The 60,592-nt window shown below is 39.7% G+C and overlaps 1 protein-coding gene across 1 annotated transcript; it reads right to left on the bottom strand.

Moving 5' to 3' along the window:
• Positions 1–18,019: 18,019 nt before the first annotated feature.
• Positions 18,020–44,876, bottom strand: LOC104615988 (guanylyl cyclase-activating protein 1-like). The gene is made up of 4 exons (XM_010283205.1): positions 44,685–44,876; positions 24,214–24,363; positions 21,324–21,411; positions 18,020–18,150 (listed from the first exon to the last, which is right to left on the bottom strand). Exons 1-4 carry the CDS (start codon positions 44,874–44,876, stop codon positions 18,020–18,022), a joined length of 561 nt encoding a protein of 186 aa, XP_010281507.1.
• Positions 44,877–60,592: the final 15,716 nt, after the last annotated feature.

Raw genomic sequence — 60,592 nt, 5'->3', positions numbered from 1 at the left:
AGCCGCTGCTGAAGGCATTCGCGGGTGCCGACACCCGGGAAGATCAGCTTGGCCCGCAGGGTGCTGACCTGGCCTCGGCAAAAAGCCAATATTAAAAAAATAGTATGAGCCGCTTCACGTGAGAGAGATGCCAGGGGCTCCCTGGGGCTAGGGCTCCTTGGGGCCGCAAGCCCTCTTACACCCCCACTGGGGAGTGGTGCAGGCCGGACAGCTCTAGGCAATGCTATACAGAATATATCCTTTCTGTTGGACTCGGCAGAAACGTGCTGCGGAATAAAAACTGGAGAATTGGATGCTAAATGGCTGCTGTCAGTCATGCCCTTTCCAGTCGTTCTCCCACTTGCCCCACAGGGTCGCAGCCTGAGGCCACTGAGGAGGAGGAGGAGGGCTGGAACTGGCACCACCGAAAGTGTTACCTGCCCACCGGCACCGATAGTTGGGATGCCATTCCTCTCCAATATTCTTCAAGCAACTGTTCTTTTTTTATAAATAAAGATACAAAAAACCCCACAACTATCAGCACATCAAGTTCCTGGGAACCATCCGTTACAACAACATTTGCCATTTTGCCACTGTAAAGACACAGATGCATTTTTCATAATGGCGTCTTGTCTTAAGCTTATCTGTATTTATCTACTTACTGTTTATTAGTTCAGTCGTAGTAAATCTTATTTTTTAAACGGCAGAACTAATGAAAAATACAGAATTTCATCCATTTTAAAGCATTCTTACTATTATGTGGTTGTGAAGTTTCCACAGCTGACAAGTTCTGCAATAAGGCTTTACTCTGTTTCTGGCAAGTCTTACACTTTTTCTGTTTCTGCATTAAGGCCTTACCCATTTTGAAGGTATGATTTTTCTGCCACCACTGCATGAACCCCTGTGCTCAGCAGTTATATGTGTGTGTGAGCAAGCCAGGCACACGAGTAGTGAGATGTTGATTTCAGTCAGCAAGAAGAGGAAGGACAAGCGTAGTAATTCAAAGCTGACAAACTAGATCCAATCCCTTGTTGCGGCCCAAAAAGGAGTCGTTTAGGACGACCTCCTTCCCCGTGAGACCAACGACCAAGTTCGTGATCCCCCTGGACTGAATTAAGGTGAAACAACACCAGCCAACCAATTTAACAATTTAATAATACAAAATGCAAGGCATGAGATTACATAAATGACTCAATGGCAACTACTCTAACTAAATAATTCAACTAAACAAACAAGTCCCCTACAGCACATCTTTTACACTTCGACAAAGAGAGGAGAGAGAGAGAGAGACAGCAAAGAAGATATCACCACCCGTGGATCCAGCAGTGTCCCGTTGGTCCTCTTGATGCTCCTTGGTGGTGGGGCTCCCCCTTTTTGCTTCTGATGGTGTCCTTTTTATACAGTCCGAGTCCCACAATCTCCATCTGCATGCATGGTACAACGGGCTGCATGCATATGCAACAGGCTGGTGCAATCAGGCAATGGCACCTCTTAGTGTCTCCTCCCAGTATTCAATCAGGAAAAGGCACCTTATCTCGGTCTTTTCTGGGGTCCACCCTGTAGTGAGACATGTTCAAGCTTTTGTACCAAGAAAAAGGTGCGAGTTCCTCAGAACCGTGAAATGTTTAAGACAGAAACCGCATATTGGTCTGCCACACCCCTACATATGTCACGCTCCTCCTGTTGTCCCAAAAGTGGGTTCGTATACCCACTGTGCAACACACCAATATACACACAGAGTAGAGGTATTTCACTTATAGCACATTTGTGCAGATATGGGTGCTAGGTGGTATTCCACAAAGCTAGCACACCACACAGAGGAATCGCCACACATCTATCCCCTTATGTGATTAGCAAAAACCATAAAGAACCCTCCCAAGTTTACATTCATTGGCTACTAATTACCACATTGCTTATTATGGGTTACACATATTCAAACTGGCGTGCAGGCTCCTCGAAAGGGTGGGGGTCTAATTTTGTATCGTCCCTCAGTTGAGTCGGTGGTCGCGATCTCCCCCTGCCACCTTTGTGTCTACCCCAGTTACTGGGGATGCTGCTGACCTCATGGCAGTTGCATTTTTCAAGAGTGCAGGAACAGCTAAGTCTTCACGGTTTACTGCTTAAGTACAAATGCTTCTTCATCTTCTTGACCACCAGATCCAGTTTCATTCTGCCTGCTGACCTGCCCCCTAGAATCTTTCCTTTGAATCAGACATCACTCCCACTGGGATGAATGCAGGACAAATCATCGAAAAAACAGAATCTCACTGATGATCATCTAACTGTATGTTCTTAATTTTCTTGATACCCACCTGGGAGTGGATTTGCAGAAGCTCTCAGCACTTTATCTTGTTATTCACTTTGATGGATGCTATGCTTTGACTGTAAAAAAGCTTATATAAACTTCTTAAGATTTTTTTAAAAAGTGTAAATACTCTGAATAAATCTGATTCTATGTATCTCAGACTGAGCTGACAAAATTGGTGGGCACTCAGGAGTTTGAACTAAGTCCCTATGATCTTTCCTTTCCCCTGGGTAACAGAGGCATAATACTACTACATTTACTCCCCTGAATAGTGGAAAATTAAATACTGTGATATTTCAACATGGTGAATATTAGAGTAGGTCAGAATATTAGTAGGAAGTTCATTAGAAGACAAGTAAGTCTATGTATGTTCAGGGCAAGCTTTAGATGATGTGTAGTAAATAAGACCTGAAGCCCCACACTTAAAGAAGGATAAAAGGAAGTATTGGATAAATAACTATTCAGTTCTTTCAACAAAGTGCTGTCCCTGTGGAAAAAATGCATCATAAAGTCACTGGTGGGAAAAAAAAAAGCTTCATAAAGTCTCTGGTTCTTCACTGCAGGCTTTAAGGTCATCATGGCCTTCATTGTGGGGTTTTGTGATTCCCTGGCACTGCTTTGATAATTAAAGATTGAAATACAGTGCAGGCGTAGGATGAGAGGAATTACTTTGATGTTCCCTGACTTAGGAGTCACTCACTTTACAACCTTAATGTCTTCTAATTTCTTAATATGCTATTTTATATTAGAAATAATAGAAATAGCCCCAGACTTATTTTATATTTGATGTAATCACTAACCTAGGAAAATAAAGGTATGTTCCTGTTATTTCAGTCTTACTGATAGAAGACTGGTCTTTCAGCCAATCTGTCCAGTAGTTACTTGTGGCGGTTTTGAATTCATGCTACATTTCACTAGAGTGACAGGAGCACTCATTTGCAAAGAATTTGTTCTACCACCCCTGTGAGAAAATGAGAGTGGCATTCAGCAGTTGTGCATGAAAACTATCCTATACCAGGAGTAACTGGTATATTTGATAAAATGTACCCCAAAATTTCAAACTCCATGACCTTAGGAATCACAAAGTCAACAAATACTAGTTAATGCTTTTGCCCAGAGGATGGATTTATGCAGACTGCAAAGTAAGGTAGTGCATCAAACTGTAAACAAGCAAAAGAAAGGAAACAAATGAAAAGCCATAATGTTAAAAACAGGATGTTAAGGTCCCTGTAGGAAACAGCAGCTGTCATTTGTCTTGTGTGACCAGAGAATGGCCTATCTTTCTTATGAGAACATTGTGACTTTTTTTTTTTTTGCTGTAAAAGAGAATATTGTTAATTAATGTGATGTAGAAACACAGACATTTCAAGAAGAAAACTTCTTTGGTGCCTGTATAGTGCTTGAAGCTCATCCTCTGTTCTAAGCTCCACATCTTCTGCAGTTCTGAGTAAGTCTCTGCAGAAATGTTTGACAGAAGATTTAACCTCAACTTCTCTTTGATTAGTTTGGCGTATAGAAGAATAGTTTGTGGGACTGAGTTGTGTGCGCCATTGCTTACCCTGTGGTACACTGTCATATGTAGTTGTTTTATTGACGGTGTTTATTCATATTTGGAGAGAGCTGTGCCCTCTTTAGCTCATCAGTTAGCCCAGCCTCAAGCTGTATTTTATCCCTTTAATCTTTTTATCACTTTTTTATAAATAAAAACATCTGCACTAAGTGATCATTTTTATTATTCTGCTCTGAACTCTCTCCAGTCAGTCAATATCCTTGAGTATGTAGGCATCTGGAACAGTAAATCATTTTCTGAAAGCAACCTCTGAAGAACCATATAAAAAGCGTTTTACACATCTATTCTCTGTAGATGTTGATCTTCAGATACAGCCAAAACATCACATTGACTATTGAAATGACAAATTCATCTCTCTTCAGTATATTTCTTCCGGATTGCATGCTGCTCCCACTCTTTGTACAAGGGCGTATGAAAGCATAAAATAAATGCTCTTTTCCAGAAACCCTTGCACAGCTCAGCTTGTGTCAACGCAGTGAATATAATTAGAGATTCAGAGACTGTGAAGAACCACTGAGAAGTGTGGAGGGGGGAGTAGCTGTAGGCATGCAGAAGAGCTGGCTGCCTGTGGAAAGGGAGCGTGAGCATCCCAGGAAAACACCACAGTAAATTAGTTAGCACAGGCCAGGAGCTGCGGCAGGCACTGTGTACCAGCGCCTCTGTGAGGAGCTCTGCCTTCCCTGCTCTCCTAGAGGTAGGAGGGAAAGCAGTATTTTACTACTCCTTGGTCACGACTTTATCCAAAGTCATAAATTAGTTTCTTCACATAAGGCAGTCCCTGCATAAGTGTCTCTATTAAAAGACAGCCGTTTCCAAACCTTACCATAATTAAACACACCCAACCACTGCCTAACTCTCCTTACATAAAACATAAAAGAAAACAAAACCAAAAAAACAACCACAGCTGGCCATCAGGAAGCCATCAAAAATCTTGCCCATGAAGCCAAATACCTTGCTGAGCTGCTAAACACAGTACTGGGCTGCGCAGTGTTATTTAACTCCCTACTTCTGAACGTTGTGTGCAGGCCTGCTGGAAGGGAATTGGAGCAGGCTCGAAGGTTGCCCTTGCTGGGTTGCTCGTTCTCTGAAGGCTGCTTACTGCCCTCAGTTGTTCAAGAGCATATTTAGTTTTGTGGGGGAGTAATTTAATCAGTTCCAGTCTAATCAGTCCTGTGCCAGAATGGGGCTTTGCTATTTTCATTTCTTGCCTGGTGTACTGGGTCTGGCCGGGATGGAGCTAACTGTCTTCATAGCAGCCCTGCGGTGCTGTGGTTTGTGTTTGTGGTTAAAATAGTGTTGGTAAGACATTAATTATGTGGCTATTGCTGAACAGTGCTTGCAAGCATGAGGCATTCTCTTTTTTTCCACGCTGCCCATGCCGTGCCCCCCTCTCCGCAGCCCCTCCCCAGCACTGAGTATGAGCAGGCTGGGGCTGTGCGAGAAGCTGGGAGGGGACACAGCAGAACAGCTGACCCCAGTTGACAAAAGGGATATTCCATGCCATATAACATCATGCTGAGGAATAAAAACTGGGGTAGAGGAGGAAGGAGATTTTTTTCTTTCATGTTGGCCATTGCTTGGAGACCTCTGCTCATGTGAGGTAGTGAGTCATGGCCTTTGCATCACTTGGTTTTCATAGTTTTTTTTTCTCCCTCTTTCCTTCACCTACTCAACTCTCTTTATCTTGACTCACCAGTTTTCTTGCATTTGTGCTTCCTATTCTCTCCCATGTCCCACTGGGGTGCGCGTGGATGCTTGCCCACTTGCATGCCCACTGGTGGGGCTCAACCCACAGCACCTGGTTACCTCTAAAGCCTTTTCATCACTGAAATATGTCTGACTGTAAGCTCATTTATAAAGGCAGGTCCCAAGTTCAACCACCATGTCTGGGAATAGAGGAACAAGCAATCATTAGGACAGTCATTACCTTGAAATGATTAGTTCTCTTTTCCATGACATGTGGAAATGTAGAAGTGAGAACAACAGTCACTTTCTGTCATTGAGGACTCGGGGCACAAAGCTCAGAAATCAGACCTAGTAAGACTGTACCACTCTTGAAGAAAAGAATGAGAACTTCTTTGAAAAGGAGAAAGCAGTTCTTGCCCCTTTAACTACTCACCACTTTCCCCAATTTCTCAGCATCAGCTGAAACTGTCTGGATTGACTTGTGCTCCAAACCCTTCACTCTCTAGCATTCTGTAGAAGTAGCTTCTGCCTGGATTGGCAAAGAACTGAGTGTCTCTGATGAGCTGAACAAATGCCATGACTCAACAGTCACATCATGCCTCTCTTGCATAGATGTCAAACTGTTTTACAAAACATAGTAAGAATTATTAACCTTGCTTGATGGATAGAAAAGCCAAGGCACAGAGCTAAGTGATTTGCATAAGGTTATGCACATGCTGTTGGCAGATCGGTAAATGGGCTGTAGGCACATCCTAAATTCTAGTCCAGCATCCCTCTGCTTGACAGTATTAACATCTAAATAGTCACAGACAATTTCCTGAGCGCTTTCACACACATCAGGATGGAAGGCTCAGGGTCTGTCCCCAGTATGCTAGTCCTCCTGAGGAGTGTATGACTGCCTGTCTTGTCCCTTTCGGTCTTCCTTTGAAGGAAAGGAAGCAACCATTCTGCTTGACCCCATCCGTTGCTCCCAGCTTGCACAAATGAATGATCGCAGTCAGGTACACTGAAGGTGATATCAAAGCATATTCGTCTGTAACAGAGGCTGCTAAAAGATGTGCTGTAATCAGCACCGCTACGTAACCTCTGTCCTGCATGTGCAGATTAAATTGTTTTAAACGTTTGAACAGAGCGCTCATTGTGATCAATGTCATTCTGTTGATCAGATCAGCGGGAGTGAAAAATAAACCCACATTTACTCAACAACAAATATTGGCAGTGTTTCTGAAACAGGCCAAGGGCTTATTGAAAAGAATATTGATTGAGCCAAGAAAACATTGAGCAGTTATAAAAGTTTAATCATATTCTCATTCAAGCCTGCCTTCAGTGCCAGTAATTAAAATTCTCCCATCTCCTGAGGATGGAAGATACATTTCCATAATGTTCTGTAACTTCCAAGGCTCTGCATCTGTACCGAATGGTGGAATTATTCATTGCAAATGATTTAGCTGAGATACATAGCCCTTTCTACTGTGAGCATACAAATTATGCATAAACAAGCTGTGATTTTTTTAATGTTTCTCATTTGCAATTGTTTAACAAAGAGCTGGGCAAACCAGAGTTAGCCTGCAAGGTATTTTTGAAGTGGTCAAAATAAATATTTGGTCTGCATGATTCAACAACATATACCTGGTCACTCAAACCACATGAAATTACAATGGTTCCTCAGCTAGAAAAGCTTAGTTTCATTAAGGAAACCGCTTATAAACTTTTGGAGTTGCCCAAGAGAACTACTGTGTGCAGAGAGTGAAAGGCCATGCATTTTCAGAATGGTGTATTTTGGCACAAGTGCTGTGGCAGTGTCTGGTTATGGAAGCTGTATGTGGTTTAAGAGCACAGAAGAAGTTAGTGCTTGCCAGGAGAAAAGAGGAAATAGTTTTTCCGGGCAGCAGTTGTGAAGATTCATACCTTTCTAAGCCAGACTTGCTGCTGTGGAGAGCAAAAAGAACACAGAGCTATGCCAAAGCTATTATTTCCCCTCTTCTTTCAACCCTCTGCTTCTCTTATGTCTGCAGCAAGCTTCATGGAAGTCAAGTGCTGCTGGGTCTGTCCTGCGGAGATGTGAACGTAGCAGGGGCAGCAGCATCTCAGCTGGCTTCCAAACCGCTGGGACTGCAGCATTAGCGGGGGCGATAGGGTTGTGCAGGGCATGGACATCCCCTGTACGCACCTGGGAGCCCTCAAACGTGCTGCTGGGATTCTCAAGGATTTTTGTATATCAGGTACCTGATGTACAGTCGTGTGGCTGTACTCCCATGTGTTGTAAAATTGACTTATAACCTACCCAAAATAAGGTCTGTTGGGCGTCCTTCCCCCATTACAAAGCTCATAAGAATTCATGGCTACGAATGGGGTCAGTGGGCAGCATGGCTTTACAGACGTGTCCTGCTTGTCTCAGACCTCTGACTTCTGACCACTGTGGAATGCAAAGCGAAGCGTTAAACGCATCTGGACATGTAGGCTTCAGTTTTCTTTGGGTGTCTTATTGCTTCTGAGGTGCAAAGGATGGTTGCATTGGTGTGTGGAGTTCTGGATTTCTGACCTTCCTCTTTCTTTCTTGGGGTCTCTTGAAGGAAGTGGGAAGCAATTTTATACAGGAAGAAGGCTTGAAAATTAAAATAGGGTCTGTGTGAAGTTGGCTGAAGGATTGGGATGCAGCAGAAGAATCAAAGGGGATGGATAAAGACTTGGTAGCAAGATGCTGAGTAGAAAATAAAAAATTGTGATGCGTTGATGGGAGTAGCTTGCGTAGCAATGGGTACAAATAAGAGCAGGGCCAAGAGGAACAGGGAAAGCCTGGAAAACTTTCTTGAACCATCAACATATGCACACAATGTGGGTGCTTGGAGGCCCTTTTCTCAGGACAATGAGGAGGAACTACATCACCCCACATTAAAAAAAAAATAGAACAGGAAAATTTAGACCAAGTCCTTTCCCAATTTATCTGGGAAGGAAGCAGTCAAAGTGGCAAGTGCAGAGCACAGGGCTCTGCAGAGCTGTTGTGTCCTGAGGCACTTGAGGCACCACGTGTCTGATCCGGCATCTAACACTCATGGATTTGTAGTGGAGTACCCTTAGCTCCAGCTGCACCTGCTACACAAGCCAGGACAGTGCTTCCTAATGGCACCTGTGCTTAAAAATGCCCCATTCAAAGACACATTCTCAGTTTAGGCTATTATCCCCTGGTCCTTCACACATCGTCCAGCACCCCTAGCTACTTGTGCTTATGGCATGACTCTGAGCTGTATGTGTGTTCATCAGGTTGCTTTGACAAGCTGAATGCTATGCTCCCCATCACTTAACCCAGTATTTTAGAGCGTCACACATTACCTGCTTGGTTAAACCGAGAGTTTAGGTCTGCCTTTTGGCGCAATATACCCAAATAATTTAGAAAGAAAAAGGAAGTATTGCTTTGCGCTAATTTTCTGCCTTACTCTTATGATGTGTGAGGTTAACATTTATTTGCTTAGACATTTTTCTGTGTTTAGAGAAGGTCTAGTAAAGTGGACACAGAACTGTACTGTGAGGTCAGGTGTAAGATCACCTCAACAAGGAGATGGGTGCTGGGAGGGAGCAAAGGAGCTGCTAGTCAAGGGGTTGTATCTCATATGTTTTAAAGGCGATACCATACGTAGATTAGCAGGATGTATGATAAATTGATCAGCAATCATTTACAGGTATAGATTAGGATTACTTTTAGAGTGGAAAGTAGAGCTGGATTTATATAGCTCACTGTATCCAGTCACCATACTACTACAGAGGTTAGAGTGAAATTGATTCTTAACAAAACCTCCTTTAAGAAAAAAATGTGTTTATTTGGGCTTCTATCTCTGCACTCTTTTTGATATCACAGAAACATGTGGAGATAGATCTGCAGCCAAATACTAATCTCTTAAACTCCGCAAACACTAACTAACACCATCTGTGGCAATTTTTACTGCAAATTACCACAACATGTGAAATGCTTCTCTCAGTTTGATAAGCAGAGCCTTGTCATGGGAATAGTGTCACAAGGTCTTGCACCATGGCTCTCATTTCCAGATGTCTCTGGTTTAGATATATAGGAAAATATGCTCTAATATTGCTCTCCAGTAAACAGGAAAGTTCATCTTCTCAGTACGCCTTGAATGTCAATGCAAAGCAGAAATGAAAGAAATCAAAATAAGCATCAGGAGTAGCACATCTGTGAGTAAGCACTTTTCTCTGGCACAAAGTTACTCCCCAGATGCCGGAAAGCCATTTTCATCTGTCCTCTCCTGCGTGTTCTGAGGGTCTGACTCTGTTTCCCTCAAGCTTCCAGTAGTACTTTGGACAAGGAGAAGAAAGCAGAAAGAATTTGCAGGGGAAAAAAACAAAACTTCCATCACAAGCAGACCAAAACAGTGGCAATAGGAAAAAAGACATGGACAAACAACTGATCATACTCTGTTCATACCTGATTTTCTTACTCATCATATTCCTTCCTGCTGTCTTGCTACAAACATACTTTACCATCTCCACTTTCAGGAAAATACTCGGGGCTGTGGTAGAAGGATTTTGCTTTGAGGATTTATCTTCCACATGAAACAACGATATAGGTTATTTTTTGAACCATTTCCCCCCAACTTTTGTACCTGCAGGACAGTAATTTCTTATGTGTCCACCCTCACTTTGGGCTGTCTTAAGATAATTGGTTGGCACTGGCAGCATTTGGCACTTTTCTGGACAGGAGGCAGAGAAGGTGACAGCAGAACACATCCTGTATCTGAGTGGGCACAAATGTGCTTTCTGCAACAATCAAACCCACCAGGAGTTACCAAGTTAAGATTTATAATTGTGTTCTCCAGGAGCATTTACTAACCCTGGCAGGCACAACACATCATTTTTGGAGCATCCCGTTTTTGGGAGAAGCACTGTGCCTTCGTTTTGCTTGATTATTTATATCAGCTTCTTTAGATCACAGAATCTCAGAATCATTAAAGTTGGAAAAGACCTTTAAGATCACCAAGTTCAACCATAAGCGCAAGACCACCATGCCCGCTAAACCATGTCCTGAAGTGCCACGTCTACACACTCTTTGAAAACTTTCAGTGATGGTGACTCCACCACTTCCCTGGGCAGCCTGTTCCAATGCTTGACCACTCTCTCAGTAAAGAAATTTTTCCTAATATGTAGTCTAAACCTCCCCTGGTGCAACTCCAGACCATTTCCTCTCGTCCTATCACTAGTACTTGGGAGAGGAGACCAACACACACCTCGCCACAACCCCCTTTCAGGTAGTTGTAGAGAGCGATGAGGTCTCCCCTCAGCCTCCTCTTCTCCAGACTAAACAACCCCAGTTCCCTCAGCCGCTCCTCATAAGACTTGTACTCCAGACCCCTCACCAGCTTCCTTGCCCTTCTCTGGACACGCTCCAGCACCTCAGTGCCCTTCTTGTAGTCAGGGGCCCAAAACCGAACACAGTATTCAAGGTTCGGCCTCACCAGTGCCGAGTACAGGGGCACAATCACTTCCCTACTCCTGCTGGCCACACTATTGCTGATACAGGTCAGGATGCTGTTGGCCTTCTTGGCCACCTGGGCACACTGCTGGCTCATGTTCAGCTGTCAACCAGCACCCCCAGGTCCTTTTCCGCCCGGCAGCTCTCCAGCCACTCCTCCCCAAGCCTGTAGCGTTGCATGGGGTTGTTGTGACCCAAGTGCAAACCTCATACAGTTGACCTCTGCCCATCAGTCTAGCCTGTCCAGATCCCTCTTCAGAGCCTTCCTGCCCTTGAGCAGATCAACGCTCCCACCCAACTTGGTGTCATCTGCAAACTTACTGAGGGACTGATGTGCTGATCTACCACTACAATACCTTCCTCTTTCCACTGACTATCTAAGGAAAGCCAGCTCCTAACTTGGGTGCTTGGGAATCTCACCAGTTTAGATATTTAGAAAAAATGACTGATAATTTAGAAAGCTTGGATTTTTGTGTATTTGTTTTCCCTGGGCACATCAAAGTTCTAGGGAAGAGCCCAAACTTTCTTGGAAAACTGAAAAAATATTCTGCTTGGAGGTAGTTCTGGTCATAAGTTATAGTTTGTGTTTTGCAAGCTGTTAATGGTCAGTAGTTATGGAATGTTATTGGAAGTCATTGCATTACTTAGAAGATGACTAAGTTGTTATGATCTTTACCACAAGTTGATTGCTAGCTGACACTGCCATTAGAGGCTGAGCTGGTGAACAGGATATCAAAGGAAAGACTGACCTAATTAAAAAATAAATGAAGGCAAGGGAATAAAGATCATCTTTTGATATAAGCACCTTTAGCATAATAAAGGAGCAATAAACTAACAATAAAAACCTGTTTAATTCCAAACGTTTTACTTTTCCTTCTAAGTGTTAGAAACTCTTTAAGCTGTGTTTTAAATCTGAGGGGATTTGAAATCCTCCAGGATAGAAGCAGTTGGGCAAGTATTTATAATTTAAATAAAAAGAGGAGAAAAAGTGCAGACCCCTCCATATTGTCTAGAACCATTAAAGCTATGTGCCAGAGGTATGCTGCCAGTGCAAAAAAAACCACATAATTTTTATTGTTTTGGGGACAGGGATGGGAAGAACATGTGAATGGATGCTAAGAATGAAAAGGTGTGCCTGAAGCCTGATGGGAGTTTAGCTTCTTTTGATACATTCAAAACTATGTCAGCCCTTTCCGTGAATATTTCATTGTTTTTTAAAAGGAAAGTGATCATGCCATTAATACATTACTCTTTTTTTTTTTTAAGTGTTTTCAAAATACTTATTTCATTCCTGCCCTACACCCTTCCACAGTAGCCCACAGAAATACTGTGCTGCATAAAAAGTTAGTAAGATTCTGAATAAATGAAGAATTTGATATATTCTTTAGATGTTAGTGTGAAGAAATTCTGTTCCAGTTTGCAATCAGTGGGATCATTGACTTATATGTGACCACAAACAGTCCATAAGTCCACAGTCATTTATCATTCTGAGTCTACTTTGACTTTTCTAAGGAAGGTGGAGTTTAAAAGATCTATAATTGCTATATATATTCAAAAAGCCTGAATACTAGAGTGCTCATGGGATAGGAGAATGGCATACCACCCATTTTCTCTTTAGATTAGTTGCACAGACTTGGTTGTGAAAAACAGTGCTTGAGTATCTGCCATTCAGGGGGTGTTTAGTGTGCTGTGAGGGAAGAAATTATTGTGTTTCCTAAATATTGTGTGCAGTTTTCCCCTGCACGCAATATTTTGCATGCCAACACACCTGTTGGTACCTTGATAACTTGGACAGCTAATGAAAATAATCTAGAGAGGAGAAACAAAAGGTATATTTGTTTTGCTGTGTTGTTGAACATCCTCTGCAAAGAAACAGAAGACATATTGAGTGGTTAATTCCCTTGGTATTTGAGAAATTGGGTGCAATAGCAGTAGTGCCCCAGCACTATCCTCCGGTAGAAAAAACTGCTGGTGCAGATTATCACTATTTCAGATTCCTTATTTGTAACATTACTAATCTGATCGCTAGACAATCTCAGAAGGCAATTTTGTTGTACCTTTGTGCAGGAGATGATAGTACAGGGCAGTGTGTAAGACCTCTCTTGGGCTTCTCCTCAACAGCACGTTGTTGGAAAAGTTTTGCAGGTCCATTAAGGCAGAAAGGAAAGCCAAATCTCTGACAGTCTCGGATGAAATACTATGTACTTTCTGTTTAAGGTTTCATTGAGCACTTGTAGAAGCAACTGAGTTGTCAGGTATTGTCTGAGCTACAGAACAGTCACAACATGAACATGGTTCTTCATAGCCTTAGTCCGTCTTCTTTTTCCTCTTTTTCCATACTTTGACATTTGGACTTTCCTCTAGAGCATGTCCCTTAGGGACAGAGGTTGTCACACCATGATGTCCCTTTCATAGTGCCTGATCTCCTCTACCTCCTATCCCTCTGCAGGTTTCTTCCCCTGCTTCTTTTTACTCAGGATCTTTTTGGGTGTTCTGTGGCTCCCTTCCTTCTATCCTCCCAGTCTCTCCAGTATTCTGCATTGGATGTGGGTTAATCTACGTTTTTTTGTAAACAGTGCAGTTTTAAATGAGGCAAGAAGTTCAGGTCTTACTAAAAGCAACTAGACATTCAAACTGGAGACAGTACTATTTGATAATTTAGCAAATCAAAGGCTGGTATTTCATTACAGTGTTGTTTTGTAAGCACAATAACAACTGTGTAGCAAGATGTCTTCTCGTAGTTCTTCTGCAGAGGACGTGGAAATAAAAATTAAGTAGTGATACAGAAAAACTTTTAGAACAACTGTCTTTAGCAGTTAAGTTACCTTTCTTTGATGGCTGAACTTTCTCTCACATGGCTGCTGTAAGACAAAAATAAGTGCAGGTGGAAGTGTAAGACATCACTTTTGAAGTGATCTTTTAACTTCATCTACTTTCATTCAAAGCTAGAGCTTTGTCTTCTGTGCTGTGTCCCAGTCTGGCTGTAGAAGTAAAAGGTTCCCTGCCTGCTATGTGTACCACCTGAGCAGTGGCTCCTTTCCTAATCCTTAGGTCAGAAGAAGTTGTCAGGTCACTGAAGAATAAAGCAAGGGTTCACCATAGCCTGGTTACTAATGTAAAAATGCCAATGATGCAAACAGCTTGGGGAGGGACTGCAGAAAAGAGCCTGTTCCAGCCAGAGATGGGTCATTATGCTTGTTATTTCAGACAGAGCTCTTACAACCTAAAGTCAGCTAGATTTTGCCGATTTAATCAGCTAAATTAAAGTCATATTACTTAAGCTGTTTTCTGCCTCAGGTTTCTGATAAGGGCAGGTCAAAAAGTACAGCATAAAGCTACATAGATTTCTTATTTTTTGAATATTCTACTGTATTTAGTAGAAGTTCTAAAAATGGTGTTTAAAAATCCCTCCCTGATATCTTCAGCAATTTTTATAATCGTGCAAGACTTCTAGAAAATATTTCCACATGGAAAATCTTGATCCAGTATCAAGTAAGTGGACGTATGCCCTTGCACACAGGGAACCTGAGCTTTGAATATTTAGTTGAGTATTTAACTGTTATGGTCTGTATGGTACAGCTAATCTTACATAAGGTCAAAAATTAAATGCGGCTATGTGTCCTTTTCCATACCACAACAAACCATCCTCCCACTTTATCAGGGATGCATAACTATGGCATAAGGTTTAATCATGCCTGTTAATGCTTAAGCCATTCCATATCTACAAGAAAAGACAGTTTGCTTGTGGCTTTGAATTCCCAGATTCTCAGAAGAAAAACTTACCTATTTATTTTCCTAGCATATTGAGCTACCAAAAAAGAAAAGGAGACAATTTTAGGACAATTAAGAGTTGTTTGAAAAAGGCTACTGTCACACTAATTACCTTTAGCTGTTTGGATACAATAAAAAAACCCATAAAATCATAAGGATTTCTTGACAGTAAAAGAGCTCATATTAGAAGAGAAACTATCAATTACTCTGTTGATTGACAAAGCTCACCCAGCAGCACAGAGTGAATTTGAAACCTATGATTCTTTCCAAGGTGAGTATGGTGACAAAATGATTAGCCATTCTCAGTACACATCGATCCTAATTAAAACCTACCCACCTGTGATGATGATACAGGCAGCCCAGCTTCTCCAGACACTCACAGCTGGCATCTGCATCGGTCTTGTTGACAACGACACTTCTTGAGAGCGTGAGCTATGATGTTTTTTTCTCTCCCGTGCAGGGCTTTGAAGCACAAGCATTCCCGTGGGCTCTGGCTGCCCTCAGGATCAGCCGCTCAGCACTGCCCTGTAACCACTTAAGGACTGGTTAAGGTGTGTACGTAACATGAGCTAACACTGGGCTTGCTTTTTCCGTTTCTGTTGTCTGTTAAACTAGCAATAAGCATTCTGATAGTCAGGTCAGCTTGCACTATTCCTTCATGACTACAAAGCGTCTCCAACACGACGTGTTGCAGGTTCATGTTATTTTAGAACAAGACTTTGGGGGGTCACACTTGACAGATTTTCCGTGTGCCACCTGATTTCACTGGTACCCTTGATGAGCAGCTGACAAATTTAGATGAATGAGACCAATAGAAAATTGTGGCCATAATGCATTTATCTCAAGCAGCTGTGTATCAAATGGTGCTTAAGTATAGTAATGACCTTATAAAAAATAAATAGAATCTCATGAATAGTCCCAAATACATGTGGAGTTACTGTAGGTAAATAGTTTTGGAAATTATATGCTGGAGTGTTTACATTAAACAGCAAAGATACTTGCTTCTTAATTACACAGGTTTCTGCTAAATTATTTTAGATTAAATTGCAGAAAATGAGCATGTCAGCTAAACCTTTAAAATTTAGTCTAACAAAAAGTGACTAAGAATTTCCTTATGTACATATTTTTTTAATACAACACAACACTCCTCCTGAATTGGTAATTCACTTCATATAATTATAGTTACACAGAGAAAATAGACAAATTTAAATGGAAATACTTTCTTTAAAATCCCATTATAAGAAAAAGTCTCTGTAAATAGATAACAGTCATTTTTCAAAGTCTATAACTTCGTTAGTTTAAAAGCAAAATCCAAAACACAGCTGTTCCCATACACCCAAATTGCTTAGATTGGACCTTTTTATTTTAAATATTGTAAAGCCAATTCTGAAGGACACCGCCCTCATAGGATCTAAATACAAAAGTGTTAGATTAGGAAAAGTGACTTTTTGAAGTCTGAGTATGAGAAAACTGATGCTGACAATGACATATTTATGTGTCAATGATGAATAAATACAAGAACTTAACATTTGAACCAACAGCAATCTCATACATCATTCTCTTTTTTTTTTTTGAAAGGATGTAAAAGATTCAAATGTCAGAACTTAATGTCAGAACTGTTTATAATGTCAAGTGATGCATGTTGCATACTCTTAGTATATTACATTGATCAAAGCAGAACCTGGGATAATAATTGCAGATGATGGAGCACATTTCACGTGCAAATGGACATGGATTTGAAGTGAATTTGGAAGAAAAAGCATTTTCATATTGAAGTCTTAATAGTAGTTTCATTCAACCTGCACCAATCTGTGCACAAATTATTTTGCATAAAACTGATGCTTCTAACAATAAATAATATTGGTGTAATGCCTGCAGAGCACTGTCAGACAAGGAGAACTTATTCTGATGATATAATGTAGTAATTTGATAACAAGTTGTTGCAGTCTTGAGAGACAATCAATCCCAGCAGAACCAGAGCGCGCTATAATTTTCCCTTTGCAGACAGTTCATGCAGTTTTGTTTCAGATCATAGAATGAATCTTGGTATTTACAAAGTAAGGTTGAGTTGTATTAGCCTAGTTTCCTAAGAAAATGAGGCATATGTGATCATGCCATCTGCGAATGCCTTCCCTGCACTCCTAACAGCTACCACGTTCAGGGGCGTTCAGGGACAATTGCAACCCAGTTTGAAAGAAGGTAGAAGTCTCAAAGAGACTAAATTGCTAGAAGCTTTCGCCCAGCTATCTGGGCAGGGCAAAGATACCTAAATTAGTACTCTCTGTCAGGGAAAGGCAGGAAGAATTCAGCTGTTAAACGGTCCATTTGGCAGAAGCCAGCAGTCCCATCAGCAGGGACTATCACAATACCTCTTACCTTTTGTCTCATGCAGCCATGGCAAAGAGCCCAGTGAAAACGAATTGTTTTGAAAAGGAGGACATGCAAGTCAAAGGACACAAATCTCTGGGAAACCAGAGCGCTTACAAAATGATTTGGTTTCAGCTATTCTTTGAACTTCTAATTATATTCTACAAAGATAACAGAATTTCATTCCAGTGCTTCTATAAAATGTTAATTTGAAAGAACAGTAGCTGAACCCTGCCAAAACCATCAAAACATCACATTATTTTAATTTACAGATGTATTAAAATCAAGAGTGGTAGACAGCTTGTTAAGGAGGATGCATGTCTCGGGAATATTAAGCTGACTGAGGTGTTTCCCACAGAACTTACTCCAATTTTGCGTACTGATTAGAGCAAATGTTAGATTAATGCAAACCAGGCTTCATTCTTAATTGATCTGCATAGAAACCCACCTAGAAGTTTATGTACACACTTTAGATAGTAGGTTAAAGAGCCTGTACTGAAAAGAAGAAACATATTAACTCCATGTCTTCTAGAAAAGTTGCATTTTGTGATATTATCATTATTTTATTGAGTAGTCTGAATGGTGTTTATAGAGACCAAATAAGTTATTTGTACTGCATCAAATAGCTTTTCTATTATATGCAAGCAAAGGTTTGTGTTCTGTGGCTGCCACAGTCATTAGCAAGCAAAAGAAGAAAGAAAAGAAAAGGAGAAATATGGAGTCAAGAGTGAAAGTTGTTACTCCTGGAGCAAGCTGCTCAATATTGCCTGGGCAGGCTTTGATGACATCAAGCTCTCTGAATGTATCAAATATTATCTTCCTTGAAATGATGACACAGATGCCACATCTGTCGCTGGATCCTTCAGATGCTGTGTCTCCTGCCGCTCTGTATGACTTTGAGTACGTTGGAGAGGTCAAAACTTTTTGTAATCAATTCCATTAGGTCCTTGTCTCTTTCCGCAGCACTGATAAACTCTTCTAAAGTCAGTTCCCCTAAAAGGAAGTCAGATACTCCTTAGGAACCAAGAAACCCAGCAATCCCTTAACCCAGCACAAGGCCATTCATGCCAGATTGAATCCCTCAGGAAGGTTCCTGGTCCTCTGCTGATTGATAGGCAAATGCAGGAAGAGTATTTGCTAATGTTTTCCCACTTTGCATCAGATCGTAGAACTCACTTTTTTCCTGTTAAAACAGGTCAAAACATGGCTTTCACTGAAGTCTAAGACAACCATGAGTGCTCAGTACCTGTGGTGACACAAATGTGTGAAAAAGGGTGCTAATGAAGCCTGTATCAGGGCTGAATTTAGCTGCATGGGCCTATTCTCAACTGAGCTAACTGGAATGTATCCTATAGCTTGTTTTAACAGATATTAGCGTGTGATTTGCTGAGGATTACCAGGCATACTCCCTGTGTTGACTACTAGGATTATTTAAAGCCATGATAAAATGTTGTAAAAAAAAAAAAATTGGTTAAGTGGTTTGACTAGATATCTTCTTCCAAGCAAATGAAATAGTCATTTAGAGCATGATTTTTTGGACTTACATAAAAATCAGGTAACACCTTGGAAGTTGTATGACAAGCTATAAAATCTCTTTTATTGAGGAGCAGGAATATCTCTTAGCATTCTTCCTCTTTTCCTGCTCTCTTCCCTGTCAGCAAAGGCCAGTCTTAGGCATGGGTCTGCTAGCATGGTACACAGGAATGTACACAATTCTCTGGTTAGAAGTTATTCCAGTGATACTGTTTTTCTCTGAAAGAGGAAACAGAACTTGGTTTAATAGGAAAAGCTTGATTCTTTCCTCTGAGAATGGTTTAAAGTTTCTTGTTAAATCACAGCTGTGAATGATTTCTCACTGAAATAAGAAATGACAAGAGGCCAGGCAAAGAGGAAGATAGTTGGATGACTTAAGGCCCCAGGGTGCAGGGGAGCAACAATTCAAGTTGCATACCCTTCTGGTGAATGCTTAGCTAAATGACTTTTGGCTATTTTCAGATTTAAGTATTCCCTGGAATTTTTTTGTGTTTTGGTTTTTGTTCATGGCAACCTTGGAAACTTCATCTGATGTGAAAAAGGAAAATGATCAGCATTTGAAAAATGTGAAAACCACTTTCTACCTATAGGCAGTAAAGTCTGCTTCCTCTTTAGTCATGCAGATCCTCACTGCACTGGCGGGCAGGCTCATATACACACTATTAAAGTGGAAAGATGTCATTTGACAGAAGTCCTGGCTCTTAGGCTTCAGTGAGAGGAGTAAGATCGTCTCCAGGGGCAGGCGTCTAGTGCCCTGAGGATGTGCACACCTCTTTCAATCTCAGTACCCTAATATAATCATCCTGGGAGCAGAGACAGAACAAGCCGTCCCTGTACATTTGTCTTCATCTTCCTGCTTTGCCACTCATCCGCTCTCTTCCTCTGATATCTCCTCCTATCCTAGGCACTCCTCTTACTTCCTATCTCCTTCCCTCTCTGCTCTCTTCCTACGAGATCTCCTATCCTAGGCACTCCTCATACTTCCCATTTCCTTCCCTTACTTCCCATCTCCTCCCCGTCTTTTATTGAGGTCTTTGGTTGGATGGGGTTCCTGGACTTGTCAGCTGGACGTGCTGCATCATTATCCTGCTTATGCAGGTCAACTGGTCTTGAATTCCCTCCTTTTAATCCCATATTTCAAAGTACCAATACCAGCGTGCAAGCATACAAAACCCATTGCAGTCACCAGTGAGATGTGGTTACACTGGCATGCCCAGACTCACTGAGACCATGACAGGTCTCAGATTTCCTTGAGCTAGTGAAAATAAATTGCAAAGTCATCAGAAGATTTGTTTCAAGAATTGCTCCCTACAACCATGGGACTATCGCAACTTATTTGTCTATTTGCCCTTTTCTTTAATAGGAAGATACAAGGAGGTAGCATAATTTAAGCTAAACTTGATAAAATGTGACCCCTTTCTCAGGTGGAGCTAGTCCTGTTGCTTTGCAGCTATTTAAAAAATAACAAACTGTGGAAAGCAGTTTGAATGTATTATGAAGATAATTCTGAATAATTTATGTTTTGGCATTTCATTGCTAAAACATAAGACACAAAAATTATTTTTTCAGCTGATGGTCTAGCTCAGATAGATACAATTATTACTTACAGTACACATATGGTCAAAGCAGGGGCCAAAGTACGAGTAGGCATAGAATTTGGGTTAGATTCTAGAATATGACTATATGTTATTTGGAGTGCTTTGGTAATTTGCCTTCATCTAAAAGATGGGCCAAGCAGGTGGGGAAAAAATTCTGTACGCATTATTTGCATGCATCACAAGATCACTGTTTATGCTCTGATTATATATTCCAAACAGCTTTTTTTAAAAGTAACCTTAATATACCAAACAAGACCAGAAAAATGAACAAAAAAATGCCGAGAATTCCTGGCTGCAATGTGATTTTGCTCTGCAATGCTTTCCTAATATTCCTCATTTGTCAATGCTGTAATTGATGTAAAATGTAACTGCCAGTGGAAGGAGGATCTTCATGATTAGAAGTATGAGGGAAGACTTTCACATGTGGCAGGTTTTCTGTTAGAAACAACTCTGAAGCAATGAATTAAAGTTTTAGTTTCCAAATGCAAGTCCAATTGCCTTAGTCTAGCTATCTTGAGAAAAAACAGTAGCATGTGTTTTAGCATTTATTAATGATCAGCCTTCAAGGGAAATCCAAAATGCTGTCCAATCTCTAGAACATGCTAGAGCCTATGCATCTTAGCTGTTTTTTCTTATCCATTTCAGATAGATTAAGCCAACACACATATACTAAAAAGCCCCCTTGATCACACTTTCATTTTGCGGTGCAACCAGAGCACTGGCATTTTGATGAACAGTGCAAGACCACCACGTTTTAGCCCCTGCTGCATGTAATTCCTATGTCAGCTTAATAGAGTCAGTTGATTTACACTTTACTGTAAAGCTGAAGTAATATCATAGAATCATAGACACTTTGGGTTGGAAAGGACTTTTGAAGGCCATCTAGCCCAAACCCCCTGGGGTAAAGAAGAAGAGATTCAGGCGCTCAGTTCGTCTAAAACAGTTAGTTCTTCAGGATGTTCAACTCCCCTCTTGGTCCCATACTTCCTTATGGGGGAAAATCCCTGCCAGTGCCAAGAAAAGCTAGATTCTTACCGTCATTGTTCACATCTATCTTCTCAAATATCATGTTTGTGAACTCTTCAGCAGACATGTTGGTGTGGCCGTTAATAGCCTGGATAGCCTGAAGGCAGAAATGCAGAAAGGTTTTTCAAGACTTTTTTTCCATCAAATTTTGAAAAAAATACACTGGCAACTGCAGTAATTGCGATGCAGTTCTTTAGTTCACCAACCCTTTCAAAAATCACTAAATAAATAGCTATTTCAAGTAAATCTTCAGTAATGAGGATTGGAAATTTAATTAACATAACACAGCCTGGAGATTACAGACTAATTTACATATCTCTGAAGGTCTTCTGCAACTGTGTGGCACCACTACTCTGCAATACACTTTAGATTCCACACCAGATTTTTATGTGGCCCTAGAGAGTTCTATGTCTTTGGAGAGTGCCCTATGGTCTGTGTGATTTAAGTATAGTATTATTTTTCACAGCTGAAAGCACATGAGGAGAAAGCCTAAGTTGTTTTTCTATTAAGACATGTTTAACTTAGTAATCACAAATAAAGTCAGACCAGCAGTCCTGGAGCTTGGCAGAATTTACTTGTCCTCCAAAGAAATTAAGAAAACCAGAAATCTCCCCTTGACTTTTTTTGTGGCAAAGGGACACAATATTTGGAGTAAAGGTATACATGAATATTTTAGCAAAATTGTATCCTATTCACTGAGACAGTAATTTTTGCATTATGGTGATTCATTTGGGTTAATAAAATAGGAGCCTATATGTTAATAGCCAATGGTCCAGAAACAACAAGCATATGTTTACAAAGTGGGACTCAAACTCAGTATCACAACTAGTAAGTGACAGGGGAAATACATACATATATACGTATAAACACACATACATATATGTTCTATAATGGGCATACTATAGAATTTGTTTTTCTACACCTCAATTATCTTGAGATGAACTGTGTTGTGTAAGAGGATTCACTGTATGTGCCAGTTGTTTATTTCAGTATTCCTGATATTATTTTAGAACTCATGAAATAAAACGTAAGTCAAACTTATTCAGCACTGATGTGGAATTCTTGGCCGTCACTATCTTTATCATACTTTGCACAAACCAGTTCAAAAAGGCAGCAAGAATTTTACAAAAGTACAAAAACTTGTTTGTATTACTAATTCATAATTTATATACTTTTAATGTTTTATACGTCTGACCCTGATGCAGTCTTCAGAAGAAAGTCGTACCTCTGCTACAGTTAATTTGTTGCAGTGCTAAGACCAAAGCCATGGTTCCTGAAGTACTTGAATCACTGACTACCACAGAATCACCTTAAATAATGAAATAACTGGGCTGTTAAAAGGCACTGAGAAGGTGCATGGTTTTCTGGAAGGAATTTTGATAATTGATAATGATCTGCCGGTACAAAGTTTGCATAGCTATAGGGACAGATGAAGTTTTAATAGGTCTTCTCTGATTTAAATTAATGTCTCAGATATGACATACCTTTTTGGACAAGCCCTTGTTTACTGACGCTTAGTATAAGGAGGGCCCTTAATGGCTGTCAACCTTATTTTTATTTTTGTTTAGAGCCCCCTATTTGAATCTAGCCTAGGTCAAATGACTTAGGTTAGACAGGCCTAGACAGGTTAGACTTAGGTTTAACTTTATGTTAAAGTTCTCATACTCCAAAAGGGAAGAAAACACAGAGAGGTTTAAACTGGTGTTAAAACCAGGTAAGTTTGAAAAGAAATCTCCTTTACATTAAAAGGATTTTAATGCTCTTTTTGGATAAAGCCCAAGACAAAACACAATCGCCTCATTGCCTCTGGGTGAAAAATAATGGAGAATATCTGCAAAAGAAAGATGTCATTAGTCTTAAAAGGGGAGAAATCTGGGAGATGCAACCTCTCCTTCTACCTTTAGAAAGCTGCTCTTTAGAAGGTGATGCATCAACTTTATTTGTTTAACCCCATGGCTCCATCTGGCTCCAGTTCCTTTTAATGTGGGCAGCAGCTCTTGAAAGTCTCTAACAGTCACTAGCCAGGACACCAGCAGTAATGCAGAATCCAGGAAAATTACATTCCTCGTTTATTATGACATTAAACCCTTATTTAGATTTTATGCTCCCTGCAGCAAAACCTTCATCTGTAACGAGTCCTGCACATTTAGGGAGCAGTATTAAGTCATTCATATTTGCAAGGAACCCTATAATACCTTTTGGATGAAAGCAGCTACTGAAGTGCAAAATATTATTTCACTAGAGCAAGTTGAAAAATACAGATCTCACTTTAAAGAAAGAATTACACTGGTTTGGTTTTATGGGTTTGAAATGGACCCATTTTCTGCAAAATTTTCTCCAATATTTGTATCCAAATGTCACTGCATGATTTAATGGTAAAATTAAATTTCCTCAATTTAATTTTAAAATAGAGGTAATGACACTTGTAGTAAACAAATCTAAGTCTGTCAAAAAATAAAATATTGGAATATTTTTATGACATCTATATTGTTTCTTGCAGCACATTCAGTTTGAGAAGCCAGTTTTCCACAACAGAGTGGCACAAACACTTGTTACCAGCTGCTTTATTCATTATGCTGCTTCAGTTCTACCCTGCCTTATAGAACAGTATATATTATCACAATAATGTCTCTACTGCTTCTACATTTTTTCACTTTCACTAAAGCATTATATTTGTAGAACTATGATTTAAAGTAAAATACTACTTAGATATGTTTACTTCAATAAGCAAGAAAGTAATGGCAGGAATGTCATTAGGCTAGCTAGAACAATTCTGGTTTTACAACTGTAAAACATTAGGTAAAGTACATACAATCCATTTACAGCACATGATGAAACCTCTGTTTCAGAGGCAATGCACTATGTCAAATGCTCTTGCTACTGGTCATAACTTGCTTACCATGAATATGCTTAATAGTTCTTTTTTGTCAATACATCCGTTTCCATCAGCATCATATAGCTTAAAATACCATTTCAATTTCTGGTCAATTTTCCCTCGTATAACCAAATTTATTGCAGCTATGAACTCCAAGAAGTCTATAAATCCATCCTAAGAGAGAGAGAGAGAGGAGAGAGAAAAAAACAAAAACTATTTAACAACACTGGTTTTCTGGTCATTCTGGCATTTTCACAGAAACAGGTCATTGAATTTGCTATAATTACACACTGATTTATAAAGCACCTTAACACAGAAATCTCCTGTGGTGTTTAAAAAGGATGTGCTCAACTGGAAGCACTATAGGAAGGGTCATTATCACAGGCAGCTTTTTTCTCCCCTGAAATCTGGGGGCAGTAGGGATGGGGGGCAAATCTGTTCTGAGCAATTGTTATTGACATTTTTTGAGGAGAAGAGAAGCAGTTTTGTGGTAGACTTCCACATGTGAAAAAGGGAAGTCTAGGATATCTGGTTTGACACTAATGAGATGTCTACAGCGGAGTTGCTTATATTCATATGGGTACTGCAGAACTATGGATGATTTCCAGTGCAACAGAGCTGCTCCAGGTGTTATTCATCTGAGAAATCATGTAGTAAGTGTTGTACATGGTAACCAATAACCTGGCATGAACTCCAGATGCTGTGTTTTTTCCATATAAACATAAGGTGTCTTTGACTAATACCTTTTGCATAGGATATAAAGCCTTCAAGTCATAAACTAGTTTCTAAATAGTGAGGATTGGTGAAAGAGCATTTCAGATCGATTTAATTCCATATTTCCTGCTTCCTTCTCTGAAGCTATTGATGGAAACCTGTCAAGGACAGTGGTCTAAGCCACTGTGACAGTTCCTCCTTTTCTGTAAAAATATGGCGAGGATAGAAGAAACAGTTGCTGAATTTGGACAGTATTTGCTCCAACTGTTTCTCATGTTTATAAAAAGAATTAACAGCTGGTAAATTTAATCCTGTGATCTTTACGTTGGTCAGAATCCAATCGCTTAGAAAACCTTGGAAAGACTGTCATCAGCTTCAGATGGCCTGTGATCGAGAAGAGAAGGTTGGATGAGTATCTAGTAGGTTTAGCACGTTACTTATTTTTATTGTCATACATCAACACCTCTTGCCAGCTGAGGTTTTTCAACCAGCGGGCATTAATCTGCCCTTGGAGACTGTACTGGACGAAAGGAAGTGTGGTGTGACTTATTGCCATACTTGTAGTGCTTGCTTTGATTTCTGGGCAAGGCTGTTTGGCAGAGTGGCACCTGAGAAGTAGTAAATGCAATTTTTCAAACACACTGGATTCAATGTACATGCAGAAATGGTGCATGCATAACTTGCACAGACCATTGCTTCATAGGCTCTTTGTGCAGGTTCTGCTGTGGTTGCTGGATTTACTGTAATTGCAATCACAGCAAACTCAGCAAAGACACCATTCAACCACTGTCTGGGATTAAATGAAGTTTGGCAGTAACCACATGTAGTTTTCAAACAAGATTGAGCCCAGTATTAAAAGCAGATGCTTTACCAAAAAATGACATATCATGTACCACAAACTTTATGCTTCTTTTTGGCACACCATCTTGAATTTCAGTTTTGCAAGTATTATTTCAAGAATAATTTCATCAAGTATATTACTGGAGGGCAAGGTTTATTTTACTAATTACATTTCCATCATCTGATTTGATAGATCTATTAAGAATGTGGTTAGATGCATTTCACATGGCTGCTTTTTTATTGCATTTCATACTGCTTATTGAAACTACAGATTAGTTTTATGCTTGCTGGATGTCCATGACAAGATTAATTTTCTTCTTTCTCACTTACATTTCACTTTGGAGTTTGGAAAACAGTATTTTGTTTGCTTTCCTCCTACGTCTTGTTGCTCTGACAAAATACCAGAAGTTTGGGAAATGTAATAATCAGCTTAACATGTTCGGGTATGTAATTCTAATCTGGTGCATCATTTGGCCTGCCCGAAGGAGGAAGGGACTGAAGGCCAAGGTCAAAAAACTCACACCTCTGAAAAACACCTGAGAGAAATTGAAGTTGCCAGGAAAGCCGCAGACACATTCTGTAGATATGCAAAGACCACCAGTGACATGTTAACCTCAGCAGCCAGAACACCAGGAATAGAAATACTGAGAAGGCAGATGTTTATCTACATGATGTGGAACCAGAAGCATTGCACAGATGCCTTGATGAGAAATGTACTGTTTTTCCTTTCTATGACAAAACCCAAACATTGTAGGTAGAAAAGAAAACATTTATGTGATGCAGAAGGCTATGGTGATCTTGTTACACATATACGGAGCTTTCTTAGATAATGAGAAATACTGCGCTTTTTACAGTAGCACCCAAGAGCCTCAGAATAGTATCTTAAATAATGAAAAAAATAACAACAGTAACCTATGAAGATCATCCTGTGGTTCTGTGAGTACAAATACTATGATAAATGTGTTGTGATGTTATTAAAAGAATACTGCCGTGCTGATTTAAGCATCTGTTGCTCTATAAGCATTCACAATACAAGTATCTAGGTAGGTGTCCTTACATGTCTCCAGGCTCTGCGCAGCGTGCACAATAAAGTATCTGTTGGTCGTTAGGAGGTCAGTAATTCACAAGCAAAGGACTACCATAAAAATAATAAAATAAATAATAATAAAATAAAATGAAAACAAACCCCAAATAACAACATAATAATCAGAGCTGACTATCGGTAGTGGAAGATATAAATAATTTACTTCTGGTGCTTTACTCTGCTATTCCAAAAGGCAAATTTCTAATATTTTTATTGAATGGAGTTAAATCTGGTGAAACCTGCTTATTTGGCAGCTTAGGATATGGGACAAATTTGGGCGACGGATGCAGTTCCTGTGTGTGAAGGCTTGTTTTCCGTGTCTGCATGGCGCTGGCCCGGCCTTGCTCGGCTGCAGTGCAATTAGACTGGGACAGCGTGGGCGTCCGGAGGGTCGGTGGGAGGCCTGCTCCCTTCCCTGCCCGTATCTGCAGGGCCGGCTGGGGTGAGCTCACTGGGTACCTGCTCTGGAAATGGTGTAAAACGGGGGCAGAAACCTCCTAATCTGGTTCTGAGGAGTGGGCCGGAGACACACCAAAAAAATGGGTTCCAAACTTCTCTTACATGCCCCTAAGTCTTCTGGACTTTCTGCTTAGCCTAGTAGACTTAATAAAAACATATACTGGTTTTTTAGTCTCTTAACAGCTTGACCAGGTGAACTAGAAGCTTAAGGATACGTTATGGTTGTGCATGTATTTGTGCCCTTTGATGCTGTGTTTTTGTACCTCGTTTGGCTTTCACTAGTGAGTGATTTTTCTAAGCCGCTTGAAACAGTTTGATTCGCAAAGCAAAGACAGAAGGAGGCTCCAAAAATGGAAGGAGAATTTGCTGATGACGTAAAACTGATCTTCACGGCCCTGCAGGCACCACCAGCCCTGACTGCCCCGGCCCAGGGCCCAGGCTCTATTTCAGTCTTTCGTTAGTTACTGGATCTCCTTGAGGAGGAAGCAATTTAATTTTACCTTTTTATGATACGTTTTTGCTTCAGAAGGTCAGCCTGAGTGCCGTTGCTGCAGGCTGCCCGCTTTGTGGTGAGGACAGAGATGTGTGGCGGGTGAGGGCAAAGCTGGGGCCGTAGCCTTATGCAACAGCAGTTAATTGCCCCAGCCCCAGAGCCGTAGGAGGGCATTATCCTTCGGTTCCCAGAATAGCAGCGCTGATCTTCACAGGTCCTTAAAAAACTCTTACAAGTTCAAACTATTTGAATACAGATTAAAAAGAATTGATTTGTCAGCTGATCTTAAGCGGCACAGTAACTCAAGGATGGGCCAGAATGACCTGAACTCAGCGTTTTGGCTGCCGTGCTCTTAACCTGAAGGCGATTTCCTAACCGTCTTGATGTTGTCCTACGGGGGTAGCGAGCCAGCCACCTCCCGCGGCACGCCACGGCTACGCATGTGGAAAGGGCAGAGTTCTGATCCCGCAAAAACCCTGCCGTGAGTGGACTCATTGTCTTACTTGGAGTAGTGGGGGCTCTACTACAAGTCTATACACAATAAGCAGTGTCTTGTTTTCAGATTTGCTCCTGAAAAATCTCTAAACTCAACCTGACATCAGGAGAATGACTCAGTAGGCTTTATCAGGATTAACTAGTGTGCAAATATAGATGGTCTAGGTATTTCAAACCTAGGGCTTAGGACATTAAGCCAGCTTCCCTCCTCGCCCCCGTCTTTCAGAATACTACTTAAACCTCATAAGGCAGAGGGAGGAGGCACAGGTCAAACAGCAGGTTACGACAGCTCAGAATAACTGTGAGATTTGTAGCTAACCCTGTGCATTGCTTTCTTTCTCTCGAGCCCCCCATTTCAAGTACAGCACTGCTATGTAGAAATCTAAAGGAGGATTCATTTTGTTCCATTTCATCTTCCCCCATTTCCTTGCCTGCTTTTTACTGCTGAAGACTTTCAGCTGTTCCTCAAAGGCTGCATAGACATTATTGAAGAAATAAAGAGCAATTTGTGACTCTATTACTTTCACATGTCCCTAAGGTCTGATATTGGTGTTTGGGGCTTGGAGAGAGCTCCAGACCTTGTACGGGCTATGGCCCAAATCACCAGTTTCCTACGTAAACAAAGTTGGCACTTGTCATGGGGGGGAAACTCCTGGCAAGCAAATGCTATTAGATAAGGATGAAGAATGAAGCAGGGAATTAGGAGCCACAGATCAGTAAGCAGTTTTGCGATAGTGGCATACCCATTGTTACATAAAGAGACGAGGCTATACTGACCAGACTGTTACACAAGGTTCTGCTTTGCCCAGATGAAGAGGACCTGCAAGATTTGGGGACTTAGAAAATACCAGGACCTTTGTGTTAAAGGAGTTGAAAATGCAGAGCCAACTATGTGTCCTGGCTCTTAGGCTTGTAGGCTGCCCTGGCAAAACCTGGTGAAATCCAAAATGTCATCCAAGATGACAAACAATTTTATTTCTTTAAAATTAACAACTACCCCCCAACTCCCTGCTGTCAGTCACAATTTTCTTTCAAGATTACTGGAGAAGCAGGGAGACAGGGAAATCACCAAAGCATCGGGCTGGGTCCTGTGCTCAGCCTAGAGCATGGCACAGCAGTGCCTGGGAGGGCTGTACTGAAGGAAAGCATGTGCTCAAGGACTTAGCTCTTTGCCATTGTCTCCTGGATGGTGGGGTTCAGCTTTCTGCACCCCTAATTTTGAGCCTCTGCCTGTGCTTTTAGGAGCATCTTTCCCAACTTAAAACAAAGCAGTAGGCAAGAGAAAGACAAATAAAAAACAAAGCCATGACCACATAATGCATTTTAGGGCAAATTTCAAGTTCTGACAATTTAAGCAAATTTTTCTTGTTTGACAAACCTGAGGATGTAGCAGGACAAACCTCCTGAAAAGCACTTTGAAGACATACAATTTCTGATGCATTTTTTCAGCAATTATTATTTCCAAAGCATGGCTCACCATCATCATTATCACCAACAAATGTGTGAATCATGATTGCATGGTTTTGGATGTTTCAAGGCAACACTTAAATGATAAAGGGGAAAAAGAAGAAAATCGAAACCTGGAGTAGCCTCTAACTGCTCTATTCATAATTAATAAGGAAATAAATAGAAAAAAAGACAGTTGTACTTTTAAAAAACACTTAAAATTTCTTTAAATTAAAAAAGCAGATTCATTAACTGTTTCTCATTAAAATTACTTTCCCCTTTATCTACATCATAATTTAACAAGTAATATTTAAAAGTAATTATAATTAAATGTACAAAGTTAATCTTCATTGCCTATTCACATAATGTGACAAAATGACAGTGTTAGCTGGTAATCATAAAACAGTTTGGGTTGGAAGGGACCTTTAAAGGCCATCTAGTCCAACCCCCCTGCGGTAAGCAGGGACATCTTCAACCAGCTCAGGTTGCTCTGACCCTCATCCAACCTGACCTGGAATGTTTCTGGGGATGGGGCATCTACCACCTCTCTGGGCAACATGTGCCAGTGTCTCACCACTAGTGAAATGGTGTAATTGTAGTAATATGCTCCAAGCACTTTTTAAGCTCAGTGAAAGCTGCAGAGTACATGCTAATTTGTTTACATTTAAATGAAAATTTCGAAGAAACCCTACACATGTTGTCAGAAAAGTGTAATTGTTTCAGTTTGATGTGTAGTATTGGTCACTGTGTAACAGCAGAGGAAACAACTCTAAACTCTTTGTTTTAGAAACAGTCAGGAACTCAGTGTGTAGGAACTCCAGTAGCACAACTCAATGGGAGACTGTGTAGACGATGAAGATTATTTTTAAATAAAATTGAACTTCATCATTCTTTCATATTCCTCTCCTTCTATAATGGAGGTAGTTAAGAAGCAGAAAAAAGACATTCTTTAAGACAGTCTATAAATAAATACAGTAGTGTTTAATGGAACTAGGTGAAATATTCATAGAACATGGCTTCTATTCCATGGAATTTTTTATAAGGGTACAGTCCCTTGCAAAGGCACTTAAGCGTGCTGACAAAAATGATATAACTACACTGCTTTGAACACAGCAAAGTATAATTTAATCTCCTCCTTATTTACAGCAATCAGGCTAGTTACTTTATATTTGAGATAATTTTATGCAACATTACATCAGATTAAGGAGAAGCAAATGGTTTGGCTTTTTCATTTTTTTGCTTTTTTTGGATTGTGTCCAAAACTAATGGGTAAAGGATTTGTACATGTACATGTCAGCTCCAAAAAGCCTGAATATTTCACGAAGTAAGAGCTGTAAATTTTTGTTACTTCTGACAGAAGAATTTTTTCTGGCTAAGAGATATCTTGATTCTTAGTTTCTTCTAGCCCTTGGTTTAGAAATTGATTAATTTTTTGACACACAGACTTTTATTGCTGACTCTACAATGTGATAGCTATGACTGTCATAAAAAGAAAATAAGCTTTCTTGCTGTGGAGACTAGTTAGAGGCAATAGTGAGAATGAAAAAGGGTTCAAAACTAGAGAAAGCGAGAGTTAGTTAGACTTCTCTGGGCAAAGTGGTAGTGCTGTCCACATGTGCTGGGCCAACACAAGAACCACAGGAAAGGTATAGCATAAAACGTAGCATGTCTGGATAACCACAATGCTAGATTATATGGCTCTTGGCCCCATAGTGTAGTGTATAATGCAGATGTTGCCACTGCAACCGTATTGCCTTGGTTAAGCTGGCTGGTTAGAGTAAACTAAGAAAAGTGTACTTGTCCAGAGAGTCATTTCAGCCTGAAGACATCCCTAAAATTATGTGTGCAGCTGAACTTATGTTTGCACAACTATATGAAGACTTAGGATACAAAAGAGGAAAGTTGTTCAGGAAAGTCTGGGAAAATATTTCTATAACTGTCATCCTCACTCACCCTGCTTTGGATAACTATTAGCTATTGCACCCAATTCTATTGTGTCAACTTTGGTAATGCCTGCAAACCTGTAAGGATGCAGCAGACAGTCCAGGCAGTTCCTTAGGCACCCTGACAATTCATATCACAGCAGCTATTCCTGATCCTGAGGACACATCAGAGCAAGACAGTTTGAGAAAGGAAGCCCAACTGAAGATCAAATTTTCCAGCAAAGGAGAATTAGCAAAGAAGACCTGAGCCGTTATGATTAAGCCCACAAGACATGGAAACACTTAATATTTAGGTTCCAGGTAGTGTTTGAAGTATTGCTCACCAGTAGTCATTTTATTTCATCTTTTAAGAGCTCTTCATAAGAACGTGGAAGGCAGTTATCATCACATAGTGCTAGGTAACCATTGCATGGTTGGGCCATGTCAATCTTTAACAAAATAATGTCTTCAGTAGAATCTCTAGCAACTAATTGCCTCGTATCAATGAAAATAATATTCCTCTGTCTCTCACAATTCTTAAGAAGGGGGAAAATGTGGATGGAGGAAATAACTGAAAGTCAAATGATGAATGAGTTTCATTAATCATCAAAATATCTCTGAAAAATATTACATCTTTCAGTGAACGTTTGCATGCGTTTCTTGGACTATGAGGTGCAACCACTGCTTTCATAGAGAATTCCATGGTCAAATGATTCACATTTCCTTCTGCTACAATACCTGAGAAGATATACTTTGCTAATCCCATTCATGTCTCTAGAGCCAGAGAAGATAACATCAATTTATAGCCAGAACACAGAATCAGATGATGAAAAGACTGCCTGAAAATTGGAACCATAAAGATGCAGCAGGACAGTGGGGAAGGGGCTAGGATGAGGAAAAAAGGAATAGTGGTCTGCCTCCCAACAGTTGTCAGCATTGTGCAAAGTATGAGGAGTGAAGGGAAACTCTTAGTCTTTGGGGAAAAAAAAAGATATAGCTTGAGATTTAGTTTACATTGCTATGCAAAGTTCTGTTGAAGTAACATATTTTTGCATTTCTTATTATCTGTTCTACATCAAACAGCCTGTTTTAGCTTTCTCCATTAGATTTTAAAATGGATTATTTTTAAAATATTTTTTATAGTTGTGATCTGCATAATGATATCAGATGAACTCTAGTTTATCACAGAACTACTTTAAATTTTAAATGAAAAAGTACAAACTAGAAAGATGATTAAAGATTGACATCAGTTGGTGGCTCCTTATCTAAAGATTTCTTAAACTTTTTGCTGTGGAGTGTCCATTTTTCTGCATCTACCAGCTTCATCTCTGAATAAGAAGTGTAGCAGAAAATACTGTTCTCTGTTGAGGACTAGCCAATACTTTATAAAATGTTAACAGAAAATCCTTGAATTTGCATAATTTTCCTTTGGTGCCACATACGTATTAATCTTCTTTACTCTTCCCATTATATCTTACCTTTTAAAATCCAATTTTCTTACAAAGCAACTTATTCCTGTAGCTAGTTTCAATTAATGCCAAAATAAGCAATAAGAGAACTACAATAGCAGCATCCTATTTTCAGTATATTGCTTCATATGTTAAATGGCTATGCAAATTTTGTCCTTCACAGGTCCTAAGAATCCAATCAATCAATTCTTACAGTGTTCAATTTTTATTTTTAGTGGTGGCAAAACCTATCTGCAAGTCAGTGGAAGTGGATGACAATGATTGGGGTATCATCTGATTTAAAGAAGATTTTTTAGAGTAAGTGTTAAATAGTAGCAGTGCTGACTATAGAATGTTTCCTTAGTTCTATTTAAGAGCAACTAACACTTCCCATGTATTATGGATACACCAGACATTATTTTTGTAGATATGCTCTCTCCTTTAACACTGGTGTAACCTCATTTTGAAGGATATAATCTCTCTGAAATATGATATGTATTCTCAGAGAAAACCAAATATACATCAGTATACTTGGCAACTACTGAAGTATTTTAGATAAACATAACTGTTTCCTCTCTAAAATTCATTAATAGGCTGCATGAGCTAGAACTGCATGACAGTTACGCGAGGACTAAGATGCAGAAGGAATAAAAAAAGCAGAAGGAATTCAGCTTACTTGTGTATGGTTGCAGCTTTTTCATTTTTGTATTACAAATAGCTTAAGGGTGAAGAAGACTGAGATGATTTTTACGTAAAATGACCTAATAAACTCTGTTGCACTTGTATTTTAATAAAAACATTATTTTTGGAGGTTTTCATTGGAAAGCTGTGGCAAAAGATAAACCCACCATTTATTATACTGCCAATGCCATTGTATAAATAATGCTTACAAGTATTAATGTATGAGTCATGAATAAAATGTTTGCTTAAATGCTACTTCCTGCACTCCTCATGATAATGTTAAGGAAAGTTAACTTTGCAATTACAGTTCTGAACGTTCAGCTTTTTTATTTTTCATTGGAGCTAAGAATGATGAACAACTTTCAAACTTCACTAACATATTTATTTGTTCGTTTGTTTGTTTATTTAATTGTTAGCAAAGCATCCCACAGAGGTCAAGGAAGGGATGAAAAGTCTTGACATAGAACCCTTGTCTTTAAGAAACATGGAAAAATTAGAGACAACTGCATACTTGGTGTATAAGGTCATTTAATTATGAAACAACTGGTGGTCTGCACAAGAGGCACATCGGAAACGGTTAGCATTTATTTAGTATGTTCCTGAGAAGAAAACTTTTAGGACACAGCCTGTGTCACACATTGACTGGAAAGAGCTTTTATACATTGAACAGGTGCGCTCTGATGAGCCAGAAGCATGAATACCTGTATAGTACTATGCTCTGCCGCATATAAACACGCAAGATAACTGAGCCCAAGAAGCCCTACAGCCACAGTAGCATTGCCTCTTTGGCACAGTAAGTTAGTGCAATGCTGTGAGCTTACATGGTTTGCCTGCTGCCAAGACCAGAGGTAACCCCAATCTCTACATGACATTGAATTTTGCTGTGAAATTGTACCTCTTGCTGTTGTACGTGCACTGACCACAGCCATTTCCATGGGTGGGGAGCTGAACTACTCTATTATCTCCAACCTAAAGAAATCCAGGGAATCATAAGGCTTGACTTGCAACTGAATTCCTGTTGGTATTTGTATGGATGACTTGAGTGAAACAAGCTTCGACTAGGCTTTCAATCTATCACCAATCATCCAAAAAAACCCTACCACACTGCCAAATTCCTTTTTAACTGTTTCCAGCATACAGGCAAGTTGTTTTCTTAAAATGGAAATCCTAAGTAGGAGAAGGATGCCTGTAACAAACTTCAGCTGGAAGCAGCAAGGCTAACAAGCAGCAAAGCTAACAAAGCTAACAAGTGAAAAACAATTCACCCGTAATTACCTGCCCCCCCCGCCCCGCGAAGTCCCGTTGGCATCCTGTGAGGTTAATATTCCACAGTTTATCTGCCTGAGGTTTTAAACCAGGCATACATGAAACATGGAGAAGAAAGTCTGTGCACCTTTTAAGAGTGTTTTATCATCTTATTCTATGATAGAATACCTCCAAGCATGGGTGACCCCAACTTAACTCAAGGAACATTAGGCTGCTATAATTGGAGTTGTAGGTTAATCTCAGGCCTAACACTTTAGCACAGCTTTCTAAGCAGATTCCTATTTGTGAGAAAACAGAAGCCTACATGAGAAAAATATATTCTATGCTGAGAGTAAAGACTTTATTAAATGACTTAAGTTTGACGGAATGAGTTTCTTTAGATTTAGATCAACTGTAAACTAGTCCCCAAACTATATGCTTTTATATATAAGCCTCAGCAATAGAAGTCATAACAATTTTAAACTGTAAAAGCCCCACAATTAAACCATGGTATTGTCTGGCCACAAAAAGTTAGATAAGGAAAAAATCAGGTCATATATCTATAAAAGTCAGCTGGGGGAAGCATGGGAGAATGTTCAAGTTTGCTAGCTGTCTAGCCAAACAGTACTTCTATATAAAGGGTACTATTAAGAGAGGGGAAATAATTTCTATCAAGAAGTTTTGTATAATTCAGCACTCACTAGGATAATGGCCCCTTTAGTAGAAAACAACAACCAGACAAGAACACAATAGCAAAGGAAATACAATTTTGACCTACAAACCAGAGAAGCTGCTATAGTACTGAAGGGAACTGAATGTAAGCAGCAACTCAAATGACCAAATTATTTCTGAATTTGTGTGTTTTGCATGCAACCACTTGCATCCATTAACTTCTTGTGGCTTGGAGATGAAAGATTATAATCTGTTTAATATTGCACAGTGCCTAAATGTTCTACATAATGTCATGGAAGGATAATGACCCCTTATTTGTACAGTCATAGCTGCCATTTCAGAGCCTATGGTGTGATACTCCCAGTCTCACATGTCTGTACTTAACTAAAAGCACTTTTCAGAATCAAAGCCTACATTTCTGCCAAAAACCTTGGGGAAAGGAAAAAGCTGTAGAAAGGCTATGGGACAAAAAGTGAGTGTATGGAATAAGGAGAACCTCTTATTTTACCTCATCAATAACATACAACGTTTCTTTCTCCTACTCTGAGAGGCTGGTCTGTGACCACTTTAGTACTAGTTTAACCACATGAAAAGCATCATAGCCATGTACTTGAAAAGTGTTTGGTTGATGCTTGTTATTTCTAAAATTACACCTTAAAAATGGTGGTCATTAGTCTTTGTAATAAAGGAAAAAAAAATTAAACTTGTGAAAACAGAGTGCTGTTAACAGTTAGAAAAAGAAACAAATGTTGTATGGTAACAGAAATGCGATCGTTATATTGGACAGAGATTAAAATGCAACAAATCTGTAAAGCTCTGTAAAAAGTTGTCACGGGCTCAGGATAGAAATCTTACAATTTTTCCTTTCCATTTTTATTCTGAATAAAAGTATCTGCTGATCTCAAATATACCAGATTTAGTTTTGTTTGCCTGACATCCTTCCCTATCAAGGTTGATCCTCTCAATACCTAACATACCTGTACAAATGCTTGCAGGCTAGTGATCAGCATAGATTTATGAGCTTTGGTACACCCTAGCTTGATTCCCAGCTGCTACATTGTTTAACACCCACTCCTCTAATTAGTTTTTCTGTTGTTTATTTTTTTTTCTCCCCTCATTTTTCTTTTAGCTTGGAAGCTGTGGGTTGGGATGTCCTTGCTGTAACTATAGCTCAACTCCACATTGCACAGAGCACTGAAATTTTCCGCAAACCTAGGTATGAGACACCTGAAAAAGAAAAGGGTATCTGTAGGGACTGCAAGAGGTGCTATGCCAAGACCCTTGAAGAGGTGTTCAAGGATCACAGTTTCTGTCAATGGCCATGCATGTGCGAGTTTGGAAAAGACCTTAGCTGTGAAGGCTGGCAAATGTGTAGATTTCCTATACTTGAGTGGCCCAGTGGCAGATGGTGAGGTGCTGGACACAGATGGCTTTCTCTGGTGGAGGGAATGCTGTTTCAACCCACCCGGTTTGCTGTAATCAAGCGGGCCACCCCTCATTGGTCTGGTATCTGTGACCCGCAGCATTACAAAATGCTTGAATTTGTGCAGTAAGTTGCCCAGATGGGCATTCTGTCATAAATTTACTGCAATAATGGTGCATCTGTGGGGCTGGGCCATGACCCGGTAATGATTCTTTGGCACCCATGTTACTATGCTGAAAGTATCTCTTTTTTCTATTCATGTTTATATCTCTCAGGTTCAGAATCTTGCTCATGACCAGAACTCACACAAACACTGCACTTAAATTTTCACAGTAAAGCTCTTACAGCGTAGGTTTCTATTTTTATTTAGTGACTATCTGTAATCATGTGAGATTACGTTTAATGCCCAGTTCTAAACCAGACGGGATTTCAGAATGTGGCTAAAGTAGAAGTGAAGAGAGCCATGCTCAAATGGTAGTTCATGAAAATCCAAGTTCTTCCACTGGCTACAAACATAAATATTAGAAAAAGAAAAATGAGGAGATCCTCAAAGTGATTCACTTTGAATTGTATGCAAACCATTATCAATGCATAAAAGCCTAATCCTGGATTGACAGTAAGGAATAGCTACAATTTCTGCTGTAAATAAGGATGGAAAAGGTTGAGAGTACAGACAGGTCCATTATTACATTCTTTCCATTGTAGGTGGATTAAGCTTTTCTAAAGACAGAGCCCTTAGGACTCCTCCCCAAGGCACTTCTTATCATGAATATGCTGTGTGGCATCTTGAATTTATGTGCAATTGCACCCTATTTCCCCCCTGTCAGCACAGGTCCTCAGATATAACACACAATTTTGGTCACCAGCCTTGTGACAGAACCTGAGTGGAAGAGAAGTTTTTTACAGTAACTTCTTTAAGAAGAATCAGCTCGGTCTGCTAAGTGAATGAAATACAAGTTTCCTTGCTGCTGGTCAGTGCTGTAGTCCTGCTTTTTATTTTACAGCTTTCAGGAGCTAAATTCCTTCTGCCTTTGTAAGGTGAGGGAAGGGGCTTGGTATCAACAATACTTCTGTACTGATTAGCTTCTATACAAGGAGATGAGCGCGGCTCAGGGGCATTACTATAGCAGAGACAAGTTGGGAGCTATAAATACCAGTGTAAAACTGTAGGATGTTAGAGATGCAGGAACAAGACACTCCCACTCACTTACCCTTTTCATTTATAATCACGGTGGAGTTAAAGAGCACAGTCCTGTGAGGTGCTGAGTGCCTCATGAAAAATGGCAACCTCCCTCCAGCCTAACTTAAGCCAGAGAGCAGTCAGTATCTTACAGGACCAGGTCAATTTTTGAGAAGGACTCCCGTACTCTTAGCGGGCTATGGTACAGCTCTCTCCACAGGAACACCATTAAGTATAATATCATATTCTTCCATATGTAGCAAACGAGTGAGAAGGCTTGAACACTCCTCAAGTGCCCATGAACTTTCAAAGCTTAAACAGGAAGATACAGACATTGCCGTCACTTTATCCAAAACTGGTTCAGTAGGCAAAGCACATACAGTAGGGACATACACAGGCAACACACAGGTTGGTGTGTTGCCTTTCCTCCAGAGACCATCTCTGAGCCCTAGAGCTGCTGTGTGATCCCAGTGACTGAGGGAGAGTGGGGACACACCTCGTGCGGGCATCTCATCTGCAGGCGAGGGCCAGCTGGAGCAGTGGGCATGAGTGAAAAGGAAGAAAGGTGAAAGCAAATAAGCAGACAAACCTCTTGGGTATGTATAGTCTGACAAAAATCCTGAATTTTCTTCTTCAGCCATCATGCCCTGCTCTTAAAGCAATGACCAGTCACTGTGTCAAACACCAGAGGGCACCAGGAACATGACTTAGGCAGGCTGCAAACTGTACATGATACCATCAGCTAAAAACTGTCCATCAGTAGCTCACCCAGTCCTAGTCATCCTTCCTCTTTTATCTCTTTCACTTAGAAAATGACAGCTGTCTTGCATCTCTTCACACGACCTTGTGCAAACGCTCTTCACAGGGTCCTTCTTAGGCATAGGGAATTTGGGCGTTGCTCACATCTACTGATCCTTCTCCCCTCCCTCCTATTTTCTCCCCCAGAAAAACACACTACTGCTACTTGCTTCCAAGTAGGAAGGCTTGGGGAAGCATACCCATGGTGACTGAGGCACACGAGAGAGATTGCTGCACTGACTTAAAGATGGGGCCTTAGAAGTCAAACTTTTGCCAGATTTAATACATTCTGGTAAAAAACTTATAAGAGAATGTTACTTTAAAATCATTCCAACTTTAATTTAATACCTGTTTTCAGGATCCCTTTAGTTTAATAACAATAACTAAAATATCTGTAAAAGACAGCAAAAATGCCTGGGAAAAAAGTGTTCTGATTTATACGTCAGTCTCACAGCACCCCTCACTTCTAGTGAGGGACTGGAATAGTATATAATAGTTGATATTACACCTGACAAAAAAAGGAAGGTGAGTTTTATGGTGAACAAAAAGGCTAAAATTTATAACCCACTGTATAGTTTGACAGCGCTTAATAAACTCACAGACAAAGCGTGAAATTCCACAGAAGTCATCTATTCCTGAAGCCAATGACAATAGAACATTTCTAATTTTACAAATAAAAATAGAAAAATTCATAATAATGTGGAGATGAACTGATGAAATTAATATAGCAAACCTATTCAAAGAACACCGAAACAATAGGTATAGCGACTAGTTTGTATATAGGAAGCCCAGTGAAGCAATTCCAAATGAGCTATCTGTAGCAAACTGATCTGAGTCTAAAAGATGAAGATAAAATTACAGTATTTATTTTTTTGAGATCTACATTAGAGATGCCAAGAAGCTTTCTGGAGTCTGTACAATATTCTGGGAATTAAGAAAAAGATATCCACAGGCAACAGTGGGACTACATACTTGCACTGAAAATGACAGTCCTGTAATAAAGAAGAATACGGGTTCAAGGACAGACTGTTGCTAAACTGCAAGAACACGGGGCACACTGAAAATGTACACTGCAGGTAAAGCAAAACTGTCTCTGTACGGAAACATGAGAAAAAAGTCAGGTTCCTTAATCCTGCTCTGAAAATGGTACAAAATCTCATCAGTCTTGTAAGGGATGATGTCATCTAGATTTCTTTAAAAGTGAAAAAGAGGTAGTCTTTTGACAGAATTTGAAAATAGCAGTTGCTCTTTTATTAAAAAACCCCCAACAAACCACTTCACAGCAGGGTGATCAGGAACTGCCTTGATATAAAAACTGGCAGAAAAGTAAAATAATAAAGATGACATTCTCTTTCTCTCGGGTATTATGAAAGCAGCGGTAACTTGGCTGTAGACAGCAGATACTAAATCTCTGTGTTGTGAAACAAGGAGGCCACACATCTTTCCACTCTGATAGATTCAACTGAATGCTACCTGTTTGAAGTGTAAGACAAAAAAAGACAACTGCTAGTGCTTGAAGTGTCAAATGTCAAGTTTTAAATGCATTTGAATAAAAAGCTTATATACAGACTTCTTTGTCTAACAGTTGTGCCATCTTTGCCAATTAACTCTTTGTCTTTTCTTTTTGATTTTTTAACCCACTCTGGCTCACTCCAGCTCCATTCCCTTTTTCCTTCCTCAGCAATTTCTACCTGCTGTTTGCTCTGAAAAATGCCATTTCTCCCTCCTGTGTGACTCAGCTCATGCTTCTGGACTTTGCCCCATCTCTCTCTTCTTCTATTCCTTTTCTTCCCTGCACTCCACTGCTGTCAGATGCTGGGTGCTACTGGTGCTAAAGGCATGGAGATATCTGCCACTGCTCATTTCAGTTGCAGAGGGGAGCTACCTGGGCAGGACCACAGAAGGCACCACTGGGGGCATTTCCATGCCCCTGCCCAGCCAGCTGAGTTAAAAGCAGAGCGTCATTCCCTCTGTCCTGCCATCTCCCTCTATTAACATCACTGCCAGGTCCCCACATGCACATGGCTACTCCTCATCTCCAGCCAGCTTCAGAGTCCATCCATGTCTTTTAAGGCAAATGCAGTCTACCTTCCAGCTCAAGCAGACCTGGGCAAAGTGTCTGTGTCAGAGGGACCACACAGGCTGCCCAAATGAGAGTCATGTGCACAAGATAAAAAGTTGTGGAATCACAGAATCTTTGGGTTGGAAGGGACCTTTAAAGGCCGTCTAGTCCAACCCCCCTGCAGTGAGCAGGGACATCTTCAACTAGATCAGGTTGCTCAGAGCCCCGTCCAACCTGACCTTGAATGTTTCCAGGGATGGGGCATCTCCCCACCCCTCTGGGCAACCTGTGCCAGTGTCTCACCACCCTCATTGTGAAAAAGGAGGTTATCCTCCAGGAAGAGCTGGAATGGCTTATCTTGGTCAGAAAATTTACCCCATGGAGGTTTAAAAGTCCCATCTTCACCCTATAGCACACCCTACACTTTTCTAAGTATTTGAATGAGTGTTTAACTTCTAAAAACTGCCTTTCTTCTCCTGTATCTTCATCAGGATGTTAGCTTGCTTTTAAGGATTTTTTCTGTATATCTATCTCCTTCATAAACCAGAAAGCTTCTGACCCGATGAGGCCAGTTTCTAGCAGAACACTACCTACAATCTCTCTGCATGAGAGGAGAGGACTCATCAAATTCCTGCTAACTCAAGCATGGAGATGAGGAAAAGAGATGCCATTGCTGCTTTCTATGGCATTTTAACCATGGCATACACAGCAAAGTGTGTGGGAATATAAGTACAATTGCTTAATTATTCTCTCACTGAAAACACTGATCAAGCACTGGCACAACTTTCCTTGTTCACAATTACATTCCTTGTATGCCTGCTATTATGTTTCTATAAGCAATGAAGTCCTGTGTATGGGTTTAAAGCAGAAACAGAAAGCAGTGACCATTTAAAAATACATCTGTATAAGCCTATTAGGTCCGGTTCCTTTTTGTACTGCTGCTTCATTATTCCTGATATGGAGACTATGAGCGTAGCACAATGATACATGTCCTGGTGATGAGATAAGCAATTGTGCTTATCTTAGTTGGGCAGAGTCTAGTCTACGCTTTTTTTGCCATTAAACTAACCACTTACAGATGTGATTTTGTGGGTAGTGTTAGCCACACACGCTACAGCACACCGGTATCTATAAATAACCAGCACACTGCACATAATGAAATAACAAGGCTTATACTTCCCACAGAACCATTTGTAGTGCAGTTGTTTTCATTTTAATGATTATGGGAAGTGCTCTGAGATACCAATTTTATGTTTTCCATTTAGATTTAAAGACTTAACACATTGAACACCCACTCCTGAAGCTACTGTTTTCATCAAGGTTTTTAGTTGTCGAAGAGATGCATCCTCCTTTGCCAGGAGGATAAGTCAGGAATACTTTCTTTTTGTAGCTATTGCAAATTCACTGCTTTTCCTGAACTCGGGGTTGGCAAGAGGTTGGGCTGTGCCTTGCCTTGTGGGCATCAGGGAACTGGAAGTGCGGTCAACAACTTCTGATTAAGGACACAGAAGCAGTGTAATGACTGTTAAACTGTTACTTTTAAGGGGCTTATTAGCTATGAAGGGAAAGAGTTCTCGCATCCAGGGAAAATCTGAGAGGCCGATGAAATGTCCTGACTCCAACTAGGAGAAATAAAAAGAAAAGAAGCCCCTGAACTTTTGCATGCTGCTAATCTGGGGAGGAAGGGGGGAGAAAAAAACCCTCTGAAATACTAAATTTTGAAAATTTTTTAAATACTTGGTTTTCAACGTTTGGTAGCTACCATTAGTTCAAACTTATAAAAAGTAATTTACGTTAATAAACCCTTGTTTCACAAGTCCCCCAAATCTTTATGTTAAGGGTAATCCCTCTGAATTTTACTTTTATATATATATAATACCCCACCTCAATGATATTTTAATGCCACAGGCCATTTTCATGAAGGATTTCAGCTTAGCCAAATTGGATTTTTCCAGTTAATAAAGTTCTGTATAGGTCCTTAATCAACTCTAAATCCTAGCTTCTTGGTTTTGTCTGCCTATGCAGCACAACTATTTGGAAAAACTTTGGATATTAAAGCATCTTTTTTTTCCCCCCTCTTTTTTCTTTTTTTCCCACCAGCAATAAAATCCACTGAGTTAAGCATTTTGGAACAGGGAAACCCGAGCCAATAGGGATACACATCAGTAAACATTTAATTAAAAGGAGAGGCCGTCTTCCCTAATTAGGTACCATTGTTTTGATTGGAGATGTTCTCTTTCTTGGTGTCTGAAGTCGTTCCCAAACTGAGCAGACACAGAGCAGCTTGGATCTTCTAGTGGCTCCGGTTAGCAAGGCGAGGGTTTGTTGTGGTTGCTAAAGAGCACAGCAATATTTCTGTCTAGTAATCTCCATCCAAGTGCTTTTCTGGGCCAGTGGAGAGGCAAGCCCTGCGGGGAGACACCCCGAGGGGCCAGATCTTGTGGCCGCCATTCCCAGCCTCCTCTTCTCCCTTCTTACTGCAGCTAAGCAAACGACCACATATATTCCCTTATGTTATTTTTGTCCAACTATCAGCTGTACTTCTGATGGAAAATGAATATCTCACTAAGATTTTAACTATCTTTTCAACACTTTCTCCACAGCTTGCATTTCAGTTTCACAAGGGTTTCAATTAATGTACAAAGAAGGGGTGAGACACTATTTCCTCTTTATGTTCTTTGAAGATTTATTTCCATCTCTTTATACCTGTGCCTTATTTTTGTTAATTTGATTTTTTGTGTGTTATACATTTCACTTATTTATTCCCCCTCCTGGAAGGCTGGTATGTACTTATCTTATTTCTACCTATTCCTGTCTTTGACTATACTTTTCTCACCGCATTTCTTGATTATTTCCATAGTAATGGAAATTATTATTATGGAAATAATAATCCAAAGATTATTATTATCTTTTAGAAGAAGTAATACGGTCTTCTGATTTCTGATCTATGTAGTAATTTAAGTCTACCTTCTTTCCATGGCTCAGCTTTAAAAGTTGCTTTTTTTTTTTTTTTAAGGGGTACATGGGGAAGTAAACCAGCTGTATTACTCTTTTACAAACTTTCCAAGTAAGAATAAAAACGGTGATAATAACATAAAGGAATAGATTCATTGTACCTGTCCAAAAATACAGCTTAATCGATCTGAAGAAACTTGGCTTTGGAGATAGATAGTGGAGAAAATAATTTTTAAATAGCAGAGTGAAGACAGAAACATTCACACAACCTTCCAGTAGTGAAGGAAGGGAACATGAGGGTTTTGGACTCTTGCCAGTCCTACCTACAAGGAAACAATCTTGTTTAATAGATTTTTGAAGAGCTCTTCTCTTAAGCAACCTAAATGACATTGAAAAAAGTCCAGCAAATCCAGTTTTCTCAGTTTAAGTAATGCTGCAGAGGTGCTGGAAATTAATGAGAAACCCCCCAGTTCCTAGTTACCTAACACTTCTTATGTGATATCACTAGGCCAAAGTCCTCTACTGTTCATGCTAGCACACACATTTCATGATGAAATTAGTCCAAGAAAATTTCTTACCTGATTCATGTCAAAGATGTGGAACACCTGTTCAACATACTTGTTTGCCTCAGGGCTGATATCACGTAAACCCAGTATTTTCTTAAACTCATGGAGAGTAAGTTGCCCAGAGGGGCACTGTTTCATAAATTTCTTGTACAACTGAATGTTTTCTATTGCAGCAAAATCATCAGCGGATACCCCGGCACCCATCGTACTGTCCGCCTTTCCTCTCCGCGCTGCATTGTTTGCCCCAGAGGATTCCCCGGCACCCATCGTACTGTCTGCCTTTCCTTTCCGCGCTGCACTGTTTGCCTCAGCAGATTCCCCAGCACCCATCGTACTGTCTGCCTTTCCTCTCCATCCACACTGCACTGTTTGCCTTTGCGCGGTGCTCCTGTATTACCTGGCTCACCTCCAGCTAGAACTCACCAACAAACCAGGAGCTGTAAAACGACCATAAACCTCTTAAAGATCCTTGCAGATCTAGATTAGGCAAAAATAGAAACACATGAGATCATCTTTCATGACCTGTGTGAACACAAGCAGGCTTATCAACAGGCGGGTGCTTCTCTCTGGCCAGAGCTAGCTCAACACATCGACGTGCTCCCAGGGCTCAACCTGCTTCTGCAGGGGCTCTCCTGAAGACAAAACATGAAGTTTGTGCACTCACGTTGTGCAAGATCTTACGTCAGGTTTGCAGCCTTGGTACACTTGCTAAACTTAAAATGCTTTGCACTAAAAACGCTCTGGCTAAGATGACTTTGAATGCTTCCCACACTGTGAAATGGTGTCTGTGTGCTTTGTTTGGAGGGCTTTGCATTCAGCCCCTTGGAAAGCAGGGAGAATCATAAATCCTGCAAAATACTAATGATGTGTGACTCTGGTGTGTGCCAGTAAGTGTTCATCCAGCTGAAAGAAGATAATACATAAACAGACCATACAGTATCATAACATTAGCATTGAAAACAAATGTTCTGATAATCTCTCACAGGAAATATCAGGTTATTTAAATACAAAAACTGGTGAAATTCACACACCAGGACCTGAGGAAAGGATATAAATCAGAACTAGTGAAATTCAGGAAGGGGACTTTTTAACTGAAGGCAGACTCTTCATGACTCTCCAAATTAAAAGTACATACTTCAAATGTGACTTAACATTCCATCTAAACCAAGCACGTGATACTTTTCATATAATCTTAAGGTAAAAAGAACTAGGAACGTGTCCTTATTTATATAATTCTGAAACAGTAAGAGTGTGGGGAGGCACTAAAAAGTAATCAAGTTTCTTCATTTGCATAATCCACTTAACACACATGTTCTGTTCATACAGTCTCAGTGATGGGTTTTCAGATAAAACAGCGATAGAAATTTAAATATTTAAAGCACGGCACTTTTAGTGTCATAGAAACTGGAAGCTGATAGAGGCACCTTCAGCAATTTCAGGTTCAGGGAGAAAGGTACAGCACACCAAAGTCTGCTATATGCTTGAAATCTCACTTCCTAAATGCCAAATACATGCTGCAAGAGATTAGAACCCAAATGCTTTTCCTCATCCAATAATGTCAAAGATCTGGCAGTGATTTTTATCATCGTGGCAGTAGACAAAATCTGATCCACTAACAGAAGAAAAATAACATATAAACTTCAGAAAAAACCCCTAACCCTCCAATTTTCAACTTCAAAATATAATTGCATTACAGTGGGCAAGATGTTATGACATTTCAGAACGTCCACTTATGTGTAATTTCTTCCACAAAAAAAATTATATCTGCTTATTCTGTTAAGAAAGAGTTCAATAGTTTCCACTGACCAAATCAAGTAGGTTATTACTCCACCGAAGTATAAGGGAGGGCAGAGAGTCTTGGTTCATCTAACTTGTGAAGAGTCATCTTGAAATAAGATCCTTCAGCTCTGCTAAGCATGGAAAGGAGTTTTGAGATGGATTTCTGTATTAAGACCAGAATCCAGAAGACAAATGCATTTTGATTCTACTACGCAGAAGTCATGCTCTTGTTTAGAGAAGCATCGATAGTAAGAATGATCAAGAATAGTATGAGGGTACTGTTACTGAGAAAGCCTGTGCCAAGCCATAAAAATCCCACATGCATTACTCTTGGCAAGCTGGTATGCCAACAGCTCATTCTGCTTCTTACGTAAATTGACTCCCTAAGCCAGACTGAAGCCCCATAGAACGCCTTCACAGGAAACGTACTTTACAACACATAGATATACACATCATATCAAACTAAACAGACGTGGTGTGAATCCCAAAGGGGAAGCTTATGAAATCCTGGCATGTGGCTTGAGAGGTCCTGGTCCTCATTTGCCACAGACTTTTCAGTGAGGCTCTCACAAGACTTTATTCAAGGCAAGAAAAAAAATCAAAGTGAGCTACAGCTTATCTAGGTGCTATGTGTTGTATCTGAATCTTGCAGTTATACTGTTGCCATTCCATTAAAAATTATACTGTTGCTATTTCATAAAAAATGGATTTTTTTCCCTATTATTAAAAAGGAAAAATTAAAATATTCAGCTAAAATTCTGGTTCGTTTGATTAATTTATCTTAGTGTTTAAGCCTTTCCACCCATGAAATGATACAAATAGATTGGACAAGGAGAAAAACTTTCCAGGCTTTAATCTGGGAGCAGATGCCACATTCTTCATATTATTATTTCCAGCTGCAAAAGCATACAGACTATACAATCCCAGGTATATGACTATTCTAAATGTGCCATTCCAGTCCTGCCTTCTAAATAACTTTTCCTGGGCCTATTGCTGCAACAGATCAATTAAGAAAATATACAATAAAACCTATGCCTCAGATTACAGTAGCAAATGGAGGATTGTTACAACATCTTGCAGAACTGGAAATGAATATCAGATCTTTAGAGGGAGTTCATTATTAAATAATGAAGTTATAAGCCTAGCATAAGCAGTTTTTATGGATTTTATGAAGCCCTAAAGGCCAAGTCATTGTTTAATTTCATTACAATCGGGGGGAAGGCTTCCAACCACATAAAACATTGAAACATCGTTTTCTGTCTAACATGGAACATTAATTAAACAAGCTCTTCTGGGAACACCAAAACAAAAGCCTAGATTTGTACAGACTCTATCTTTTGTCCCCTAAATCTCCACACCCTGGTACCCCAGCTCCACCCTATATCCTCACCAGACAAATGGAAACAAGTGCCTGATTATTTTGCCAGACAGCTGTTGCCTTAAACAATGAATAAAAGCTGAATTCTGCATGAGTGGGTATTCATTCTGGATGTGTCCCTGCTACTCAGCTGCCAATTTTTAGGAAAACTTTAGGAACTAATTAGCTGAAATGCTTACTCTTTGAAATTTCATTCAAATATGCCAATTGATTAAAAAGTTATGGGGAAACAGGAGAAGGGGATCAGAGATTGATGGACAGGACTGTGTAACAGTTAAACTCTGATATATATATAATCTGACAAGTTTAAGGTATATGTCTTAAATTCATCGGATAATTTGAGCAAGCTATTTCCTGGGTGCTAAGCTATTTGTAGCAGGAGAGAAGCTTTGTGATTAGTAACTCGTAAAAAAACAAGCAAGCAAAAGACACCACCACCACCCCTCCAAAAAAAACCCCAAACGCAACCAAAAACCAAAACCAACAAAAAACCCAACAACCTAAAACCCCCCAAAGCTCCCCACCTTTTTGGTTTGGAGCTCTTTCCCTATTTATACCGATCTCAGGTTCACATAAGGCTTGTCTTAATACAGAATGACTAGCTACTTTTGCAAAAATATTTTTTCCTTACAGAAACGTACTCTAAATAAACTGGGTATGGAAAACTATTCTTCACAAGCGTATAAAAAGCAAACGCCAGCATCCATATGCACATTGTTAATACTATAAGTAATATAATCAAGTGAGGAAAATTGTTAGTTTTAATTACACTCAGTATAATAAGGACTGAAAATAGTAGAGACAGCTGAATGGAGTAAAGTGGTAAAGAGCAACTGCACCCTGAAAGTTTGTATCTAATTTATTCTGCACTTCTTGCCTGTATTGGATGCATCATTTGCTGAGTACAATAGATATTTTCAAATATATAGATCAATACCAATAGTAGCGGCAAGTTCTAGGTATTTCTGTTGGTGCAAAACTCTTTGAAGGGTACTTTCTTCTTCCTTCTCCGCACCCTCAGTCATACCATGGCAAATACTCAGCTTCCCTATGCCCATGGTTGGTCCTGCGCTGGCATGCTATCATCCTGACAGAAGCCTGATTTTCAAGAAGTGTTCATTTCACATTCCAGTTTTCTGAAAAGTAACTAAAACAAGCTGTGTCCCGAATTTTCTGAAACATCCTCAAGTCATTAGTTGCTTTAAAAGTGTTTGTCTAAGATAAATTTTGGAAAATTTTCCAAATATTTCTCAACAGCACTGAGATGTCAAGGTGTTTTTTCAGTACATGTTAAAGCTGAACTGAAAAAGCTCTTGGATGAGCTCAAACATTGTCCATGCACGTTACTGAAGAAAGTTAGGATTGATAAAGCTTTACTGGGGAACATAATGCATCAATTTATTAATTGAAAAGAACACAGTATACTGACAATTTCTGCCAGTTAGATTTCCTATTGATAGACTTGAAGTTTGCTCACCAACTGTAACTAGCGTATTTATTGAGTTAGGTGATTCTACTTAATGAAATTCCAGTATATATACCATCTGGTAATTGGCAGGAGGGAAGAAAAGAGCATGTGATGAGCCTGATTTTATAGGAACAGTACTTGTAGATTATTTAAGAAAGAATTACATAATACCAAAAAAAGCAGGCTGAACTGAGGGTGGGGGTATGTGTGGAAATAAGTATAACAAGAAAGCTTGGTGTGACAAAGGTACTGACTCTGGAAATTTTTAGTCTTCTGGGCACCATACAAGAAATTAAAGGTTGGATGTACAAAACATACAAGGCACCTCATACTCTCAGCATTTTATGAAACAAATATAATTCATTTTATAATAAAGAACAGAAAGGCCATTTCTGGAAATTGAAACTGTCTGGAGTACTTCTGGCTACAATTTGGACCAGCTTTAACCTGCCACTGAAGTCATTCATACAATGCAGTAACACATTTTTCATTGTATCTCTGAATTCATTGAGATCAGTGGTGTGGGTAGAGAACACTAAGTTTTTTTTTTTTTTAAAATAAGTTTTTATACCATGATGGGCCCATCTATTCTATTAGCTGGAAGCAGACTTTGATTATGTAGTATTGACAATTCAGCCTAAACCTTATTTCAGCCAAGGACAAACACCTTTGTAGGAATTACAGATGACTCTCCTTTTGTAGCATTTGATAGAAAGTGTTATTTTGTGCCTTAAGGGGAAAATAAGAAGGCACAGTCTTCTCGATGGGTCTTATGACTATAAGGAACCTATATAAACATCAAGTTGGAAGAACATAAGACAGCAATGCAACTAACAGCTGCTGGAGGCCTTTGGGACAACCTGGGACGACCTAGGATATTAAGCAGTAAAACTGGGATGATGGCTCAAAGCCAGACAGATGTGTCTCTTTGGAAAACGGGGATTGACTGGTACCAAACTAAGCCATAGAAAGTGCTCAGCATGAATCTGGCCATATTTTATCTGGGGACAGAAAGAATCATACTGTGTCTGTGTTGCATATTCTTAAAGCATTAATACTTATGGACCCAGACAAACACTTAATGCTTTAAAAAAGATTTTTCAAGCAGAGTCATATAAATAAAACTTCCAATTATTAACACACACTGAAAACAGTAATAAAAATCCATGTTTCAAGGGTGAGAAGCTATTCAAGATGTATTAGTATGACTGTACGTAATTTTCAAAGTGACAAAATATACTGGGAACAGAGCATTCAAAATTTTGTGCCTGCCACTCATGTTTATTTGCCTGTAATTTTCTATTGAATCACCTCCGAATCACTTCCATTACCTCTGAATAGTCGGCATTGCCAGCCCTCTGAGACATGTTGCTGAACGCATAAAATGATACAGCCATAAGAAAGGCAGCAAGTTAAGAATTAATTCTTACCTTATTCATGTCAAATGTGTGAAATACTTTATCAACATAGCTGTTAGCTTCTGGAGTAAGTCCGTGTAGATCCAGGACGTGTTTAAATTCATGCAGACAAAGTTGCCCAGATGGACACTCCTTCATAAATTTTGTGTACCAGTGGTGAATTTCCATAGCATTAATGTCATCTGCTGATTCAGAAGCACCCATAGCATCAAACATACCAGGTAACCTTTTTCAGTATTTATTCATGCAAATGTTCATTCTTGCTTCCCAACAATAATCATTCAAACACCAACTCTGCCTCTGAAAGCTACTTTAAACCTCTTACAGATCACTGCCAGTACAGACTAAGTAAATATAGCACCCTAGCAAGATTACTGGCACCCAGTTTTAGTGCACCATGGTTTTATCAGCTGATTACAGTCTTTGTGCACAGTTAGTTTGTAGAGCCTCAGCAGGGCATGAGGACCAGTTATGCTGATTCTCATCTTGCAGTGGCATCTGTGGTGCTAAAGTAATGTACACTGGATGAATATTGAATAAGCAACAAGCAGGGACTTTGAGGGTAGTTTCTAAACTTTCCTTTTAATAATTCACAAGGTTTTAACTAAACCTTCAGTCCCATTTTAATATTTGGACACCTTTTGTGAAGCTGCCTTTTGGCAACTGACTTTTCATTTTTATTACTTCTGTACCACGGTCCAAATCTTACCTTATAGTCCAAAACCGCAACACAATTTGACTTGGACAACCTGAAAAAAACCTGAAAGAAGCTGTACACTAGGTATAAAAAAATTTGCCATTGTCTTTATACAGTGGTTCTACAAGCATCTGAGTCTTGCATAAGTCAATGATGTCCTAAAAATTGCTCCCCCTCACTCAATCCCATGCTTTCCCTTGCCTTAGGCCAGCATGAGTGTGGTTACACTTGAGAACAACTGTAAGAACAGATCCAGGCATGCAGTAAAATTGAATACTAATAAATAGAGTTAGCTTTAGATGACATTATTTAAATTTTGCATTGCCTGGTCTCATAAAACATTGGGTTGTAGAAGAGAACAGATTAAGTGGGTATGGAAAAGAGTGGCCAGCAGTAGAGGAGGTACAGGACTGCTTCTTTTGCTCATTTAAATTGTTTGTGGAAACTTGTAGTGTAATATCATAATGTCTGTGCTGTATAGTGGTACATAGGAGTTTACAGGTTTACAGTATTTAAGCCTTACAGTATATACTATGGCACACAGTAGCTAAAGACTAAATTACTGGAATGTAAAAATATAATTGTTACACTTAAGCCTACCGTAAAGGTGTTGTCTCACCAATGGCACTCTGGTGGTGTCTCACAAGAGGAAAGCTGAGCACTACCTGAGCAGCATTTCTGCTTCGCTCTGCGGAGCAGAGCACAGTCTGGCTGCCCCTGGAGCGCTGTACAGCTGCACGAGCCGAATTTTCCTCTGAGGCAAGGTTCAGGCTAGTTCAGTTGCAAAAGCGGTATCAACAGCCACAAGAGACAAATTTGATCTCAAAACTGCAAAGAAACTGAATGCTACTGTTGGACATGTCACAAAACCTGTTTTTCAGGTGACATGAGGAATGAGCAGTGGTGCGTCTGTCGGCTGTGCACAGTGAGGGTGGCATAACCGAACCCAGGCAAACTGCCCCTGTAGCAGAAAGTTTAGGGCAGGCTCTGTGTCACAGCAAACAGGTTCACGTAGTCATCTAGTATTTTGAACTCTTTAGTTTTTTAGGCAAATAAAGAGTTGGGAGACACTACTCATGCAAGATCAGATTTGCAAAATATTTCTTAGAAATATCACAGAATCACAGGAGGTTGGAAAAGACCTTTAAGATCATCAAGTCCAACCATCAACCCAACACCACCATGCCCACTATGTACAAACCTTCACTGCAAAAGGTGGTGGCTGGAAGAAACTGGGCTGGGACTACAGGCTTTCAGCATACATTTATAATTTCGTTGCATAAACCAGAGTCTGCAGCCAGTGAGGGCAATGCTGCTGAGGAGGGAGGGAAGGAGAAAAAGGTGCACCTGAATGCCTGGAGGACTTCAATAGCGACACATACCGTAGCTATCTTTAAAAGGTGATTGTTCTAATCTCGAGTCTTTCCTTGCACTTCTTTAGCTGTCTGCTAACATGCTGTCAGTTGTAAGATCAAGGTCTTTAATACTGAGAAACAGCAGGGATTACCTATGTAAAATACCCAACAAAACCAGAATAAATCTGAAACATGTGAAGTGGCATTTGGAAACACTCTGCTTCAAAATATCAATAGCAGGCAAAGAATGCTGTATTTGTAATAACCAAGAACAGCATGCAAAAGAAAGGTAGCTTGAAGTAGCAATCTTCAGTCTTTTATCTTTGTTCATCAAATCTAAATTTTCAATAGCTAGTAATTGGAAAGCCTGACACAGAATTTTCCAAGTGTATACCTACCAAATTTCTTGTTCAACAAAAAGAGGAAGTGTTTTAAAACACAAATGTTACTCAGACTTCCAATTTTTTTTTTTTTTCAGAAATAACAGCAGTATTCAAGGAAAAAGGATGTCAGAGGGGGGGGGGGGGAAAAAACCCAAAGATTTCAACCATAGGTTTCAGAAGCCATAAACAATTTTTTTTTGTAAATACAGGAGTCTACAATCTTTTTTTTGTACATTTTCATTTTCAAATGTGCTTCTGAAAAATGTGATGACATAAATGTGAGTGCCAAAGACCAAGCCATTTCAGTCCTTGCAAACATGCGTATTTCTTTCATAAGTCATGGAAGAATCTCCTAACTCTGTTGGTGTTCGTCCTTACAAAAGACAAGGTTAAAACACTAGAGAAATCCACATTTTATTTAAGTAACTCTTCAAGATAATCATCAAGCTGTTCTAAATTATCTATTTGAGGAATCTGAAAAAAAACTTAAATTGTACACTGCATCATTTGACAAAATAAGCATATGAACAAACACGACATGCTTATCAGCAAAGGTCATAATTAAAAAAGAAATAAGGAAGAACACCCAGACGACTTGAAGAAGCAGTGCAATAGCCCAGAATGAAATGGAAACATGGAAGCTAGAATTAAGTGCAAATAGGAGAAGAAACTGCATTTAAAGGAGTTAGGATAGCTTTACTGGGGGATTATAGTGATGAAGTACACGCAGATTAGAAGGGCTGTGCTGGCAACACTGTTCTTTTTAGCAATTTAATACTACCCTTGCTTTCTCTCTGAGGAAAAGATGCTTCTCTAGTTAAAGCACAATTTTCACAGACATCGTATCTGCACAGGCAGGTTAGTTGAGGATTATATTTCTTCATGTGTATGACCCTATAAGCAAGGTCCAGAAGTAGAATGAGGGAGAATACAGAAGTAGTGAAGAACTGGCATTGTAGGTCTGCAAGTAAGGTGATATAAAACGGAGGGAAAGCAGCTAGAAGAGGAAAAGAGAGACTGACAGGACTTTGACAATGTAAGGCACTTCAAGAAAGGCTGAAAAAAATACTAAATTCTGCCATAAAAGGAATGTGAGAAAGAAGAAGCTGGAAAGAAGCAGCTGAACTTATGCACCAGAGTGAAAGCCAGAATTTAATTCCAAAGACTTAAATCCACTATCAACAGTCATACACAGAAACCTATTGCCCGAGTAGTGCCTGTATCAAATATATATCATGTGCTTAGTTTCCTCTGAACACGATTGGAAAAAACTGCCAGGTCACCCGGGGCCTCTCAGCGCTGTACCAGATGGCACCTGCACTGACAGCTCCGTGGGCAATGGAAGTCACTCAAGGCTACTAACGCAGGTTATAAAATAAAGGCCCTGAGGCTCTGATAAACTGTAGTTTCAAGTTTTCTGCGCATGTTGCTATGAAATATAGGAGAAGATGTAATGAAGCATTTGAAACATAAAAATCGCAGACAATGAGGACGATACCAGGACACAGAAATCAACACCTATTTTAAGGAGAAGTTTCAAGGGACTAAACTCTGACCCCAGCAGCTTTTTCCCCACAGCAAAATTCTCACTAAGTCTCTCAGTGTCATATATTAGCACCATCAGTCCCTGCAATCCACAGGAATAAGATGCTTGGACTTTAAGGATGGAGGAAGACAGCGCCATTTAGAATTTTTATCTGATCCCTTTGCTACAGTGACAGGCAACGATCTTAACAGTGATTATTAAAAAAAATTTTAAAAAAAATTGCAGGTCACCAAACTGAAAAGTCTTATTTTCCTTCAACCTCAGGACAGCCTTTCTGGAATTCTTTCAAATATTCCTGCAAAATAATTTGAGAAAGGATCACTAAGATTTCTTTAAAAAGAAAAAAGAATGTTTGTATAATTATGATGTGGAACTGATTACCACAAGGTGGTATGGAGGCTGAAAGTAACTATGAGCTCAGAAAGCAATTAGACAATTTCATGGAGGAAAAGCCCATTAAACCTGCTTATTGAACTTGTTATTTGATTGAGTGGCCACAGGCTGCTGGAAGCAGAGAGGGCGACCGAGGGGTACCCGTTCCCTAGGCACATGTTCCTGGCTGTTGCCAGAGACCGGAATGTGGACCAGAAGTACTTTTGATCTGACTAGTGAAGTATGGCTATTTTTATATACCAGGCATTATCCAAAGAGCGTTTAATTGTCTTATCTTTATCCAGCTGGTGGTCAGAGTGAATGAATGAAAAGCAAACGTTTTGGAAAAAATGATGCTGTTTTGAAGGTCCTGTCTTAGATGGATGTCTGGGTACAATGCAGGCAAACCCCGTTTATTTGCAACTTGTACATTTATCTTAAAAGCACTGATGTAAATTACTTTTCCTGTACAGTTTCCCATCATTTTTTCCACACAGGCTTAGTGCTTTCTTATCAAGACCGTTTCTGTTTTAATTTTCCTGTAAGCTTTTGAGTGTGCTTGTATGTGAAAATATGCAACTCTGAATACACAGTAATAAACCTGCAAATTAGTGTCTCATTATTGTGTTATGTCCTGTATCTGTTTTCTTAAGTGAGAAGACAATACATATGGAGAAGTCTGTTTGCTACCAAAGTCATGGTGCATACAGGAACAAAACAGGGTTCTACTGATATTAGCTAATTAGGGAACAAAAATCAGAAAAAGTTGTGACTGCCATCTAGTTATCTTCTCAGTGTAGGCTATTAATCTGTAATTCTTCCTCTTCTATTTTAAAAAAAATTATTATTAATTAGTTTGCAGTGGTTCTCATAAGCTTTATTAGATGCCTCTTAAAATTAATTTTATAAGTTGTTTCTGAATTGTTGGTAAGGTTACTTAGGTAATATTCTAATGCTACTAAAGTCCTTTATAAAGTATTCAGGTGACATTGTCTTTCTGGGACTCTAATACAACACAGACACTATATCTTAAAAAAAACCCCCAAAACCCAAAAGGCAACCATCCCCTTCTCCCCACCCTAAGTGGAAAAAAGTGATAGGATAAATAACAGTTAATCCTCCTTCATAAGGATACTAAATACTATAAAATTCACCAAAAGGTATTAATGAAACAATTTATCAATTAATAATTGTAAAGTGATTATACAAACTTAAGTTGAAGAACATACATAACATAATTAGCACTACTAGCCTTGAAAAGAAATCTTACATTTAATAAATGAGTCATAATTTGATTTGATAGCAGTAATTGCATCTAAACTCTCAGTCCTTGCTGGGGTGGAGTCTGGGATTGTCTAAGGAGCAAGATTAGTGCTATGTGATCGAGTGCTGGAATTCACAGCACACAAAGCATCACGTTCCCTCTGAGCACCTGGGTGCAGAGGGACTTGGTGGGAAATGGGAGCAGATTCAGCTCTGGTGCACTAGGGCATGTCTCCTAGGCTACAAATAACCCATAGATGGACATCTGTGCTATCTATATGCATCTGTGCTTATAGATGGACATGCAACTAACTCTGGAAGCACAGGACAGGCCACATTTTTCTTCTTTTGTTCAATAACCAGAAATTCTTGAAATTAAATGTAATTTACCCTGTGAAGGCACTTCAGTAATTCTGCCATTTTTCACCTACTTAGGCTACTAAGTTTTCCTTGAACAGTTGTGTTTGCAACTCACAGCTTTGCTGCTGTTTGCTAGAATAGTCTGCTTTGTAGAAGCGGCAGGTGAGGGACAGAATTTTTCTTTTTTTTCTGTTTTGTTTTTTAAATGAAATGTAGTCGTCTTTCAAATCTAAAGAGACTGTTTTGGTTTATACTATGGATAAAGGCAACCCTTCACTCTCTTTGAAATATATCTCTACTGAGAACTACTGTAAATATTCATCTGCATGTAGAAAATTACTAGCTAATAACCCATCATGTTTAATAACCCATAACAGAGGGCATGCAAACGGTGGCCTGTAAGGTACATCCATGGTTCCTGTCTGGTCAACAGCAGCCGATGCAGAATGGACTCAGGTGATTGCAGTAATCTACTTTATAGCATATCCAAAAAGTTCAATTTGAACCTTTGCCAGCCACAATGCCAGTTTTTTACATTATTGAGGTTAGATTGAAAAAACTTGGAAGTTTTGTTTTCTTCCTCCTGTTTTTCTGTCAGAAGGACCCCAAATAGATGAGAGCAAGATCTGTTAATAGGGTAGGACAACAAAACCAAAAAGGAAACTGATATCTTTTTATCTTACTATCAGCATTTGGTATTACATCCTGAGAGGCAATACACTAAAGTAAAACCAGCATGGAATTTAATTTAAAAAAGAAAGATGTGGGGAAATCTTTTGACCTTTTATACTTTATGTTCCTCAAGAGGAATTTCATCACCACTGTGCTATGCAGCACTGACTGTGCTGCAAAGTTGTCCCACACCACCACAGCAACTCAAAGATAGTTCCTGATTGCCGTAATTATTAAAAAATTTTAAAGATACGGAAGAATATCAGTAGGTACAACATTTATTCAAGTGTTTTTTCACTGAGTATTGACAAAGAGTACTCCTCTATGTTTCAGTCTGAAAACCGGATGAAAATACATACACTTCACTAGGAAGTTGCACTCTATGAGTAGGAAGGCACAACTTTGGTGCTTTTAGAAGAGGAATACATGTGCTTAATCAGCACATGCAATTAAAATAAAGGCACAGGAAATCTGGTAGAGTTTAGAAAGTAAAGATCACTGTTTCCAGACAATTTTTCTGATGTATTGCAGATTTCTTTTTTGCATTTTTAAAGTATTTTCATCATCATGTAATAGGTCAGCATATCAGTATTCACTGCTAAGCGTAAACCACTTGAACTCTAAACTCTGAAAAATCGTATTCACACTTGCAAAGTAAAAATTGAAAAGAAACAAAGGGGACAAAAAGTGATTTGTGTTCCAAAGCTGTTTAAAGGTTTGATTTCCTGAAAAGTGCTTTCTAGCTTAAGAAGTGGAAAGTATTTAGTTCATGAAGCCAAGTAGGCTCCTCTCAGCCATTACTTAGGTGGAAATAGAGACCTCAGCTGACCTTCCAATTTCAGGAGCCTCTAATCTATTCCAAACTTCTATTTCCTTAGAGAGTACCAACATCCACTGAAGTGATAGAAAGTCCCAGGAAGATACGGGATGACAGGAAAAAATTTCTCATGCCTTAAAAATCACATGTTCAACATGCAACAGTGAGCATGAAGATTTTACCAAATTCTTTTCCATAACAGATACAAAAGGGGAAAAGCATTCTACATACTCCAAGTTCATTTACTTACTAAACCAGGCCTCACCCTTGAAAAGCACATCACAGCAAAATAGGTGAACTACTTTTGACAGGAAGTGCTGCTTGCAGGAGCCTGGAAAACTGTGCTTTGCTGGAATAATCCTACTTCTCTCACAGTTCTTAAAAATCACCGCACTGATCTGATTTGTCTAAGATACAAGATACACCTTCTAGAGCAGTTCCTCTAAAGCTTAAGAGTTACTCAAAGATAGACACCATAGTTTTGCACTAATAAGCTTGAGACCAAATTTTCCAGCCTGTTATCAAATAAATTAATGTATTCAAAACCCTTCCAAATTTTCACAAAACCACATTTAAGTAAACTAAATTCTTTCTGTATTGATCTTTTGATAGTCTTGACTGCCACACTATTTTGCAACAATAACTGAAAGCTAAAGGTTTTCTGAATTGGGCTTAACCTTTTTGTCTACTCCACATAATTTAAGAAGGCTCTCTCCAGTATTAAACATACTTCTGTTAATAAATTCAAGAACATAAAACAAAGAATGCTCTTTTCCTTGGAAAGTAGCATCCACAAAGAGTAATTACACGTCTCTGGTAGCACATCATCTTGGAATAGAAGTGAATCTTATGTAATGGTTTTTACCTGGATGTAGCATGATTCTGACTTCTTTAATTCCTCAGGAGGAGTCTCTGGTTGTTCTTATTTAGAAGGAAAAAGAGTAAGTATATACATTCAGGAGGTGAATATTATGTGTGTGTATTAAAGGAGTCAAGAGAAGCTTGTTAAGGAACCAACAGCTGAACAAAAGCAAATAGAGAAAGGAGGGAACACCAATTAAGTCCAGGAGGGTGTAGAAGCCCTAGAAGACCAAACTCACTCTTATGGTCAGCTGGTGAATAATGATATCCTCCTATGCTTTATAGGTGACATTGCAGTGTTTAAAAATTGTAAGTCTGCAGTATTGGAGAAAAATAATGCCAGGACAACCGATAAACCTACCCTCTGATACCAACATAAGTTTCAAAATCCTTTGATCTAAGATGATGCTCACCAGAAGAACCATAGCAGGCTGTTGAATTCTGTAGATCAATTCCTGGAAAAGTTTGAAAAACTGAAATTTGTGGCTGTGACAAACCTCAGAGAATGTGAATGTTTACTTTGGACAACCAACTGGCATCTTCCAGTAACACAAGCCCTCAGTAAACATGCATAGATAGTAAACTTTCCTGATCCTGCAAGATGGCATGGGACAAAATATAAGAAGATCCCTGAAAACAAATCTATATGTTTCTTGGATCCTTGATGGGGAAGCAATTAAAACTTCGCATGAAAATATCAGATCTTTGTCCTTCACCTTGAAGTGTCTGGAAGCTGTTCCCTTTCTAAATTGCATTAGCAATATGCAAAAGCTGGAGGAAAACAGCTTATTAACAGGGCCGAGTGAGCTGCAGCTTCCCTGAATGTTATTGTAGTCCTGTCTCCTGAGTTAATCGTATATCTGCAAAGTGTTAGAAACAAGTGGGTAACAATTTGTCCACAGAGACAAAACATAGCAACTAAGCACATATAACATGGACTGGTCATAATCAACCTGAGGAGCTGTACTTACCAAGAGTGACTCCTAAAGTGTACCAATATCTGTTGTAAATGATTGCGGTGGGTTGACTGTGGCTGGCTGCCAGATGCCCACCCAGTCGCTCTCTCAATACGCCTCCTCAGCAGGATGGGGAGAAAACAAATGAAAAAGCACACGGGTCAAGATAAAAACAGGGAGATCACTTACTACTTACTGTCATGAGCAAAACAGACTGGACTTGGAAAAAAAAAATTAATTTATTGCCAATTAAACTAGAGTCACATACTGAAAAAGACAGATAAATAAAAACACCTTCCCCACAGCTCCCCTTTTTTCCACACTCAACTTCACACCCTCGTTCCCAGCTCTTCTACCTCTTTCCCCCAAGCAGCACAGGGGATGGGGAGTGGGGGACATGGTCAGCCCATAACAGCTCCTCTCTGCCTCTCCTTCCTCTGCACTCTTTTCCTCTTCTCCAAGATGGCTCCTTCCCATGGGCTGAAGTCCTTCAGGATAAACCTGCTCCAGCATGGGGTCTCCAAGGGCTGCAGCTCCTTCAGGGCATGGCCACCTGCTCCAGTGTGGTCTCCTCCAGGGGCTGCAGGGGAATCTC

The sequence above is a fragment of the Phaethon lepturus genome, unplaced genomic scaffold, assembly GCF_000687285.1.
Source record: "Phaethon lepturus isolate BGI_N335 unplaced genomic scaffold, ASM68728v1 scaffold7373, whole genome shotgun sequence".
Taxonomy (NCBI): domain Eukaryota; kingdom Metazoa; phylum Chordata; class Aves; order Phaethontiformes; family Phaethontidae; genus Phaethon; species Phaethon lepturus.
This window is presented reverse-complemented; position numbering and strand designations above follow the sequence as displayed.

Excerpts from the sequence above, each read along its gene's own strand:
- LOC104615988 (XM_010283205.1), bottom strand. The coding sequence starts at position 44,876 with ATGGGTGCCGGGGTATCCGCTGATGATTTTGCTGCAATAGAAAACATT. Across the intron at positions 21,412-24,213 it reads AACTATTAAGCATATTCATG|GCTATCCAGGCTATTAACGG; the intron begins GTAAGCAAGTTA and ends TTCTGCCTTCAG. Across the intron at positions 18,151-21,323 it reads GATAGATGTGAACAATGACG|GGGAACTGACTTTAGAAGAG; the intron begins GTAAGAATCTAG and ends ACTTCCTTTTAG.